At 36.0% G+C, this 72,089-nt stretch overlaps 3 protein-coding genes and 1 long non-coding RNA gene across 8 annotated transcripts; 2 read left to right on the top strand and 2 right to left on the bottom strand.

Moving 5' to 3' along the window:
* The first annotated feature begins 36,101 nt into the window (after positions 1 to 36,101).
* LOC107797419 (uncharacterized) lies at positions 36,102 to 39,273 on the top strand. 4 transcript variants are annotated; one of them, XR_012709359.1, is made up of 4 exons: positions 36,252 to 36,583; positions 37,360 to 37,487; positions 37,563 to 38,250; positions 38,349 to 38,841. It is a non-coding gene; the product is annotated as an uncharacterized LOC107797419 (long non-coding RNA). The 4 variants fall into 4 exon arrangements; XR_001650688.2 differs by having other exon boundaries at positions 36,251 to 36,583; positions 37,563 to 38,841; XR_001650686.2 differs by having other exon boundaries at positions 36,253 to 37,487.
* Positions 39,274 to 39,337: 64 nt separating this feature from the next.
* Positions 39,338 to 40,072, bottom strand: LOC107797415 (3'-5' exonuclease-like). The gene has a single exon (XM_016620314.2). The coding sequence runs from the start codon at positions 40,070 to 40,072 to the stop codon at positions 39,338 to 39,340; it is 735 nt and encodes a 244-aa protein (XP_016475800.2).
* A 9,542-nt stretch (positions 40,073 to 49,614) lies between these two features.
* Positions 49,615 to 50,289, bottom strand: LOC107797416 (3'-5' exonuclease-like). Its single transcript, XM_016620315.1, has one exon. The coding sequence runs from the start codon at positions 50,287 to 50,289 to the stop codon at positions 49,615 to 49,617; it is 675 nt and encodes a 224-aa protein (XP_016475801.1).
* Positions 50,290 to 51,287: 998 nt separating this feature from the next.
* LOC107797420 (uncharacterized) lies at positions 51,288 to 62,383 on the top strand. Of its 2 annotated transcripts, XR_001650689.2 has the most exons (14): positions 51,288 to 51,589; positions 52,399 to 52,469; positions 54,021 to 54,099; positions 54,430 to 54,512; positions 54,610 to 54,661; positions 55,606 to 55,682; positions 56,293 to 56,359; positions 57,380 to 57,462; positions 57,582 to 57,646; positions 60,459 to 60,534; positions 60,845 to 61,045; positions 61,133 to 61,258; positions 61,797 to 61,963; positions 62,193 to 62,383. XR_001650689.2 is itself a non-coding variant. In XM_016620318.2 (13 exons), the coding sequence occupies exons 1-13, from the start codon at positions 51,325 to 51,327 to the stop codon at positions 61,839 to 61,841; spliced, it is 1,290 nt and encodes a 429-aa protein (XP_016475804.1). In that variant the 5' UTR covers positions 51,288 to 51,324; the 3' UTR covers positions 61,842 to 62,191. The 2 variants fall into 2 exon arrangements, 1 of the variants encoding a protein (XP_016475804.1); XM_016620318.2 differs by lacking the exon at positions 62,193 to 62,383 and having other exon boundaries at positions 61,797 to 62,191.
* Positions 62,384 to 72,089: the final 9,706 nt, after the last annotated feature.

Here is a 72,089-nt window from a genome sequence, read left to right as displayed (position 1 = left end):
TCGCAATTGCAAAGAGGTCAGTTTTCTGAGGGGTTCGCAATTGTGAACCCTGGTCGCAATTGCAACATCTACAACCAGCAAATTCATAACTTAGTCGAAAATCTTTCATTTTTCAAACCCTTTCAAAATCAAAACACTCTTGGGCGATTTTTCAAAGACAAGTACTCTTCCAAATCGATTGTAAATCATTTCTAACTCGTTTTATTAATCTTTAACATCTTTTCTCATGATTTAAACTTAAAATCAAAGGTTTTCATGGGGGAAATTGGATGTTTTGGGTAGAACCTAGGTTTTTCAAATTTTGGGAATTTGGACCTCGATTTGAGGTCCAATTTCAAAACAAATTATATATTTGGGTTCATGGGGGAATGGGTAATCGGGTTTTGGGCCGAACCTTGGGTTTTGACCATGTGGTCCCGGAGGCATTTTTGACTTTTTGGAAAAATATTTAGAAAAAACCTATTTTCATGCATTGAAATTGATTCATTTAGCATTTATTGATATAGTTAAGTAACTTGTGGCTAGATACGAGTGAATTGGTGGTGGAATCATGAGGTAAAGCGATAATTGAGACTTGAATTGTGTTCATGGCATCGAGGTAAGTATTTGGTCTAACCTTAGCTTGAGGGATTAAGAGTTGTGTCCTATTTGCTATGTATATTTGTTGAGTACGACGTATAGTCATGGTGACGAGTATATATACGTTGGTGTCAAGCATGCCCGTGAGTGTTATATCATGATTAATGTGACTCCGTTTGTATTGTTCATGCCTTATGTGATGATTTCTATTGTTGAGCAAAGCTTGTGGGAGTAATAGTGGTATTTGAATATTGAAGAGCGTTGGCTCAAGTGGTAAAATGAATTGTGGAAGTATAATTGACAAGTTATGAAGTAAGTTGTGAAGTAAATGTCATAAAGAGAAGAGGATTGTTATATTGTCTCCCTTGTCGGGATGTTGTTGCTTTTAACGCTATCTCCCTTGCCGGGATGTTGATGCTTTGATATTGTTCCCTTGAAGGTATTTGATTGTTGTACTATTGTTCCCTTGCCGGGATTTCATTGTGATTTTATTCATTTTCTTGCCCTTATTGATTGTGATTGTTGTTTGGGTGAGCAAGAGTATTAAAGCACGAAGGGTGATGTCGTGTCGCACGATGTACCATTTCGTGCCTTTATATGAGTGATAATACACGAAGGATCATTCTGTGTCATAATTATGTAAGGTAAAAGCACGAAGGGTGATACCGTGCCATTTATATTGATTTTATGGTGAGGACGAGAGTAAAAGCACGAAGGGTTATGTCGTGCACTTGTCCCTGATTTTCCTAACTCTTGCTGATAATTGAGTTATGGTGTTCTTTAAGTTTATTTACTGATTTTCTGTTATTACTTGACTTTATTGTGATGTTATTGATTCCCTTGCCCTAATTGCTTTGTGATTGTTGCTTGGATGAGGAAGAGTGTAAAGCATGAAGGGTGATGCCGTGCATTGTTTTGGTGAGAAAGTGTTAAAGCACGAAGGGTGATGCCGTGTATTATTTTGGTGAGAGAGTGTTAAAGCACGAAGGGTGATGTCGTGCACTTGTCTTTGATTTTCCTGATTTTTATTGATAACTGAGTTATGGTTTCTATACATTTAATTGTTGGTTATCTGTTGATACTTGTTGTACCTCGCAGCATGATTCCCCCTTCCTATTTTAAATTGAACTGTGGTGATCCTCATATTTATTTGTTGTTCTTCTGTTAGTTGTCGATGTCCCCACAGCATGTACCCCCCTCCCATCCTTAACTGTACATTTCTATTTTTATTTTCCGATGTATAATATTTAACTGCACAGGTTTAATTTGGTAGTGTGGTCTTAGCCTCGTCACTACTTCGCCGAGGTTAGGCTAGACACTTACCAACATATGAGGTCGGTTGTGCTGATACTACACTCTGCACTATGTGCAGATCCCGATACTGGAGCATTCAGACCGTAGCTTTGGGTCACTGCCTTTAGTCCATTCGGATATCCAAGGTAGTCCTGCTAGCGTCCGCAGGCCCTGGCGTCTCCCTCTGTCCTTTCATCCTATTTCATTTATGTATTTCAGAATCAGTGTCGTATTTATGTTCTTCGGACCTTGTTTGTAGTATTCCTACACCGTCTATAAAGTTGTGACACCAGTTTTGGGTAGTCTTGTTTAAGAAATTGTATTGGAAATATTAAATGGTTTTATTTGTTTCTTTCGCTTGTTTAAATTCCGTTGTTTATAGTTGTTGGTTCATAACTATTAAAGGATTAAAAATGGGGAAAAAATAAATTGTTCAAACGGTTGGCTTGCCTAGCTTTCACTAGTAGGCGCCATCACGACTCCCGAGGGTGGAAAACCCAGGTCGTGACAATTTATAAACTGGTAAAATTGCATAAAAATAAAAGAAAACTATAAATATGTGAAATATATATATGTGTGTGTGTGTGTGTGTGCGCGCGCGCATGTGTGTGTGTGTGTATGCTTCATTCCCACAAAAAACTAGTCAAAACAATCTATTATACGCTACTTAGAAGCTCAAGTAACTTGAGTTGAAAAGAATAAAGTTTTCTACATGAAGGAACAAAAAGGATGACTAAACTGCAATTTGAACTTTGAACTTGCTACTATGAAGAAGAATGGAGTTCTCTTTGTATTTGTAAAAAAAATGAATATTTGTTGCTTTTGGGAGATATTAGCAAACTAGTGGACAAGGTAAAGAATTGGGAAAGACTATGAATTGGGGATTAAATCAATAAAAAAAGTCTTAACTTTTAAATTTAATGTATTTCAATTCCTTTTTAAAATTTTTGAGTAATTACCAAGCCGGGCGTACGCCTCTTGAGACTTTCGCCCCATACCATCACCCCGGGGCATTTTTGGTGCGTCTCGCCCCAGGGCTCTCCCCGAAAACGCCTTTTAAAATACTGGTTTTGACATAATATGGGGAGGACAAATTGAAACTAAACATTCTGGAATCGCAAAGTTATGCGATTAAAGTTGTAAAATAACTTAAAGAATGCATTATTATTTACTATTTTATGTGAAGTAATGATTAACTTTAGTTAAGTCTTAAGGTATATGAAGTCTAATATATATCTCTAAGATAAAGATATATTGACAATGGAGAAAACAAAGCTTAAAACTCATTTAGTCATTATTGTCTTTCATCGAACTTTTTTCAGTTGGACGTTATTCTATTTCAATTATTGCATATTTTTATGTCTAAAATTTTTAATTGTTTAGTATGTCGAAATCAATCGTCACGGAGAAGCTTGAGATGTAATTTAGTATAACTATTTTTGAAAGTAATTTATTATGAATAGACGTCAATTGAAATTTAGTGTTTTTACGTTGCAAATTAGCGTATATATTAAAAGATCATCATACCTATCCAATCAAATATTATATCCCAGATTGTATTTTTCTTGAAAAAATAACTCAAATTTGAAGGGTATAAATGTTAGTAAATATTTGAATTAAAAGGACACGTCTTTGGGAAAAAAGGAACTAAAAATAATTTAACCATATTTTTTTAATCCTACATAAATTTATAGACTATTTTGGTATAAACAATGAAATATAGAATTCTAATTAAAACTACCTCTGATTTTGAAGTCGAAATAAGACATACTGCTAATTATATGTTCTATACATGTTTAAAATACTCTAATTTTTTGTTTCTTTTAGGTATTCTTTCATGCGACCAAACAAGAAGTTAGAATGTTATTGAAATATTAGGTGATATTATGGCTAAGAAATTTTTCTTCTTTTTGTTTCCAATGACCGGTGGCTTTAAGAAGTTCGATTATTAGTTGGTAACAAACTCCTATATTTTAGGTACTATAACTTGATACACGTTATAATATGGTTCTAAATTTTACTAGTATTATTTGGTTTCAAACTCTTATATTTTAGGCACTAAATGTTAGAAAAATTGGATGATTATTAGGCATGTCAAAGACATTGTCCTTAAGGATATTTCGCTCACACCATGATAAATAAAATTAGGCGTATTCCCCAAAATTCAACAAGCTCTTCTAGTATAAAATAGGAGCAAAAGCAACAAAGATTAATCAAAGACAACCCAACACAATAAAAAGAAATTGAGAAAAAAAATGTTTTCCTTTTCAACTCTTTCACACCTTTTTAAAAATGAACACAATATACATATATATAGTCCAAAGTGGACATATGATTGTCTAGAAAGAATCGTTACAAAACCAAAGGCAAGAAACGTAACATATTTAAAGGCCATTAAAACCAATTGATTTTTATAGCCATAATAAAAAATAATAGTCATTTAAAGCTAATAAAAATATTATATTCAAAGCTATTCAAATTTACTATTACACACATTAAATATATTCAAATTAATAGTATAATAAAGATCCATTAATATAATATAACAAGAATGAACCTAGACAACAATTTGAATCTCTTTTTGAGTCACCAATTTTTTTTTTTTAACAATCCCCCACATAACTTAAAAAGAATATTAAGTAATAAAGTGAAATAAAAATTTTGTTGGGTTTTCACAAATGAGCATAATGCGTCGAAACATGTGTCTATTGGACTATAAACCAGACCTAGATAAAATAAGATTAAACTTACAGAACAATTGGTGAAGTCAAAACTTCTATGAACCAAGAATTCTTTTGTAAGTTTAGTGTCTTATCTATCATATTATACCCGCACACACTTTGTTGTTTATCGCGGTTTTGCGCTAATAGGTTGTGACGACCCGGCTAGTTATCTCATGATTTACTGCTCCGTTTCTCCCATTTCTGCTTCTTTATGCTTCGTTATCCGTGTTATATGGTATCGGATTGGTCGGATCGAATCCGAAATGGTTTTGGTAAGGTTTGAGACACTTAGTTTCTTTTAAGAAGCTTTAAGTTGGAAAAGTCAACCGGACGTTGACTTATATGTTAGAGGGCTCGGATGCGAGTTCCGATGGTTCGGTTAGCTTCGGAAGGTGATTTATGACTTAGAAATGTGATCGAAATGGGTTTTGGAGGCTCGGAGTAGAATTAGGCTTGAATTGGAAAAGTTGATATTTTGGCAATTTCCGATTGATAGGCGAGATTTCGATATAGGGGTTGGAATGGAATTCCGAGAGTTGTAGTAGCTTCGTTGTATCATTTGGGATGTGTGCGCAAAATTTCAGGTCATTCAAACGTGGTTTGGTTGGATTTTAATCAAATGCGTATTTCAGAAGATTTTAAAAACTTAGGCTTGAATCCGAGGTGTTCTGGTTGATTTGATGTGGTTTGAAGTGTTTTGATGATCGAAACAAGTTTGAATAAGGTATTTGGTTATGTTTGCGCTTTTGGTTGAGGGACTTCAGACGTCGGGGGTGCATCCAGCCCAGCCGGTTGCAGCTGCTCAGGACTATGTGGTTCATGTCATGCCAGAGGATGAGCAGCGTAGGTTGGAGAGATTTGGTAGATTACAGCCTCTGACCTTCAGTGGCGCAGAGGGCGAGGATGCCTAGGGCTTTTAGGATAAGTGTTAGAGGATGCTTCGTACTGCTGGTATTCTGGAGACCAGCGGGGTCGCTTTTACCACCTACCAGTTTTCATAAGCTGCTTTCACCTGGTGGGAGGATTTTGAGAGGCGTAGGCCTGTTGGTGCAGCACCCCTTTCCTGGCAGCAGTTCTCCATTCTCTTCCTAGAGAAGTATATGTCGCAGTACCGTAGAGAGGAGCTACGTAGGCAGTTTGAGTGGTTGAGACAAGAGGATATAACTGTGTCACAGTATGAGTTGAGGTTTTCTGAGTTGGCTTTTCATGCCATCTAGATGGTTCCGATAGATCGAGAGAGGATCGGGAGGTTTGTTGATGGTCTTACTTATCAGCTCTGTATTCTTATGACCAGAGAGAGGGTATCTGGTTCTACGTTCGAGAAGGTGGTTGATATCGCTCGTGATATTGAGTCAGTTCGCCGTCAGGAGCGAGAGGAGAGGGAGGCCGATCTGGTAGCTATAGTGGTGCTCCTTCGAGGGGCCAGTTTTAGCACAGCAGAGGCCGTTCATTCAGGCCTGCTCAGTCAGCTCACCCAGGTTATCATGTGGCATCTTCGGGTCATAGTTATCATGGATCTCAGCAGGGCCAGTCATCACTTAGCGCCCTTCCAACTCAGAGTTCATCCTGTGCTCCATCAGCTTAGGGCTCTTCTATGCCGAGTGCATCTTCTAGTCACTCCAGTGCGAGGGGTTCCCTTCAGCCCCCTTCTTCAGCACTTGGGAGTTGTTATGAGTGTGGTAAGATAAGCCACATATGGAGGCAGCATCCTCGTCGTGTTGCTAGTTCGTCCCAGCAGAGGGGTCAGTCATCGGCTTCAACGTCGATTCCTTCACCACCACTCGCTCAGCTAGCTAGGGGTGGAGGTCAGTCAGCTAGGGGTCGCCCCAGATGGGGAGTTCGATCAGGGGGCGGTCAGGCCCGTTTCTATGCACTCCCAGGCAGACCCGATGTTATTGCTTCAGATGCTGTTCTCACAGGTATTGTTTCAGTCTGCCACAGAGATGCCTCTGTATTATTTGATCCCGGTTCCACCTTTTCTTATGTGTCATCATACTTTGCTCATTATTTGGGTATGCCCCATGAGTTTCTTGCTTTACCTGTTCTTGTATCTACCCTGTGGGCGATACTATTGTTGTAGACCGTGTGTACTGGTCGTGTGTGGTGACTATTGGGGGTCTGGAAATCAAGTAGATCTATTACTACTGAGCATGGTGGATTTTGATTTCATTTTGGGCATGGATTGGTTATCTCCATGTCGCGCTATTCTGGATTGTCATGCTAAGACAATTATATTGGCTATGCCGGGTGTGCCACGAATCGAGTGGCGAGGTGTGACTGATTATGTTCCTGGTAGAGTGATCTCTTTCTTGAAGGCCCATCGTATGGTTGGAAAGGGTTGTCTTTCATATCTAGCATTTGTGAGGGATGTCGGAGCTGATACTCCTAGTATTGATTCTGTTCCAATTGTGAGGGATTTTCCTTATGTGTTTCCTACAGACCTGTCGGGCATGCCATCGGACAGGGATATTGATTTTAGTATTGACCTGGTGCCGGGCACTCAGCCAATTTCTATTCGCTGTATCGTATGGCACCAGCGGAGTTGAAGGAGTTGAAAGAACAGCTTCGGGAACTCCTGGATAAAGGGTTCATTCGGCCTAGTATGTCACCTTGGGTGCGCCTGTTCTATTTGTGAAGAAGAAGGGTGGCACAATGAGAATGTGCATTGATTATAGGCAATTGAACAAGGTAACAATTAAGAACAAGTATCCTTTGCCTCGCATTGATGATTTATTCGACCAACTTCAAGGTGCAAGAGTGTTCTCCAAGATTGATCTTCGTTCAAGTTATCACCAGTTGAAGATCAGGGACTCAGATATTCTTAAGACAACTTTCAAGACCCGACATGGTCATTATGAGTTCTTGGTGATGTCTTTTGGGCTGACCAATGCCCCAGCATCGTTCATGTATTTGATGAACAGCGTGTTCCGGCCTTATCTCGATTCATTCGTCATAATCTTCATTGATGATATTCTGGTGTACTCGCGTAGTCAGGAGGAGCACGCGGAGCATTTGAGAGTTGTGCTGCAGAGATTGAGGGAGGAGAAACTTTATGCAAAATTCTCCAAGTGTGAGTTTTGGCTCAATTCAATGGCTTTCTTGGGGCACGTGGTGTCCAGCGAGAGTATTCAGGTTGATCCGAAGAATGTAGAGGCGGTTTAGAGTTGGCCCAAACCGTCCTCAGCCACAGAGATTTGCAGCTTTCTTGGTTTGGCATGTTATTATCGTCGTTTTGTTCAGGGATTCTCATCTATCGCATTTCCCTTGACCAAGTTGACTCAGAAGGGTGCTTCATTTGTATGGTCGAACGAGTGTGAGGAGAGCTTTCAGAAGCTCAAGACAGCTTTGACCACAACTCTGGTGTTAGTTTTGCCATCAGCTTTAGGTTCATATGTTGTGTATTGTGATGCTTCGAGAGTTGGGATTGGTTGTGTATTGATGTAGGAGGGTAGAGTTATCGCTTATGCTTCACGTCAGTTGAAACCCTATGAAAAGAACTACATTGTTCATGATTTGGAGTTGGCTGCCATAGTTCACACATTGAAGATTTGGAGGCATTACTTGTATGGCATATCTTGTGAGGTGTTCATTGATCATCGCAGTCTTCAACATTTGTTCCAGCAAAAGGATCTTAATTTGAAGCAGCGGAGATGGTTGGAGTTGCTTAAGGATTATGATATCACTATATTGTTCAATTCGGGAAAGGCCAATGTGGTGGCCGATGCTTTGAGCCGAAAGACAGTAAATATGGGGAGTTTGGCATATATTCCAGTTGGGGAGAGACCTTTTGCAGTTGATGTTCAGGCCTTGGCCAATCGGTTCGTGAGGTTAGATATTTCGGAGCCTAGTCGGGTATTGGCTTGTTTGGTTTCTCGGTCTTCCTTATATAATCGCATCAGAGAACGCTAGTATGATGATCCGCATTTGCTTGTCCTTAAGGACAGAGTTCAGCACGATGATGCCTGAGATGTGGCCATTGGCGATGATGGGGTGTTGAGGATGCAGAGCCGGATTTGTGTGCCCAATGTGGATGGGCTTCGAGAGTTGATTCTGGAGGAGGCCCATAGCTCGCGGTATTCCATTCATCCGGGTGCCGTGAAGATGTATTAGGATTTGAGGCAGCACTATTGGTGGAGAAGAATGAAGAAAGATATTGTGGGATTTGCAGCTCGGTGTCTCAATTGTCAGCATGTGAAATATAAGCATCAAAGACCGGGTGGCTTGCTACAGTAGATGGTTATTCCCGAGTGGAAGTGGGAGAGGATCACTATGGACTTTGTTGTTAGACTCTCAAGGACTTTGAAGAAGTTCGATGCTATTTGGGTGATTGTGGATCGGCTGACCAAGTCCCCGCACTTCATTCCTATGTGTACTACCAATTCTTCAGAGCGGTTGGTAGGGATTTATATCCGGGAGATTGTTCGATTGCATGGTGTCCCAGTTTCCATCATTTCATATAGGGGCACTCAGTTTACATCACAGCTTTGGAGGGCCGTGTAGAGAGAGTTGGGTACTCAGATTGAGTTGAGCACGGCTTTTCATCCTCAGACGAACGAGCAGTCCGAGTGAACTATCCAGATATTGGAGGACATGTTGCATGCTTGTGTTATTGATTTCGGAGGGTCATGGGATCAGTTTCTACCGCTTGCAGAGTTTGCTTATAACAACAGCTACCAGTCGAGTATTCAGATGGCTCCATATGAGGCTTTGTATGGAAGGCGGTGTAGATCTCCCGTTGGTTGGTTCGAGCCCGGTGAGGCTAGGCTATTGGGGACTGATTTGGTGCAGGATGATTTAGAAAAAGGTGAAGGTGATTCAGGAGAGGCTTCGTACAGCGTAGTCGAGGCAAAAGAGTTATGCTGATAGGAAGGTTTGAGAAGTGTCCTACATGGTTGGCGAGAAGGTTCTATTGAAGGTTTCACCCATGAAGGGTGTTATGAGATTTGGGAAGAAAGGGAAATTGAGTCTGCGGTTCATTGGGCCTTTTGAGGTGCTTCAGAGGATTGGGGAGGTGACTTATGAGCTTGCTTTGCCACCCAGCTTGTCGAGTGTGCATCCGGTATTCCATGTTTTTATGCTCCGGAAGTATATTGGGGATCCGTCTCATGTTCTGGATTTCAGCACGGTTCAGCTGGATGATGATTTGACTTATGATGTGGAGCCAGTAGCTATTCTGGGTCGTCAGGTTCGGTGGCTATTCTGGGTCATCAGGTATGGAAGTTGAGGTCAAAGGATATAGCTTCAGTGAAAGTGTAGTGGAGAGGTCAGCCCGTGGAAGAGGCTACCTGGGAGACCGAGAAGGAGATGCGGAGCAGATATCCTCACCTGTTTGAGGCTTCAGGTATGTTTCTTGACTCGTTCCAGGACGAACGTTTGCTTAAGTTGGGGAGGATGTGACAACCCGGTCAGTCGTCTCATGAGTTACCGCTCCGTTTCCCCCATTTTTGCTTCTTTATGATTTGTTATCCGTGTTTTATGGTATCGGGTTGGTTGGATCGAATCCGAAATGGTTTTGGTAAGGTTTGAGACACTTAGTCTCTTTTAAGAAGGTTTAAGTTGGAAAAGTCAACCGGACGTTGACTTATGTGTTAGAGGGATCGGATGCGAGTTCCGATGGGTCAGTTAGCTTCGGGAGGTTTTGATAGGCGAGATTTTGATATAGGGGTCGGAATGGAATTCCGAGAGTTGCAGTAGCTTCGTTGTGTCATTTGGGATGTGTTGCAAAATTTCAGGTCATTCGGACGTGATTTGGTTGGGTTTTTTATCAAAAGCGTATTTCGGATGATTTTAGAAACTTAGGCTTGAATCCGAGGTGTTTTGGTTGATTTGATATGGTTTGAAGTGTTTTGATGATTGGAACAAGTTTGAATAAGGTATTGGGTTATGTTTGCGCTTTTGGTTGAGGTCTCGGGGGCCTCGGGATGATTTCGGGTGGTTTTCGGAGAGGTTGAGATGTTTTGCAACTGTTGTTGTTTTGCTGCTTCTGGTGTTTTCGCACCTGAGGTTTGGGCACCGCAGGTGCGTGTAACGACCCAACCGGTCATTTCGGACATTTACACTCCTTTCAACTATTTGAAGTCTTAAATATCCTCCTATGATGTATTATGACTTGTGTGAATTGTCAGTTTTGATTTTCAGTTATTTCGGAGTTAGTTTGAAAGAATGAAATTTAATGTTCAAAGCTTAAGTTTAAAGAGTTGACCGGAGTTTGACTTTTGTGCAAACGACTCCGGAATGGAGTTTTAATGGTTTCAATGGCTCTATATGATGATTTTGGACTTAGGAGTGTGTTCGGATATTTATTTCGAAGACCGTAGAATAAATTGAAGCATTTTGGCAAAAGTTGAAAAAATGAAATTCGGAAGTTTGACCGAGAGTTGACTTTTCGATATCGGGATCGAAATTCAATTCCAAAAATTGAAATAGCTTCGTTATGTCATTTATGACTTGTGTGCAAAATTTGATGCCATTCCGGATTGATTTGATAGGTTTTGGCATCAAATGTAGAAGTTGGAATTTGTTAGTTTCTGTGAAGCTTGAATTGGAGTGTGATTTGTATTTTATTGGGGTTTGATGTGATTTGAGACATCAACTAAGTTTGTATGATGTTTTAGGACTTGTTGATATAATTGGTTGAGGTCCCGAGGGCCTCGGGTGAATTTCGGAAGGGTAACGGAGTTGGATTTGGGCATTTCAAGAACGTTTCAACGCGTTTCTTCAAGAATAAGTGGTACCACATTAAGAAAGTGAGCTCCAAATTCAGTTTTTACTGAATCATTAGATCCGTATTGAAATTTCAGAGCCATAGGAAAAAGAATCGTCGAATTCGGACGTTGTATGAGAGAGTTATGCCCATTATCGTGTCGGAAAAAATAATTTCCCATCGCCAGCGCCCAGGGTAGCACTGGGCGCTATCCCTGGAGCCCGGATTGTTTTAGCTACTGGAACCAGCGCCACAGGCAGCGCCCGGTGCCACCTTTGGCGCCGGAATGGTAAAATTCTTAAAACGGGGGTTTCGGCCATTTTTACACATTGGGAGCTATGGAGCTCGGTTTGGGCGATTTTCAGAGGCAAACTTCACCACAAAACTTGGGGTAAGTGTTCTTAACTCCCTTGTGATTATATTCCATGAATTAATCTTCATTTTTGGGGTTAGATAATTGATATTTCAAGAGAAATGGAGGAATTTTCTAAAATTCCATAAAATGAATTTTCAAGATTTGAACATCGATCCGGAGTCAGAGTTGAGTAAAATTAGTATGGTTGGACTCGTAATCAAATGAGTTATCGGATTTTGTAAGTTTCATCGGATTCCGAGATGTGGGCCCCACTGCCAAATTATTTAGCGGAGTTGGAAATTTTCATAAATTGTTAAATTATAAGAATTGGAGTATGTTTTGATTAATTTGCACGTTGTTTGACTAGTTTCGAATCGTTTGGCTTGGAATTGAGGAGATTGGAAGGCGTTCAAAGGTTGATACACATATAATGGAATTTCCGGAGTATTGTTAGCTTACTCGGCATTGGAGTCGATTTGTTCAAGATAAGTAACTCTTTTAAACTTAGTGCCAAGGGTATGAAACCCCGAATTATGTGTTATGTGATTGATGTTTAGGTGACGCACATACTAGGTGATGGGCGTGTGGGCATGCACCCTGTGAATGGTGACTCTGTTGTTTCCAGGACACTGTATAGTGGTCCTACTTTGTTGATATCTGTGTTTTCACCATGTGATAAGTAAATTGAGTTGTATATCATGCTAGATATCATGTTTAGGCTTTATACCGATATTGTTGGGACCCATAGTGGTAGTTTATTGCTGTCATCTCACTGATTTCATTGATATTTCATACTCAGTCATATTCATTTATTCATATAATATCTCAGTCTCAGTTGTTATTATTAATACATTATATCATCATTTTTGGGCTGATTTTCATGACATTTTGAGCCCGAGAGACTGGAGAGATTGATGACTGAGTGAGGCCGATGGCCTAATTGTGAGGATGATTAATGGATCGGGCTGCACGTCGCAGTATGTTGTTACTGCTTTATGATTGAGTGAGGCCGAGGGCCTGATTGATTTATGCCAAAGAGATGGCTTGTTATAGCGCTTGGGCTGAAGGAGCCCCTCCGGAGTCTGTACACACCCCTAGTGAGCGCAGGTACCTACTGAGTGCGAGTGCCGAGAGACTTGGGAGGATTGAGTGATTGTGAGGCATGAGTGACTGTGAGGATTGAGTGACTGGGAGGACTGAGTGACTGAGAGGATTGAGTGACAGGGAAGACTGAGTGAATTGATACTCTAAGAGTATGCATATGGTTTTGGTCACTATTTTGCATTGCATTGACATGCACATTGAAATATAGGCATAGAGATGTACTTTCCTCATGTCATTTGAAAAATGAAATCTCCAATTTTGAAAGAAAGTTTTATGGGAAAGATCATAGTTTTCAGACTTACTTATATTTTAGTGATTTCAGTGAAAAGAATTGAGTTTTACTATTATACTTGAAGAGAAAATATTTTTTTTGGAACTGTGAACGAGCTGAACATTTTATTATTGAGTTATTCCTTGTGATGCTTTAATTATATTGTTATGAGATGTTACTGGATATTGGAGTGGACTCTGACCTTGGTACAAGCTCGTCACTACTTTCAACCTAAGTTTAGGTTTGTTACTTTTTGAGTACATGGGGTCGGTTGTACTCATACTACACTTCCTGCACATTGCGTGCAGATTTCGGATGTCGACGTTGTTGTGTTCGATGGGAGCTGACTTGGAAAATGTATCGGCGTCCCTGTTATAGCTGCCTCTTGTTTATGGTAGCCTTAGATTCATTAAACTCTGTTTATGTAACTTTTCAAACAGAAGATGTATTTGTTTTATATCAATTTTGTAAATTCTACTCTTAGAAGCTCATGATTTGTACTACCAGTACTTGGGAGGTGTATAAGAGATCATTTATTTTTTCTCAGTAAGTTATATTAAATTGGACTTGATGAGTTGGCTTACCTAGCAGGATGAGTTCGGTGCTATAATGACTAGTTAGCTTTTGGGTCGTGACAGTGCGGTGCCGCACGTGCTCAAGGTGAGCCGCAGAAGCGGATTCGAGAGGAATAGTCAGTAACCGTAGATGCGGTAGACGGGCCGCACCTGCCGAGTAGCAGATGCGGAGTATGGACCGCAGATGCGAAATTGGCCCTTAAGTGATTTCCGCAGAAGCGATGGATAGTCCGCAGATGCGGTAGCATAGAAGCAGCAGAAGGTGCCGCAGATGCGGAACAACTGGGCAGATGAATTAAAAGAGCCCTTCGCGAATTTTGGGTTATTTCACCATTTTTTACTTTGGCTTGAGTGCTTTTGGACGATATGGAAGAGGGATTTCAAGGGAACTTCGTTAAGGTAAGGATTTTGGACCTAAAACACATTTCTATGGTAGAATTTCATGGATTAAGGCAGTAATTAAAGGAATTAAAAGGCTAAAAATGGGGGATTAGGGCTTGAGTTTAACAGGCCTTAAAATGAGGATTTGAGGGGTCATTTGAACTCCGATTTTGGTATTCTTGATATGCATAGACTCGTGGGGAGATGAGGAATCTATTCATGTAAAAATTTCTGAATTCCAAGACATAGGCCCGGGGGTTGGGTTTTGGTAATTTCGAGATTTGTGCCCTTTATTGATTGTTTTCACTTGGGCTTTGTTCCATTAGAATATTTTGATGTCCTCATTCTGATTTTGGATAGATTCGACACGCGTGGAAGCCAATTCGAGGGGCAAAGGCATCGCGAGCTAGAGATTTAGCCGGTTCGAGGTGAGTAATGATTGTAAATGATGCTCTAAGGGTTTGAAACCCCGGATTTGCACATCGTAGTGCTATATTGAGGTGAGGCACACACTTGATGACAAGCGTGGGGTCGTACACTATTAGGGATTGTGATTTGGTCCATTCCGATTGATGATTTTACCACGTATTTGACTAAAAACTATTTGCTATCATCATTATTTGGGCTGAATGCCATCTTTGGGCCTAGTGCCAACTATTTGAATCCTTTATGAATTTTTATAACTATTTCCTCACTGTTTTGATTCATTACTTGAACTCAGTCATATTATTTTTCACCGTTTTACTACTCAGCTATGTTTACTCAGTTTTAAGACTTGAGTGATATTTTAAATGATGTTTTTGACTGAGAAAGACTATTTTACTATTGCTCAATGGGCTTGTGAGTATTTTTGACTGAGTAAGGTCGAGGGCCTATGTTGTGAGGAAACACTGATACTGATTTGAGGCCGAGGGCCTGAGATATGTACGCCACGAGATGACTTGATTGATATGAGGCTGAGGGCCATGTTTTGATGCCACAAGATAGCTTGTTATTGCGCTTAGACCGTAAGGGGCCCCTCCCGGAGTCTGTACACCCCAGTGAGCGTGCGTACCCATTGTGATGTGAGATTGAGCCCGAGGGGCTGGTTCTATTTTGAGATATTGCCCGAGGGGCTGGTTCTGTGCTGAGATACTGCCCAAGAGGCGGATTTGTTGATACTGTGCCCGAGGGGCGAACTTCTATTTGTTTATTGTACCTTAATTACCTGTTAATTACTTATTTACTTGTTGAAAGAGGATTTCACTTGACTTTTTACTGGTTTTACCGTTTTCTAAATAGTTTTACTGCTTCATTATAGAATGTCTTGTGTCTTACGTGTTTTCTTACTTTCAGTCGTTATTTACATTTGTTACTCATTGAGTTGGAGTACTCACTTTACTCCCTGCACCCTGTGTGCAGATTCAGGCGTAGCTGGTTCTGCTCCTGAGTGTTGATTCCTCCAGTTCCAAGCGGCTTTTCGGAGATTACGAGGCAGCTGTTGATGTCAGCAGCCCCGTGTCTATACTCTCTTATCATTTCTATTTCCCTTCAAACATTTGTACTAGTTATTGGATTTAACAGACTTGTATTATGACCTATAGATACTCGTGACTTGTGACACCCCGGTTAGGGCTGTGTCGGGTGTATTTCCGCATTGTTATCGATATTTTCCGCTATTCAGTATTATTAAATCATGTTTAGACTATTTGTGTTGATTAACTGTTTTAAAAGGTGAATTGGGTTTTAACTGGCTGGCCTTGTCTTCACGAGAGGCGCCATCACGATCGGGTTCGGGGTTAGGGTCGTGACATAGGCCATGCGCGCGCCTGGTTTTCATGAGTGCTCTAGAAATTTTGCCACAAATTTCATAGGAGCGACCCCACTCCACACTCATATAGGTCCATCCATCAAGTGTATTCTGCAGCACAATACACCACCTACAATAGGCTATGGATTATTGGATTAAGAGTTTAATAACTCAACCTCACACTCCTTGCAGTCTTACACTATATACACGCACACACCATAGGAAGAGACATAATTTGATAGTGCATATTTGATCAAATAATGACTTGTTATTACCCATATGAACCTAGTTCATGGGATCTCCAATCACATAGGTTGGGTTACCATCATTGTTGATACATCTCAAATTGGCAAAAGTCTCAACCCCTCGATGTTTCACTTATAATTCAAAGGATCGGCCAAATCCTCTTTTGACTACATATAATATGTATAAAAACTCTCATCTCTAAGCAATTGCTTTATGACATTATATCTTAAACAAATGCGTCTACTCTTCCCATTGAAAGATTACAATGGTTATTGTGTCTTGGCAATCAAAATTCATCGACATAATTATTGTCGGTTTAACTCATCAAGAGGTTGCTTAATCAACCTCTCTTCCATGCAATTTTAATACCATAACACCCCGCCAAAAGGTGATCACACAATCACTATTGAACTTTTCTCCTCTGAATCAGAGATTCAATATCATCACTGTATCCTTCTAATACAGTGGAAACTCCACACATAAAATACTAACTTATAGTATTTCTCAAATAAGGCATAAAATTATCTCAATTGAAATGAAACTTGATTTCCTTGCAAGTGCCTTTTGAAATATTTTTCAACACATAAGAATTTATTTTCTTTTTGTATCTTCCATTGTCAAGTACCAAAGTAAAATTTTCTAAATATAGAAGCAATTTTAACTTCTACAGAAATATCTCAAATCAGTAGGAAACGGGTCATAATTTAACGATTTCTTCAACCGAAGCAACACAACTTTTTAAAGTCAGAAAGACAACATATTTTTTATCTTCCAATACAAATTTTTTGCCGCAAAAAATTTCAATTTTGTAATGCTTTATTATAACATTAATAAGTAATTTTTTCTCATATTTTTCCTTCTTAGGATCGGGCTATATAACTCTGGACACCATGGTCCCCCACATTTTCGAAAATTTCAAGTTAAGGAGATAACATTTTCACAACTCATAAAGAGTTCTACTTTATAAATAACAAGTTAATAATATAGCTTCACCCAAAATATTTTATCTCCAAATTAGAAAATATGTATGACCAGGGATATCAAATTCATGGCAAAAGGTCACTAACCTTTAAATAGTATATAAATGTAAATACAGTAAGCACGTGATTTTTGCCCAATATGAGAATTACTCCCAAAAAATCCAAAAATAAAATAATTTTTCTTTGGTGTGCAATTTTGTGATATTTTGAATAATTATTTGTATTTGTCTGTGCGTGTTTATTTGATAAATTAATAAAAAATACAAAAATATGTCGCATTTTGCATGTAGGATTTAATTCTACAGTTGTTAGTAATTAAATTTGTTTTACAAAAATTAAAAATTACAAAAATAGGCATCGTTTGCATTTTAGCATTTAATGTCCAAATATACAATTTTATGCTTAATTATTACTTAATTGTGCGTTAATTGTTATTGGGAGTTAATTTGCGCTTTTATAACTTAATTTAATTCTTAATAATAGTTTAAGTATTTTTATAATTTAGTTTTAGAGAAATAAAAGAAGAAAAAAGAGCGAAAATATAAAGAAAGTCGGAATTGGGCCTCTTCTTCGATTTCAAGCCATAGGCCCAAAAAATGGCCCAATCTTCCCTACGACCCAGTCCATTTCGAACTGGGTCGACCCAGTCCATAACCCAAAAGACCCAAACCCCTTTGTCTTACATTTTACAAAAACAAAACAAAAACTAAAAGAAGAAAACCCTAAAATCTAAACCATCCGCCCCCCCCCCCTCTCCTATCTTCTTCTTCTTCCTCCAAAGCTCCAACCAAGCATCCATGGCTGCCCTTTACCTTCTTCTTCGACACATCCTCATCGTCCAAACAGCTGCTGCCCAAGCACTTCATCTTCTTCGTCCACCATTGTTGCTCTAGTTCGTCGTCGTTTGGTCGAGCTTCATCTTCTCCGGCAAAACAGTCCGTCGTCGCCACCAGTTGCTTCTGCTTGTGCGTCGACCAGCCCGTTGTTTGTTCCTTCTGTTGTTCGAAGCCCCGTCGCTGCTGCTTCTGTCTCAACCAAACAACCAAACGAACACAGCCATGGACGAGCTTCGACGTCGACCATGTCGTCGTCCATGGCTGTCCGCGCTGCTGCTGCCTGTCGCCGCCGCTGCTGCTACCTGTCGCTGCCGCTGCTGCTGTCTCGACGTTGTGCTGCTGCTGCTCGTCGCAGCAGGTGTTGGACGGACTGCTGCTGCTGCTCGTCGCGGCAGTAGCTACGGGCTGCTTCATCTTCTCTTCGTCTTCGTCGTCATTTGTTCGAGCTTTGGTCGAGGCTCGGACAGATTTGTTTACAATCAAAGTTCTTCGTTGATTCATCTCCGGTTAGTTGTTTTTGAGTTTTATTTTGTCCATATTTCGTTTTTATATTTCTAAAAGTTAAAATCGTTAAATATTTGATTCTTGTTTTGTTCGTTGTTTATCGTTGAAATCATTTTTCTAGTTTGTTCATGTTCATGTGCTTTGTTAAAATTAATTTTCAGATTTCAAAATAGAAGTTTAATTAGTTGTTTTCATGTTTGTATTATTGTTTAAATGAATATTTGTTAGTTTAATATTAGTTAGATACAAATTGAAGTTTAATTAATTGTTTCTTCAATTTGTTTCATGTATTTTATGTATTTTCCGGAAATTGTTAATATTGTTAAGTTCAAGCTTAAGTTCATAACTGTTTCTTCTTAGGTTTTTGTTTTGTCATTTGCGTAAAAGAATTTAGTTGTAATAAGGGAAGTATGTTGGTTTTAATCATTTGAATCCATCGTTTTTTAGATTTAATTCATGTTCATATTATGTTTGTTTGATCTTGAATCCGAAATGTGTATAGTTTGATTTTTTGTTTATCATTTATGATTATTTCTTGAATTTTTCTCATAATCTTGTTTATAGGAATTGTTTGTTGTAATGTTGTTAGAGTAGTTGATTTTAAGTTCAATATTATTGAATTTAGAAATCTAAATATACTTGTTTGTTGTTGTTGTTGAATCCGAAAATAGGATTGTTTGTTGCTAAAATATTGTTCAATCAAATTTTAGTTGTTCTTTGTTGTTCAATTTGTGTTCATGTGATTTGTTGTTGAAATGTTGTTGAAATCATGTTCATGTGCTTTGTTGTTGAAATGTTGAAGAAATCATGTTCATGAAATTTGTTGTTTGAACATTGTTAGAAATTAATCATATTGTCTATATTTTGGTTATGTTTGATTAAATGATGTGTTATAGCTGATGGGTAGTTTGGTAATTTGTAGTACGTTCAGGGGTAGTTTGGTAATTTCAGTAAGGTCGTGAGGGGTAGTTTAGGAATTGTACATTTTGAAATTGTTTATTTGAAGCATGGGGGACAAAATGAAATGGGGTGGGTTGTGATATAGTTGTTTAATATAAAGGGGGGACAAGATTTAATTTAAAGGGGGAATCTTGCATTATTTTAAATGAAGCATGGGGGACAAAATATAATGGGGTGGTGTGATATGTTTATTTAATGTAATGGGGATGAGTGGAAAGATAATGGGTTGGGTAGAGAAAAAGTATGGATTTTAATTAATTGAAAGGTTTATGAGATGAGTTATAAGAAGAAGTCTTGAACACAAGACAATGAGAGAGGGGATACGAGAAAAAATACACACACAGATAGAGAGAAAAAACGGACAGAGAATAGAAGAGAGAAAAATTCCGAAAAATATTTAAGCTTTCAAAAATAAAAATAAAAACTAAAAATCTACTGCTTTCTTTCTTTGTTTGAAATTAGTATTAATGGTTGTTGTTTCATTTAAAGCTTAAAGCTTTTGTTTTTGGGATTACTACTCCACCGGTCTGTTACTGGGTTGTTACTGTTGCTGGGCAGTTGTTGCTGTTGTACTGTTATTACTGCTGCTAATTCTCATCTTCATTTTCTTTTGCTTCCAATATCAGGTACATATCTGTAAATTCATGTCACGAAAAGCTTCAACATGACAAATTAATGAAGTTCGGGAATTATAATTCTGTTTTCCATTCGTTCAAGTTCATTAGTTAAAAATTTGGTTTTTGTTTCAGTTGATTAATATAGTAGTACGTTTGGCGTAATGAATATAAGATAATTGTTACCTCTTAAAATTCGTTTAAGTGTTGTAATAATATTATCTATTTCGGAATTTTCATTAAGTGAAGTCAGGATTAAAATACCAAGGTAGGGAACATGGCATAAAATGGGCCATTAATTACATCCCGTAATATTGTTAGCTAAATGTAAAGTAGAATGGAAGTATCAATAAATTACATTATTAGTATATCTTGTAAAAAAAAATCTGATTTTCGTTTAGATTGATATAAGTTGTATGTTCATATATGGCATGATGATGAGTATATATATAATCATATGTGGAAGGTGAGTTGATACAATATTAGGAATGGTTCAAACGTACAACTATATTGCATGTGATGTAATTTTATTGAATCAATTTGTATAATAGTTCTCTTTCTTATCAACTTGACTCTTATCTTCCATTGCAAACATTAACCAAACCATTGCAACTTTGGACTAAAACAAATACATGAGAAGGACATAGGATTTATAAACGAATCGTGGCATTTTATGTAAAAGATATATAGAAGAAGAGTTCGCCTTAAATGAAACAATGAAGATTCTGCGGAAAATATTAATTTGTTTACCATTTTAAGTTCTTTCCCAATTTTATACACGATTCGATTTATGGACATCCAAAGGTTGTATCCACGAAAAATGTTAGTTTTAGATACGTATTGTCTGTTTTCTTTTTCACGTCATTAATTCTTTAAAATTTGAGGTATATGATTCATATGTGTAAAACAAAGCTCGCGGTCAACACATAATAACAATTTGTAGAGAACCTTATCAAGAATATTTTTGTGATTAGGGATACGTTCGCGTAACCTGATTATATTTCTAAAAGCAATTCGGATTATGCGTTCGCGCAACTTCGATCGAATATTTAATAAAAGGGATTCCTCGGAGAATATCATTATTAATTTCATAAAAAACCGAGATGTGAGGTTCACTACTTAATTATACAAAAAGGGCGAATGTTCTTGATTTTATTAAAACATAATTTCAAAAATAATTATTATAATAAAAATATTATCTATATTATTGTGTACACGTGCGCGTGACACAACTCCGCATGTTTTTAAAAAAATATATAATTTATAACACGAATACACGTACGCGTGATTCAATTCAAAGAAGGGTCTTTAAATATAAATAGAAGCGGTAACAATAAAATCATGCAATAAAAATGTATTTTACAAATCAAAATAATCAAGCCGAATATAACAGTTGAGCGACCGTGCTAGAACCACGGAACTCGGGAATGCCTAACACCTTCTCCCGGGTTAACAGAATTCCTTATCCGAATTTCTGGTGCGCAGACTGTTAAATAGACAGAGTCATATTCTCCTCGATTCAGGGATTAAAACCGGTGACTTGGGACGCCTTAAAATTCCCAGGTGGCGACTCTGAAACAAACAAACAAATCCCGTTTCGGCTGTCCTTTAATTGGAGAAAACTCTCTTGCACCCTCTCGGGTATGTAAAAAGGAGGTGCGACAGCTCTGGCGACTCTGCTGGGGAGTTTACCCAGAACCTCTGGTTCAGGGTTCAAGAATTCGAGCTTAAAATAATTGTTATAGTTGGCTTTATTTATTATCTGATTTTTTTACATGATATATGCCCAATGTGCTAAATGACACTTTTACCGCTTTAATATTGTTTGAATTATGAATATATACAACTGCTACGAAACCCCCTTCTTTCTGAGTCTTCTAAATTTATGGTGCACACGTGCGCGTGGCCCACCTTTCTGTTAAAGTCATACCAAATAAGACGAAGTTGGGACAAGTAACTAGGCCGGGTAGACTTTCGTGCTCCCGGTACGTTGCCCCCGCTTCGGCTCAAACTGTCCGTTTGGGTAAGCCAGGGCTAGATCAATATGCCTCAGGTTTTTTCACTTAGAATAACTCAGCTTCATGCCGGATCCCTAGTAGGAGCGTTTGTTTGCATCACGTGCATTTGACTTTGGAGACTCAACACAGGGGTTGGGTCTGTCTAGGACAGGTGTACCAAAAAATGAAAATGACCATCCTGATGCATCTTACTTGCTCCTACTTGCGCATTTATTTGATTCGTACTTGTGTGCTGATTGACTTTTGAATATCAGGAATAATATTTTAAAATTGAAAAAAAATAGCGGTTAGGGAATTGATTGTTAATTTTTGGAAAAAAAAAAACCAATGCCCAAATAACTGTCAAAACTCTGCCGAAATTTTGAGAAAATGAAAAAAAAATGTTTTATTAGTTTGTTTTATTAAAAGCAAAGGAAAAATAGAAAAAAAAAAGAGTCGTTGTTCAATCTTGTTTTTTTTTAAAAAAAACAAATTAGAAAAAAAAATAGTTTGTCTTGCCATAAAAATGAAAATGAAAAAGAGTCTTATTTTTAAAATGGGGTTTTATTTATTTATTTGTTTAGATACCAAAATAAAAATAAAAATAATAAAATAAAAAGAGTCGCGTTGAAAGTGGTTTTATTATTTGTTGCAAATATATATATATATATATAAATCCAAAAAGTTTTTCTTTATTTCCAAAAAATGTATATATATCTTTATTTGTTGCAAAAATATTTGTCCTGCCAAAGTCTAGAAAAGTTTTTTGTAGACTCCCAATTTTCAAAACAAAAAATCCAAAAATATTTTCCATTATTGACTTCTTTAAGAAAGTCTTTTTAATTATTAATATATATATATATATATATATATATATAATAAAATAAAACAAATTCGAAAATATTTTCCTTCTTCTTTAAAAATTGAAAAGAAAATTCAAAATTCAAAAAAATATTTTTTTAGAAAGCATTTCTTTTATTAAAGGTAAAATTTCAAAAAATATTTTCTTTCTTCTTAGAATAAAAAAAAACAAAAACAAATATCTTCCTTTTACTTTTGAAATCCTCAAAGTTCAAATCAAAAGAAAAGGAATTCTTAGAAGTCTTTCTTTCAAAAAGAAAATCAATCAAAAAAAAAATAAAAAAATATATATATATATACTTCATTTCTTCTTTTAAAGCAGTTCTTTTACAAATTTAAAAAAAAAAAAAAATATTAGTTCATTTACTTATTCACGAGGCCCGAACTACGCCGGTTTGATTCTCACCGGATGTGAGATACGTAGGCAACCCTCATCGGGTCCAACCCCCTTTTTTGCTAAAATAGCCAAAAATCAATAAATAAATAAAAAACGTGTCAAAATTTTAATTTTGTCATAAATAAGTCGGGCGGTGTCTAGCCTCCCCTTTTGCTAAAAAAAATAGCCAAAAAAAATATGTCAAATTTTAATTTTGAAAGAAGTCGGGTGACGCTGATTTATCAAGACATAGCCGAATGTTCCCGAAAGGGACGCCGGAAGGCTGACTTTGCATAAACAGCCACCTTTTGGGTCATGTTTAGGATTTTTGGTCCAGTTGACCTACACAGCCTTAAAAAAAAAATCTTCGTCCCCGAGGCGCTGAAGGGCCGTGTTTGCAACACCCGGTTTTTATTGTAATTTGAAAAAAAAACAAAGAGTCAGCGGTCAGGTGAATACCATTTGAATTTTTTTTAGTCAAAAATAAGTCAAGCTAGCTTCGGCCGCGTCTTAAACCGTTCTTTCCGAAATAGCCTTAGAATATCTTTCAGTTGTCGAAAGGCTATTTTCGAAAAAGAACGAACAAGTGTGTAAAGTGTCACAAAATAATCCTCTCCGGCCTCAAAATTTGGAAGGGGCCACGTTTGCAAAAATAACTGTTCGGTTGCATCTGTCAAACGGAGAAAGGAAGCTGGCCGTTTGTTTTGAATTTTGTAAATCTTTTAATTAAAATATGTGGGATGTTTGATTTTCGAGTTTGTAGGTCATCTTCAAACCTTTGAAACCCAGTTTATTTTAATATGAAAATCGAAAAAATGATTAGTATTGTTTATCTTTTATTGGTCCGAACTACGCAAGGTCTGATTCATGCGGGGTCATGATACGTAGGCAATCTCCATAAGATTCGACCACCACTGGAAAAAAAAAAGGGAAGAAAGAAAAATAAAGGAAAGCGCAAGTGCATCGCATCTCTGATAGAACGGTTTAACTGCTTAGGTGCATTGCATCTCTAATATATGATTATCTGTCAAATGCCCTGACACTAACGTGATGGCTTCCCTTTGCTGTGTTCATATATAGAAAAGTGGTTGGTTGTGGTAACTCCTCCCTGCAAAGCAAATGACACAGAACCTCAGAACAGGGTGGGTCGGTACTGATGACCGACAACAATTGGTCGAACAGAACAACGGGTTGGTAGAAGAAGTGAAAATGCTAAGACAACATGTGGCAGACATGTATCAGGCATGGATAACTGGGAAAGCACCACCCCCACCACCGCCAAGCTTTTCAAACTCTGGCATTACCCATCCCCCTTACTCTCCATCCCAACCCACTTATGACAGCTTTCCTAGCTACCCGAGTAGTTCCATCACTCGTCCATGCTACTCCCCTCCCCAATGCTACTTCTCTCCACGAGGTTCCCAAAGATGGGCTTCACTTTCCAAATATCCAGCTCCACAGAAGGCCTATCCACCCTCACAAGCCTACCGGAAGCCCCCTGGATCAGGTTTCCGGCCCAATCAAGCATTTAGGAACGAAAGGTTGCTGAAACGAGGAAAGGCTCTCACCCCTATCGGAGTATCTTATGCAAGTCTGTTTGAAAGGCTAAAGCATGCTGGCTTGATTGAGCCGCTCCCCGCATACACTCCAGATCCACATGCAAGAAACTTTGATCCGGCAGCGCAATGCGCGTACCACTCCAAGGTCATAGGGCACAACATTGAGAGTTGTCGTAATTTGAAAAGGGAAGTAGAGAAAATGATCCAAGAAGGGCGGATTGTGATCGATAACAGTAACATGGAGCACTCGAACCCTATCGAGAACTTGTTGACGGAGGTTGATGATATGGAAGCTGATAATGGTCTTGGCAATACTAATGCAAAGCTTAGTGGCTAAGATGCCAATTTTGATAAAATGGGAGGACGCTCCGTTCCTTGGTTAGCAAGAGAGAAGCTGTTGGTGGTTTATTTTGTTGTCATTTCTGTTATCCGGATTATTCTTAGGGTTGTAATCTGAATATTGTCTTGTGTCAAACCTTCTTATCTTTCCATTTTTGTCGTATCAGTTTGTTTAAGTCTCGTTGATGTTGTGTTAAGATTTTATTCTGGTTGTTTTGTTTGTTTTTCTAACCATTTCGCCGGAAGTCTAATACAAAAGCCGGTCTTTTATTATTTCCAGTCATCTTTTTATTTAGTCCTTTTGTCATTTTCGTTCAATGCCGATTCTAAGGACATGACATGCGCACACAGTTTGGGCCTAGTCTATAAAGTTAATCATAAAACCCTGGGAAGGTGATCAAATCATTTAAAGGAAATAAGAACGGTTTGAGTTTATTTGAAGCCCGAGTCATGTGGAACTGGGGCAAGTAAAACATAAAGAAAACCGTTAAATGCAAGATTCGCCAAATTGGCATGAGGGTCGTGCATGAGAGTGAGAGTGTCGCCCAGCAGTGCTTTAGAAATGACAAATGAAAAAGCAAGTGTTTAACATAATTGTCAAGTCTAGCACCATCGGAAGAGACTATAAATCTATGTTCAATTGTGTTGTTTGCACTTGGCATGTTTTGAAGACTGGAATGACGAAGGCATTTTATTCTGCTACCTAAACACTTTATCCTTCGTTACCCCTTTTGAGCCTTATTTTTTTTCTTTCATACCCCTCGTTCGGAATCAATAGCAACGACTAGGAAATACGAGCCTGGAAGGTAAAGAAAAAATCAAAAAAAAAATGAAAAAAAAAAGAAAAATGAAAAAAAAAACAAAAGAAAGTCAAATGAAAAAAGAGGAATTGGGAACTACGTTTGACCTGATTCCTCAAAGAGGATACGTAGGCGCCTCACGACTCGGTCATGGTGTAAAAAGAAATTAAAAATAATAAATAAATAATCCCCAAGCAAGAAACTGGGGCAAGAGTTGTACTCGTTGTAAGCAAAATTGGTTCCGAAGGTTGTAATTTTAAAACCCCAAATTTATTTTGTTTTTGAGCCTTTAATACCCTTTCTTTTTAAGCCTATCCAAAAAACCCACATTACGGTCCAAAGAAAGACCTTCTGATCAGTCTGCAAAAGATGCCAAGTCAGACAAATGAGAATCTTACCGACGAACATAACATTCTGTTCCACAGCAGAAAGGACTCTAATCTCCAGCAGAGAGAGTCATACCGGCAACACTCCAAATCCCCAGCTGGAAAGTGATACAAATGAGAGAGTCTTATCGGTGAAAATTTTTACGGACACCATAAGGCGACGCAAGCTGAGAGAAAAACCAAAATGAGAGAGGCTTGATAGTGAAAACCCTTCGGGCACTACAGGTCGAATAAGATTGGGAATCAGATGGGGGATAGTCAAGGGAAGACCTCGAAAGACGATTGATGACGAAGGATAGGCCACATATGCATGTCATGACCATTAGAGTCAGTGTTTTCGTTTGATAGGTTTTTATTTATAGTTTCTTTTGTTAAAGAGTCATTTTTTTCCTTTGTCTTTTATTCTGTTCCCTTTTATCTTTTCCTTTCATAGAAATTTCCCCAGTAGAGTCTGTTGGGTCAAGACCAGTGGGAAATGACTTAAAAGTAGACCATCAGCTTTCCAAAATAAGATCTGACTAGTACATCCAAGTGATATAGTCAGGAAAGAACAAGCGCGAGGCCAGTGTCAAGAAAGATATCCCCAGCAAAAGGATTGACGAGTGTCAAGAGGGATATCCTTGCCGAAATCAAAGGTTATTAAACCTCAAGACCAAAGCCCGTGGACAAAACAAGAAAAACAATAAGCATGATTTGGGAAATTCATGCGAGACTAAAAGGTCGGGAAAATGCAAGTTTCCGAGCCATGCCACGAAAGAAGAGGGATATCCCCAGCAGAAAAGGATTATCCCCAGCAAATAATATCATCCCCAACAAGTTGTGGAACGCAGAGCAAGGAAGGGAAAAGGGAAAACCATCCCAGTGGGAGTATCACAACCAACCACCACGTTTTAAACTAACAAATTTTGTTTGATTTGAAACAGGTAAAGGGAATGGCATTGATGACAGAAATGCATGCCATAAGGGAGACTGTAAAACTGGGGCAGAAAATTTTCCTTTCATTTGGAAAATTTTCTGGAAGTCAGGTACCCACTCGAGGAAGAATAAAGATAACACCAGTCTCAAGGGAAGTGGTCATTGAACCAGTGTTGCCCCCAGCATAACAAGTTTCAATGGAGAAGTTGTTCCCTAGCAGAACAAAGGGATGACATTTGTGCTCAGAAAAGCAAAGAGCCATTATCATCCCCAGCGGCTTCCAGAAGAATAAAGCATCGATTTGAAGGGATAAAATTCCCCAGCAGCGTTATCCTCAACAACGTTATCCAAAAAGATAACCCTTTTATCCCCAGCAGTGTTGAGAGAAAAAAAAAGAAAAAAAAAAGAAAAGAAAAAGAAAAGAAAAAATATATAAAGAATGGAGGAGGGGAAGAAAGGAGACTCCCACAGTGGTATTATCCCCAGCAAGCAAGAACAAAGCAGAGCAAAGGAAGGAGAAAAGAAAAGAAGAAATTACGAAGGTAAGTTTCTCAAATCATTGATCTTTACATTTTCCTCTTAGGATAAAAAGTCCTAATCTGATGAACTTCCCTCCCGATACAATCTTGGTCTGATGAAATTTTTCTCCCAAGATAAGATATCAAATCTTAGTCCGATGAATTTTCTCCTAAGATAGAAATCTTGGTCTGATGAAATTTTTCTCCCAAGATAATATAATAAAATCTTAGTCGGATGAAGCTTTCTCCTAAGATCACAACAAAATGGACCTAGTCTGACGATTTATCTCCTAGAGTCAAAATCTTGGTCTGATGAAATTTTCTCCCAAGATAATATAATAAAATCTTAGTCGGATGAATCTTTCTCTTAAGATCACAACAAAATGGACCTAGTCTGACGATTTATCTCCTAGAGTCAAAATCTTGGTCTGATGAAATTTTTCTCCCAAGATAATATAATAAAATCTTAGTCGGATGAATCTTTCTCCTAAGATCACAACAAAATGGACCTAGTTTGACGATTTATCTCCTAGAGTCAAAATCTTGGTCTGATGAAAATTTTCTCCCAAGATAATATAATAAAATCTTAGTCGGATGAATCTTCTCCTAGGATCAAAATCTAGTCTGATGAATTTTCTCCTAGGATAATTTGAAAAAATTGAAGAAGAAGTCAGGCGTCCACCTGGAGAATGAGGATGAAAAAATTGAAGAAGAAATCAGGCGTCCACCTGGAGAATGAGGATGAAGAATTAAAGAAGAAGTCAGGCGTCCACCTGGAGAATGAGGATGAAGAATTTAAGAAGAAGTCAGGCATCCACCTGGAGAACGAGGATGAAGAATTTAAGAAGAAGTCAGGCATCCACCTGGAGAACGAGGATGAAGAATTTAAGAAGAAGTCAGGCGTCCACCTGGAGAACGAGGATGAAGAATTTAAGAAGAAGTCAGGAGCCCCCCTGAAGAACAGAATGACGATATATTGGTTGAAGTCAGGAGCCCCCCCTGAAGAATGGAATGGCGATTATTTTCAAAGTTGAAGTCAGGAGCCCACCTGAAGAGAGGAATGACGATTATTTTCAAAGTTGTTGTTGAAGTCAGGAGCCCGCCTGAAGAGAGGAAAGGCGTTTTAAAAAGTTGTTGAAATCTTGCCAACCTAAAAGGAATGGCGATGTATGGTTTGAAGTCAGGAGCCCGCCTGAAGAGAGGAATGGCGATTATTTTCAAAGTTGTTGTCAGGAGCCCGCCTGAAGAGAGGAAAGGCATTTTTAAAAGTTGTTGAAATCTTGCCAACCTAAAGAAAGGAATGGCGATGTATGGTTTGAAGTCAGGAGCCCGCCTGAAGAGAGGAATGGCGATTATTTTCAAAGTTGTTGTCAGGAGCCCGCCTGAAGAGAGGAAAGGCATTTTTAAAAGTTGTTGAAATCTTGCCAACCTAAAGAAAGGAATGGCGATGTATTGGTTGAAGTCAGGAGCCCGCCTGAAGAGAGGAATGACGATTATTTTCAAAGTTGTTGTTGAAGTCAGGAGCCCGCCTGAAGAGAGGAAAGGCGTTTTTAAAAGTTGTTGAAATCTTGCCAACCTAAAGAAAGGAATGGCAATGTATCGGTTAAAGTCAGGAGCCCGCCTGAAGAGAGGAATGGCGATTATTTTCAAAGTTGTTGTCGAAGTCAGGAGCCCGCCTGAAGAGAGGAAAGGCGTTTTTTTTAAAAGTTGTTGAAATATTGCCAACCTAAAGAAAGGAATGGCAATGTATTGGTTGAAGTCAGGAGCCCGCCTGAAGAGAGGAATGGCGATTATTTTCAAAGTTGTTGTCAGGAGCCCGCCTGAAGAGAGGAAAGGCATTTTTAAAAGTTGTTGAAATCTTGCCAACCTAAAGAAAGGAATGGCGATGTATTGGTTGAAGTCAGGAGCCCGCCTGAAGAGAGGAATGACGATTATTTTCAAAGTTGTTGTTGAAGTCAGGAGCCCGCCTGAAGAGAGGAAAGGCATTTTTAAAAGTTGTTGAAATCTTGCCAACCTAAAGAAAGGAATGGCAATGTATCGGTTAAAGTCAGGAGCCCGCCTGAAGAGAGGAATGGCGATTATTTTCAAAGTTGTTGTCGAAGTCAGGAGCCCGCCTGAAGAGAGGAAAGGCGTTTTTTTTAAAAGTTGTTGAAATATTGCCAACCTAAAGAAAGGAATGGCAATGTATTGGTTGAAGTCAGGAGCCCGCCTGAAGAGAGGAATGACGTTTATTTCTAAAGTTGTTATTGATGTTGGGAGCCCGCCCAAATAACAGAGGCATACATATCAGTCTTTACATTTCAGTTGTTGAAGTTGGGAGCCCGCCCAGACAACAGAGGCATACATTTCAGTCTTTATATTTCAAGCATTGAAGTTGGGAGCCCGCCCAAATAACAGAGGCCTACATTTCAAGTCTTTAATTTTCAAGTATTGAAGTTGGGAGCCCGCCCAGATAACAGAGGCATACATTTCAAGATCAAGTCAGAGGACAATAAAACAGAGGGTTACAATAGGAATCCCCAGCAGGAGACAATAAAATTCCCCGACACTGGGAAGCAGAAGGTTGCAACAAGAGGTCACAGCACAAACTCAAGTACATGTGTCAAAAGAAGAAAAGCACCGGAGGAAATGCAAGCAGACAAGGAAGCAAGGCAACAAAAACAAATTGTACTCTAGCCTAGCTTCTTGTTTTCTTTTAAGCATGGTGTAACAAGGAGATCGGTAAGCAGTGGTAATAGCATGCAACAACAGTAACAATGCAGTTCCCCGGTAGTCCCAGCTACCAAAACTTCCCGAACAATTTTGTGATATTTTGAATAATTATTTGTATTTGTCTGTGCGTGTTTATTTGATAAATTAATAAAAAATACAAAAATATGTCGCATTTTGCATGTAGGATTTAATTCTACAGTTGTTAGTAATTAAATTTGTTTTACAAAAATTAAAAATTACAAAAATAGACATCGTTTGCATTTTTAGCATTTAATGTCCAAATATACAATTTTATGCTTAATTATTACTTAATTGTGCATTAATTGTTATTGGGAGTTAATTTGCGCTTTTATAACTTAATTTAATTCTTAATAATAGTTTAAGTATTTTTATAATTTAGTTTTAGAGAAATAAAAGAAGAAAAAAGAGCGAAAATATAAAGAAAGTCGGAATTGGACCTCTTCTTCGATTTCAAGCCATAGGCCCAAAAAATGGCCCAATCTTCCCTACGACCCAGTCCATCTCGAACTGGGTCGACCCAGTCCATAACCCAAAAGACCCAAACCCCTTTGTCTTACATTTTACAAAAACAAAACAAAAACTAAAAGAAGAAAACCCTAAAATCTAAACCATCCGCCCCCCCCTCTCCTATCTTCTTCTTCTTCCTCCAAAGCTCCAACCAAGCATCCATGGCTGCCCTTTACCTTCTTCTTCGACACATCCTCATCGTCCAAACAGCTGCTGCCCAAGCACTTCATCTTCTTCGTCCACCATTGTTGCTCTAGTTCGTCGTCGTTTGGTTGAGCTTCATCTTCTCCGGCAAAACAGTCCGTCGTCGCCACCAGTTGCTTCTGCTTGTGCGTCGACCAGCCCATTGTTTATTCCTTCTGTTGTTCGAAGCCCCATCGCTGTTGCTTCTGTCTCAACCAAACAACCAAACAAACACAGCCATGGACGAGCTTCGACGTCGACCATGTCGTCGTCCATGGCTGTCCGTCGTCGTCCATGGCTGTCCGCGCTGCTGCTGCCTGTCGCCGCCGCTGCTGCTGTCTCGACGTCGTGCTGCTGCTGCTCGTCGCAGCAGGTGTTGGACGGACTGCTGCTGCTGCTCGTCGCGGCAGTAGCTACGGGCTGCTTCATCTTCTCTTCGTCTTCGTCGTCATTTGTTCGAGCTTTGGTCGAGGCTCGGACAGATTTGTTTACAATCAAAGTTCTTCGTTGATTCATCTCCGGTTAGTTGTTTTTGAGTTTTATTTTGTCCATATTTCGTTTTTATATTTCTAAAAGTTAAAATCGTTAAATATTTGATTCTTGTTTTGTTCGTTGTTTATCATTGAAATCATTTTTCTAGTTTGTTCATGTTCATGTGCTTTGTTAAAATTAATTTTCAGATTTCAAAATAGAAGTTTAATTAGTTGTTTTCATGTTTGTATTATTGTTTAAATGAATATTTGTTAGTTTAATATTAGTTAGATACAAATTGAAGTTTAATTAATTGTTTCTTCAATTTGTTTCATGTATTTTATGTATTTTCCGGAAATTGTTAATATTGTTAAGTTCAAGCTTAAGTTCATAATTGTTTCTTCTTAGGTTTTTGTTTTGTCATTTGCCTAAAAGAATTTAGTTGTAATAAGGGAAGTATGTTGGTTTTAATCATTTGAATCCATCGTTTTTTAGATTTAATTCATGTTCATATTATGTTTGTTTGATCTTGAATCCGAAATGTGTATAGTTTGATTTTTTGTTTATCATTTATGATTATTTCTTGAATTTGTCTCATAATCTTGTTTATAGGAATTGTTTGTTGTAATGTTGTTAGAGTAGTTGATTTTAAGTTCAATATTATTGAATTTAGAAATCTAAATATACTTGTTTGTTGTTGTTGTTGAATCCGAAAATAGGATTGTTTGTTGCTAAAATATTGTTCAATCAAATTTTAGTTGTTCTTTGTTGTTCAATTTGTGTTCATGTGATTTGTTGTTGAAATCATGTTCATGTGCTTTGTTGTTGAAATGTTGAAGAAATCATGTTCATGAAATTTGTTGTTTGAACATTGTTAGAAATTAATCATATTGTCTATATTTTGGTTATGTTTGATTAAATGATGTGTTATAGCTGATGGGTAGTTTGGTAATTTGTAGTACGTTCAGGGGTAGTTTGGTAATTTCAGTAAGGTCGTGAGGGGTAGTTTAGGAATTGTACATTTTGAAATTGTTTATTTGAAGCATGGGGGACAAAATGAAATGGGGTGGGTTGTGATATAGTTGTTTAATATAAAGGGGGGACAAGATTTAATTTAAAGGGGGAATCTTGCATTATTTTAAATGAAGCATGGGGGACAAAATATAATGGGGTGGTGTGATATGTTTATTTAATGTAATGGGGATGAGTGGAAAGATAATGGGTTGGGTAGAGAAAAAGTATGGATTTTAATTAATTGAAAGGTTTATGAGATGAGTTATAAGAAGAAGTCTTGAACACAAGACAATGAGAGAGGGGATACGAGAAAAAATACACACACAGATAGAGAGAAAAAACGGACAGAGAATAGAAGAGAGAAAAATTCCGAAAAATATTTAAGCTTTCAAAAATAAAAATAAAAACTAAAAATCTACTGCTTTCTTTCTTTGTTTGAAATTAGTATTAATGGTTGTTGTTTCATTTAAAGCTTAAAGCTTTTGTTTTTGGGATTACTACTCCACCGGTCTGTTACTGGGTTGTTACTGTTGCTGGGCAGTTGTTGCTGTTGTACTGTTATTACTGCTGCTGATTCTCATCTTCATTTTCTTTTGCTTCCAATATCAGGTACATATCTGTAAATTCATGTCACGAAAAGCTTCAACATGACAAATTAATGAAGTTCGGGAATTATAATTCTGTTTTCCATTCGTTCAAGTTCATTAGTTAAAAATTTGGTTTTTGTTTCAGTTGATTAATATAGTAGTACGTTTGGCGTAATGAATATAAGATAATTGTTACCTCTTAAAATTCGTTTAAGTGTTGTAATAATATCATCTATTTCGGAATTTTCATTAAGTGAAGTCATGATTAAAATACCAAGGTAGGGAACATGGCATAAAATGGGCCATTAATTACATCCCGTAATATTGTTAGCTAAATGTAAAGTAGAATGGAAGTATCAATAAATTACATTATTAGTATATCTTGTAAAAAAAATCTGATTTTCGTTTAGATTGATATAAGTTGTATGTTCATATATGGCATGATGATGAGTATATATATAATCATATGTGGAAGGTGAGTTGATACAATATTAGGAATGGTTCAAACGTACAACTATATTGCATGTGATGTAATTTTATTGAATCAATTTGTATAATAGTTCTCTTTCTTATCAACTTGACTCTTATCTTCCATTGCAAACATTAACCAAACCATTGCAACTTTGGACTAAAACAAATACATGAGAAGGACATAGGATTTATAAACGAATCGTGGCATTTTATGTAAAAGATATATAGAAGAAGAGTTCGCCTTAAATGAAACAATGAAGATTCTGCGGAAAATATTAATTTGTTTACCATTTTAAGTTCTTTCCCAATTTTATACACGATTCGATTTATGGACATCCAAAGGTTGTATCCACGAAAAATGTTAGTTTTAGATACGTATTGTCTGTTTTCTTTTTCACGTCATTAATTCTTTAAAATTTGAGGTATATGATTCATATGTGTAAAACAAGGCTCGCGGTCAACACATAATAACAATTTGTAGAGAACCTTATCAAGAATATTTTTGTGATTAGGGATACGTTCGCGTAACCTGATTATATTTCTAAAAGCAATTCGGATTATGCGTTCGCGCAACTTCGATCGAATATTTAATAAAAGGGATTCCTCGGAGAATATCATTATTAATTTCATAAAAAACCGAGATGTGAGGTTCACTACTTAATTATACAAAAAGGGCGAATGTTCTTGATTTTATTAAAACATAATTTCAAAAATAATTATTATAATAAAAATATTATCTATATTATTGTGTACACGTGCGCGTGACACAACTCCGCATGTTTTTAAAAAAATATAATTTATAACACGAATACACGTACGCGTGATTCAATTCAAAGAAGGGTCTTTAAATATAAATAGAAGCGGTAACAATAAAATCATGCAATAAAAATGTATTTTACAAATCAAAATAATCAAGCCGAATATAACAGTTGAGCGACCGTGCTAGAACCACGGAACTCGAGAATGCCTAACACCTTCTCCCGGGTTAACAGAATTCCTTTTCCGGATTTCTGGTGCGCAGACTGTTAAATAGACAGAGTCATATTCTCCTCGATTCAGGGATTAAAACCGGTGACTTGGGACGCCTTAAAATTCCCAGGTGGCGACTCTGAAACAAACAAACAAATCCCGTTTCGGCTGTCCTTTAATTGGAGAAAACTCCCTTGCACCCTCTCGGGTATGTAAAAAGGAGGTGCGACAAATACCATTTATTCTCACGATCTCAAACAACATAACAAATTGTCCTTTTGACATGTTAGGAAATTCCACAATTACCGAAATAACTAATATCATATTGCCTATTCAATATGTTAAAAGAGAATATTTAAAACATTCTAGATCAAAAGAACTACAAAATTAGTGCAGCATCTTTCACTATGCAAAATATACATACAAAATTACAAATACAAATTCACATCAACAAATAATGTACAACTATAAACACATCTAAAATTGAAATGACATTATATGTATCATCTTGAGGTCAAAGTTTATCTGCCTGTTATATTTTCGAGAATAAGCATGAAATAACATAAATTTAGTATTAGTCCAATTACGCGTAACTGATAGTTAAATATTAAGTCACACAAAAACATATAAAGTGGAACAAGCTACCGTGTTTAAAGTCCACCAGAATCCAATTTTGAGGTCCAAAAGTACGAATACACCAACAACGATGCAGAAAACGTCAACGTGAATAATATACTTAATCGGTATTCTCCATAAGAATAAAGTGGTAAATATTCGTAAGATTGTTGGAAAAATTGGATGATTATTATGGAGAATAAGGTTTAGCTTGAGACGTGTCAAAGACACTGTCCTTAAGGATATTTTGCTCACACCATGATGAATAAAATTAGGCATATCCCCAGAATTCAACAAGCTCTTCTAATATAAATTAGGAGCAGAACCAACAAAGATTAATCAAAAACAATCCAGCACAATAAAAAGAAATTGAGAAGAAAAGTGTTTGCTTTTTCAACTCTTTCACACCTTTTTATAAACACATTATACATATAAATAGTCCAAAGTGGATATATGATTGTCTAGAAAGAATCGTTACAAAACCAAAGGAAAGAAACGTAACATATTTAAAGGCCATTAAACATGGAACGTTATCAAATAGTCAGATTCAAAAAACTAATTGATTTTGATAGCCATAATAAATAATAATAGTCATTTAAAGCTAATAAAAATATTATATTCAAAGCTATTCAAGTTACTATTACACACATTAAATATATTCAAATTAATAGTATAATAAAGATCCATTAATATTATATAACAAGAATGAATCTAGACAACAATTTGAATATCTCTTTTTGAGTTACCAATTTTTTTTAACACTAAATATTATTACAATTTTATCCCATATTCTATCATATTTTTGAACAAATAATTCAATTTTGAAGGGTATAAAAGATTGTCAATATTTCAGGAATATTTTTGTCGTTCAATATTTAGAGATTCAACATTCGTGCTTTTATAATAATATATAGAATATAGATATAGATAGATAGATAATTTTATTTTATCATTTATTTTACCTTTTTATATCATAATTTTATTTTGTATCATAATTTTTCTTTATAATATTGCAAATTTATTATATTTAACAAACAATACGGTATATGTAACAACCATCCAAACAAACCGTAAAAGGTTCAAATTGTAAATTTACCGGTGATGCTCAGTGGACCACGGTAACGCAGAACGCGGTGGAAACCAGCCGGAATATCACCGGAACTCTCATTTTGTACCGCCGAATTGGCCTTCCGACGAGACTATCTCTCGTAACGACGACAATCATAGAAGAAAATTTCCCGGCGATGGCAACCACTTCAATCGCCGCCAGCATCACCACCACCACCACAAAACCCTAATTCCGAGCAGAATTTCGGTGGTTCACAGCCTCTTTCAGCTCGTAAGAGACCCTACGATCAATTAACATCTGGTACAAAGCATTATTCTCCCGCTCCTAATTATCAATTCCCCAAAAAAATAAAATCTACTGGTCCTAATTTGTGTGGCGCATTTGCTTATCAAGTGTAAATTTAGAGACTTGATTATTTCATTTTTTCATATCAAAAATTAAAATGTCATATATACTGACAGTACTTTCTTTTTCTGTAAGTTTTTTTTGTTGTTGTTGTAATTGGAACTAACTCTAATCTATTTTGTAACTTTGCATCTTCTCGACGCTTGTAACGAAGAATCTCATTTCATCAAAAATTATATACTGACGGTCCGTGTCGGAGCTGGGATTTTCACTAAGGGGTCAAAATATTAAGAAGTAATAATTTTTTTTACTTAGCTACACAATGTAGCATGTTGCTTTGCCGCAACAGTACCTTTTAAGTGCATGATTGTGTAAAAAATCTTACACAATCATTATCGTCTGCTTCTTACATACATTTTCCTTTTCAAAAAACAATGATCTAGATTGTTGCTTCACACATTTGCTATCTAGTGGCCGAAGCAAACTTTGAACCATATTCAGATACAACGAGATTGTGTCTTGTGGGTGCAGATCACTTGAAATTTCCCCGAACGTATGCTAGTCGAGAGGCTATTCAGGTGCTGCTGACTCAATTTTTTGTGCATTTTCTAGTCATACGACGAGATGTGAAACATCTTGTGCCACAGCTAGCATATGCACTCATGTAACTGTATGTGCTACTTGGTTAACACGGGTTTATCGCTTGACTGATCAAATATTTTTATGGACAGAGGACTGAGATTTATGAATAGTCGAAGGTGCTGGGGAATTCTCAATTTATTCTCCTTCCTTTTCAACCATATAAACTTCTGTATGCACGCATGTTAGCTGAAGTTGGAAGGATATCGGACGCATTAAAGTATGTATCCTAGTTTATGTTCAGCAGAGTTCCTTGAAATCCTTTCAACTGGTTCCTTAGCATTTTTAATTTTAGGTACTGTCAAGCATTATCGAAATCACTTAAAACTGGCCGAACCCCTGAGACTAAAACATTGAGAACAGAGAAACGGGATAAGACACCTGTCTTGGAGTTCTTCCAGTGTCAGGCTCTGAAACACTTCTACTGTGCATTGACATTCTACCGCTATCTGCTGCCCATTCACTTATTGGCTCCATAGATGCTGAGGGCATCAGTGATGACATTGCCATGGTTGACTGACTACTTGAAACTCTAGACCCCGCAAACTGATGATGTTGTTCATTCCCTTGTAAACTGCCACTAGTTGGCATTGGTGGTGGCAATACGATGAGCCGTGCTATCAAAAAGGTTAAGCAATTTACCAACCAATTTTCCAGGAGCCAAATTTGTGGAGAACCCTCCCTGAATGCAGAAAGTTCCACCATAAGTAACTCTGAGACAATCATTCAACATAGATGAGAGGATAAAGAGATGACACTAACTGTTACATTTGACTCAATCTATCTGATCTGGTTTGAAAAGATGAGTTTGTCATGTATTTGTGTAGGATCACGTTGACCCGTCAAAGGAAGCAAGCTCAAGTAACACAGGAAGCAATGCATCAGGAGCTGGAGGGACATCACGCTTTCGCCGCTTTAGCTTTGGCTCCCAGCTTCTCCAGAAAACTATTGGATTAGTCCTCATACCCTGTCAAGGCCGTCAGGTATATTATTTATTTTTCTCCGCTGTCATCTTCTAGATTGTGGTCCTCATAAAGTTTGATGCCGAGACTTCTTTCCATTTGTCTTGATTCCTTGCAAGCAAAATTGGGTGAAACGAATAAATTTTATTATGATGAAAAACTTAAAAGATGGGTAGAGGAAGGGGCTGAACTTCCCGCTGAGGAACCGACCCTTGCACCTCCACCAACCAGTGCAGTTTTCCAAAATGGAGCACCAGATTATAACTTGAAGAGTGTATTAAAAAGTGAAAGTTCCATATGCAACAATGGATTTCCGGAAATGAAGAGTCCAACTTCTGCTGATAACGGTTCGGGAATCCCACCTCTTCCACCTACGTCCAACCAATTCTCGGCTCGTAGTCGTGTGGGTGTCCGGTCAAGGCAAGTGATATTGTCTTATTAATTATCTTTGGATGATATGTTTGAACCTTTTGTGGCTTAGGCACGACAGCCCTTGTTTGTTTTCTTGGTCTGATTCTGAAATAGGATGTTTAATTGTTAAGAATATACTTGATAAGCCCTATGCATCAAACTAACATTTTTAGTGTAATGCCAAGTTTTTTGTTCCCACTCCAATGTCTCCTGTTGAAGAGACGGGGAACAGTACTTCCAATGAGCAAGAAACTTCAAGTAATAGCGAGAATGATTCAGTCACTACTGTTAGTGGATCGTTCCAGTTTCATGCACCAAATCAAGCGCGCCTATGCAAAGATTTGCAAGCATGGACAACCTCTCAAATAAAGGAGCTGGCATACTAGTTAGCTTTCTAGTTGCATATTAGCTTCTTTTATCTTATGTGATATCAGTCTTCAGACTGTGGGTTAATGTTCTTACACTGATTCTAAAGATGCTTGTGAAGGAAAAGGGAAAAAAACACAAAAGTAGTTTGAATTCAAAATTTATGTTACAATATGTAATATCAAAATCAATACATATTACATGTATAAACTACTTAACCAAAAATAAAAAATAAAAAAATGTTGCCAATGTCTTCACAAGTCTCAAGCTTGAGAACATCCTTGTACAAAGTTTACTATTGTGTACTTTTTCTAATGTTGTTATTTCAGATTCAAAACAGAGCAAGATTTTGAAACATCCCTTGTGTCTCTTGTAGCAGTTGCCGAGGCGGATAGTGGCAATTCAGTGGTTGATAATGGCAATGGCAATTGAATCGCTGATAATGGCAATTCAATTCCTTCTCTCTCTCTGCCATTTGATTAAACAGTTTCTTTCCAATCTCAAACGACACAAAAGCATCAATAGCACCATATTCAACTTGTTCATAGCTCAAATTCTCAGCATCCCACTTACTCAAAGTAACCTTCTCTGGCTTTTCCATTACTTTCCCAAGTACTGCTTTTGCCATTCTCTTCAACCCCATCTTTCCATACACATATTCTCCATAATGCAACAATGCAAGTCGGTTCAAATCCACAGTATTCGCCACAAAAAGCCCGTGATCACACATCAACTTCTCAGCATCTCCCTCAACCCCAACACCAACGAATGTGAAATTTGGGTTAGTCAGAAATTGTGCGAGGTATCCGGGCATGGAATCTTTGTGTAGGAGTTGAAAAAGAAGGCAATGTCGGCCTACACAAAGTTGGAGAAGAGCAACTGGTTGTTTGTCTTTTGGATTGAAATAAGGGAGCCACTCGATATCAAGACCAATAAGGAGTTTGTGCAGTCTTCGCCTATGAGTATGATAAGTATGCAAAATCCAGTCATTAACAACAATTGCATTCTTCGTTACAGTAACTTCTATTTGATCACTGTAGAAAGAAACTCCGTACACTTCAGCCATTGATAAACAACAGTAAAACAGAGAACTTTTGTTAATATGGAGTATAACTTGTGGAATGGAATGAAAAGGGGCTGTGTATATATATAAATAACAGAGCGAGTTTTCCTAATTTACGTGGGATTGGAAATGGGAAGTAACGGTTTGGTGTGCAACAAGAATTAAAACGTTAGTTTCCTAATTTTGTAGCGTCAATTAAATGAGAGTTTTTTACTATAATAATTGTAGTATATGGAAATTTTACTTTCCTATTCTGTGTTGGTTTAAGCTTTGGCGGCAAGAATGTAAAACGCGTAATTACAGTAATGTCCGCTAGGTAAAAGGGATATTTTTTTTACTCATGAAAACTTATTCGTAATGGTTTTTATATAAGTTTGTTTTTTGATTTTTTTTTTATTTAGATCAACTTAATGAGTATTTTTTATTGGTAAATATGAAAATTACATCTCAAATATCAAGAAGCAAACGTAATTAGCATTTTAAATTAGGAATCACACCTTTATTATAACACAAAAGTAAACTCAACATTTTCACTAGGGAATTACATTTTCTTTCTGTATATTAAAAATAAATTCACATCAGTAAAATAACATCTTCAACAAGGGAATTACACCAAACAGAATAAGAAAACTAAAAAAAATATCTTCAATAGATAATTAAATAAATTACTAGTTCCAAAAAATCAAAATCATAAATCTCATATTCTTTTTAAGCAATACTTACGAAATTTTTATCATAATTTAATAGTAAAGAGATTTAAATTATATTTAATAACCATAGAATAACACAAATTTTTATGATATAATAAAAGAAGATGAAGATTGAATTTCATCACAATCCAAAAATTCTCATCGAGTCCCAAGTTTTTCGTATTTGAAAGAAGAAAACTCATAGATTTGAGATTAAGAGGAATGCTTATTTTATGAAATTTTAAAATTTTGGAATTCTTTTTTGTTTTGTTTTTGAGTCTTCATGCTAGAGACTACATATAAAAGAATAGAAAATAGAGGGGGGGGGGGAATAATAAAACGACAAATAAAAAATTCGGAGGTAGCCGAAAAGGAAATGACTAGGATAAAAGGAAATAAAAAGCACAAAGAAAAAGAAAAATCGGAAAAGGTTGTTCAAGACAAATTCCAACTTGAATTTTACACACGTGAAAAGCTTTCAAAAAGGTTTATCACCTATGATGCCTTTATCTAGTTTACGACTACGGATGGCAGAATTAAATATTTAACCTAATTTAAGAAAATTCAACATCTATATATGATAATTTTATCATCTTAGCAAGTGCCATGTCACCCAGCCATGAGGGATGGATCCACCCCAAAACTTAAACACAGTAAATTAGTATGATTTAATATAAACATCTGATGCGAGTACGTTTTTTAACACTCCTCTAATATCCTCATCTCTTTTGACTTTTGTGTAATATTCTTCAAGTTTTCCGTCAAAGAGATACAAAAGTGTCTACTTCGATATCATTCTTATAGTTAAAATCTGTATCTCCCCCAGTATTCAAATTAAATGGAAACATCTTCATTCTTCAACCAAAAAAAATTTATTCTTTATAAATAATTAGAAATCATGATGATTATTGAATAACTAATTGGACTTTAATGTTCACAAATATGAATGGCCAAATCCAAATATAAAGTGTTCTGTTGAAATCTGGTGCTATGTCTTCTGTCACTATACTTAACAATTTTATATTAAAATGTTGAAATCATTGGATAAAATCTAATATATTGGCAATATAGTAAACTGCTAAATACAAGTTTCTTATTATCTCTCATCAATCTGGTGCTATGTCTTCTGTCATGTTTTAAGGCATTTAACTTTTGAAGTTACAATTTCAAGAAACATAGTAAATTGTCATGCCAAACAATCATGAAATTACTGTCCATAAGAATGTATAAAGAAAAGACAATAGAAAAATGCCCTATGATAAGAGAAGTATACAGAAGCAGTGTGGCTAATGTATGTATTTGAAGGACCGGACGGCTCGAACCCGTGACCTCCTGGTCACATGATAGCAACTTTATCACTTACATCAAGGCTCCCCTTCCGAATATTATTTGTCAAATTATCTTAATTATCGTCTACTATCTAAGATAACAGAAATATGGAAGGCTAAAATTTGGTATAGAAGGAGGTACGTATTAACTAATTATCCATGATGATAAATTCTTGAATTCGATCTTCTTCCATTTGAAGCATATATGTAGAAGGGCTAATATTGTTCATGGAATTGCATAGTTTTGGGACCGCATGACCACAATAACAAAACGTGAACATATTTAATGTAGTTATCAATCCATCCATCTCCTAAGTGTTCCTTTCTATTGAAAACCAATACTAGGGGTGTTCAAACCGAACCGGAAAACCGCACCAAACCGAAAAACCAAACCGAACCGGAAAATCGCACCAAATCGAAAAACCCGATTAGGTTTGGTTTGACTTGGTTTGGTATTGAGTAAAAATATCCGAACCAAACCGACATATAAATATATAAATTTTATTTATATTTTTAAGACTTTATAGTGATTTTTCTTTAGAAAATGTAAAAATATTTGGGATCCTCTCATGTATTAACCTTGAAAGCGTAAATTAACAAAAAATTATTGTTAGATGACTAAGAAAATAACTATCATATGTTACTAAAAAAATTCTCCCATTAGAATATTTTAATAGATCATATGTTTGTCAATTTTTTTCATATTCACTAAACATATATTCACTTATCAAAGCTTTATCTATAATTTTAACAAAGTACGATTAAAATAATATTCATGTAACAAAAAAACCCGAAAACCCGACAAAAAAATTGTCACCTTCTAATATTCGGACCTAAACTGCAACCAAGTATAGCTCAACATACATGAAAATTGATATTACGACTCTCCCTTTGTTCCTAAAAGCAAATTCCTGACACTCATGAATTAGCTTGCGGGAATAAAGAAAGAACAATACTATCAATTTTCAGTTATCTTGAACTATACTTAGTTGCAATTGAGTTCCTAATATTAGAAGGCGACAATTTGCAAAAGTTATTCGCAAATGCAGATTTTCATATTGGTGGCCGGAAAATAGTAGACACAGAAAACAACAAACAACAACAACAACCCAGTATAATCCCACTTAGTGGGGTTTGGGGAGGGTAGTGTGTACGCAAACCTTACCCCTACCCTGAGGTAGAGAGGCTGTTTCCAAATAGAAACCCGACATACTTCCCTCCAAGAACTTCCCACCTTGCTCTTGGGGAGACTCGAACTCACAACCTGTTGGTTGGAAGTGGAGGTTGCTTACCATCAGAGCAACCCCTCTTGTCTAAACCGTTGTCTTTTTAGTTGCACTCATAATATTGCCAACAACGTGGCTAAAAAACATAGAATTATTAGGTAATGTTTTTACAGGAGGAGTTTTATCCTCTATTATTCTAGTATTTGGTTCGGTTTCTTGGGTGAGGGCACTTGATGGTATTTGTTTTCAACAGAAAGGAATACCTTAAAGATGGAATGGATTGGCAACTGCAATAAATATGTTTACCTTCTGTTATTGTGGTCAATACGGTTTCTCCAACACTATGTCATTCCATGAAGAATATGAGCCCAATCCAAGATCCAGATGCTCGTCCCTATATCTCTGCAGCAACTACCATTTACCTCTCTGCACACAAAAAAAATTGACACCTTTAGCATGTAGCCCACACAGGGGCGGATTTACATGCTAGTTTTAGGTGCTCAAGCACCCATTAACCTTGACGTAAACTAGGTATAGCTATAATAAAAATATAAGAAATAGGATATAACATTTTAGTGAGCACCCAATAATTAAAATGACTGACGGGTATTGTGGTTCTGAAGTGGGAGTTAAAACCTTTCTTGAAACCAAAGACCAGGTTCGATTCTTGTCATAGTACTGCCTTTATATTTTTGAATGTCAGCTTTTTGTCTTTTATGGAAAAGTTTTAAAACTTTTCCTATTCCCTTTAGGTTTTAGTTTAGGTTGCCAGACTACGTTTTAGTTTAATGCTTTTGAACTAAATTTTCCTTTTTTAGTTTTTAGTTTTTCCTTTTCCTACTTCCTTTCACCTTTAGGCTTTATTATATTAATAATTAATTAGATTTAAGTATAAGAAATGCCATCTTTACAGTCTTACAGAAAAGTTTAAAACTAAACCCTTCTTGAATTTTTGCTCATTAGGAACGTAGAGAAGGGAAAAACAAAGAACAAAGTAGACGAAACAATCAGCAAACTCTCCGGTCATTCACAACAATCTCAAAATCAGATTATCAGAACATAGCACAAGGTAATAAGATTTGGTATTTTTATTAAAGTAAGAAATTAAAAATATTCTTAGAAGGATTTTGAATTTTTTTCATGCTTATCGCTTATTCTTTGAAAGCAGATTCAATAAAAAATATTATCTTTGTTACCAACTGTGAGCAACGATGCCATTATTCATCGTTTTCAACATATGAAAAGTCGTCGATCACAGTTGTGAATTGTGACTAGAAGCCCTTTTGGTAATGATAATACTATTAGTAGTTCATTATGACTTGTGACTAAAAGTATTTGTTGGTAATGAAAATATTATTAGTAGTTTTCATATTAAGTCTTTTTTACTCTTGCATTCGAATAATTGTGCACTTATACTATGCGATTGATAACACCTTTATATTAAAGGAAGTGAGCACCCATAACCTTAAAATCCTAGATCCGCCACTGAACCCACATATGCACATGATTTGTGAATAAATTTTGATTAATTATAGTGAAACTAACAAGTCAAATATAAAAGTCACTTCAGCAATTGCAGAAATGCTTCCCCAAAAGTTTTAAACAAAAAAAAGAAGAAGAAGAGGGTCTGCCCATGCACTAAGCTCCCGTTATGCGTGGAGTTCGGAGAAGGATCGTACCACAATGGTTTATTGTATGCAGCTTTCTCTTGCATTTCTGCAAGAGACAGCTTCCACGATTTGAACCCGTGACCTCCGGGTCACGTCGCAATAACTTTGCTAGTTACGCAAATGCTCCCCTCTCCCCAAAAGTTTCAAATGTCACAAAAATCATACTTATTGGCAAATTAATTCAAAAATTATTGGAGAATTAACCACAAGCAATTGTCCAACTTTAGTGCTTTTTCCATAGGCTATGTAATATTTTTGGTCTTTGGTCTTTGGTCTTTGGTCTTTTCATTTATATTTATCACACATGATGGATTAATTTGAACAACAACTATAAATTTTACCGTCTGTTATTAAATTTTAAAATGCACAGAGAGTATAAATATTCGGTGCGAATAAATATTTACCTTACATATTTTACCTACCAGATAAATTAATTAAATAAAAGTTAATTAATTTGTACCTTCAAGCTAAGATATCGACATAAGTTACTAGTTTGATTATACAATAAAACGTTTTGTTGATTTTAAGTATTTAATAAACAATGAAGCTCTCTTATACCATAAATAAATAATTTCAAGTACTTCCGTAACTGAATGTTATTTGTGATGACTTGGGGTTGTCCCTAAAAAAATGAACATTTATGGCGACTAACTTGCAGCAAATAGCAGAAAAAGAAAAAAAAATTAGAAAATGCAGCCAGTCACTTTAGTGGCGATAACGCGAGTCGCCACTATAAAACCTTAGTTTAGCCGTAGTTGCGATAATTTTACGTTCTTTTGTCGCCGCTAAATCTTACTTTATTTATAAAACCTGAATTTGTCGTAGTTGCGATAATTTTACGTTTAGTGGCGATCAAAGTCGCCGCTAAATCTTACTTTAATTAAAAACTTACTTTTAATTAAAATTAAAATTTACTAATAATTGCTTAAATAAATAACACTAGTCCATTACTAATATGATGAATACCAAATATATTTTTCAATAAAATTAGTAGGATTTTTTATGGCCATAATATAATTAAGCAATTAAAAATTCATCTAAAGATATTTACACATGAAAAAAAGAATCATTAAAATATTTTTAAACTCCTGTTTGCCAACAATTACCTTATCAAAATACTGAAGTAAAAAAGAGAGAGAGAGAGAGCAAAACTTCACTTCGATAACTTGATATTAAGGAAGAAAGGAATTAAGAGAATTTGACGTCATTTAGAAAGATATGACAAAATGAAGGTCTATATGGCATGAGAGAATAATTCTACTCTTTCAGTAGAATTTTCTCGATATTTAGAACAATCAATTTTAAGATGGTCTTTTCATTTATATTATCATACTGATGCCTTAATTTGAACCGCAACTATGAATTTTACCTTTTGTCATTAAATCTTAAAATTAATATAGAGAGAGTATAGAAATTCAGTACAGATAAATTATTACGTTATATGTTTTAGCTGCCTATAACCTACCGCTTCAAGATGAATTGATTAAATAAAATTTTATTAATCCTCGTATTCAAGCTAAAACATCAACATGAATTGCTATTTGATTACATAACGTAACAATATTTTATTATTTTAAAGTGATTTAATAAAAAAAATAAAGCTGTCTTCTTCAATTGAATAAAATAACGAGTCAATTACACAAATGGTCACTCAACTATCTCAAATGATCTCTTAAAGTCACTTTTCTTTCGTTTGTAATAACAACGTCACTGAACTATACCTATTGCATTCAGAAGATCACTCAACTAGATTTTTCAAATTTTGGATTGCCAAATACCTATTTTACCCTCTAAATTATAAATATTTATCTTCTTTTATTTTTTTTAAAACTTTTTAATATTATGATTTTTCCTTTTTAATTTATATTATGAACTTACCTATAGAATAAATAAATATTATTTATAAATTAAAAAAATAAAAGTAATTAAGCATCTATAATGCTGGAATAACAAAATAATGATCATAGTAAAATAATTAATTAGAATAACTTGTTCGCAATAATAATTTTAGTATTAACAACAAAAATTCAAAAATTTATTTACGCAATTCAGAATAAAAGAAAATAAAGGTTGTAAAATATATATTTCATGCATGTAATATAAAAATAACTATTTAAATAAAAGTATTTTTATAATATTCATTATATATTCTTGAAAATTATGCTCAATTATATTATATTTATTCCATGCACGACTTAAGATAGCATAGTTTACCCTATACAGATAGCCCCCCTGCTTTCCGGTGACATAACTTTATGTCGTCGGAAAATTGATAGAAACATAATAACATAATTGAGCATAATTTCTAAGAATATATAATGTATATTATAAAAATACCTTTATTTAAATAATTATTTTTATATTACGTGCATGTAATATATATTTTACAACCTTTATTTTCTATCATTCTGAATTGTGTAATTAAATTTTTAAATTTTTGTTGTTAATACTAAACTTATTATTACTAACAAATTATTCTAATTAATTTTTTTACTATTCTCATTATTTTTTTATTCCAGAATTATATATGCTTAAATACTTTTTATTTTTTTAATTTATAAGCAATATTTATTTATTCTATAGGTAAGTCCATAATATAAATAAAAAAGGGAAAATCATAATATTAAAAAGTTTAAAAAATAAAAAGAAGATAAATGTTTATAATTTAGAGGGTAAAATAGGTATTTGGCAATCCAAAATTTGAAAAATCTAGTTGACTGACCTTCTGAGCGCAATAGACTTAGTTCAGTGACTTTGTTGTTACAAATGAATGTAAAGTAACTTTAGGATATAATTTGGAATAGTTGAGTGACCATTTGAGCAATGGACTCTAAAATAACTAATCACATACTTTCGCAACTAAATATTATTTTCGATGACTCGGGACATTCGCTAAAAAAATGTACATTTGGTGGCAACTAAACTTGCCACAAATGGCAGAAAATGCACTTCCACCTTTACTGACGATTCTACTGATTTTTGGTGGCGCCTTAAGTCGCCACTAAAAACCTTATTTATTTTGGTCGCACGATAGCAAAGCGATGTAGTAGTACTTTCAGTTGCGACAATTTTACTTTTACTGGCGACTAATGTCGACGCTATAATGTTTTTTTTAAAATTTAAATTTTTTTTATAAGTAAAATTAAGTAAATATTATTACTAATTGCTCACATTAGTAACACTAGTCCATTACCAATAAGATGAGAACACCAAATACATTTCTCAACCAAATTACTACTTAGAATTAGTAAATAGCACAAAATAAAGTGGATCGTGAAACTCCATTTTCTACATTAAACATAATAATTTTATTGATGACATTGCGACATTTGGTTTTGAGATAATACATTGGTATTGGATCAGATTTTTATGTTTAGTTTAGAAAATGGATCATGATATACGGAGGATTATATTTCGCTCTGATTAAAATTTGGAAATTGAGATGAACCATGCTTCATGCTTTATGACTACTTATTTGTACAACTCCTATTTCATAAGGTACTTTTTTCCCCAGAATTTCCTATTGCAGTAGTCCTAACTTATACATTTGGTCATAGATGCACAAGTAGCATGTTATATATATATATATATATATATCTTTAACCATATGTCTTGGTTTCGAGCTTAGATTCCCAATGCAAATCCGAAATAGTTAGATCCCAAATTGGATACGAGACACTGGGTGCGAAACCAAAAAAAGGAGTTCAATAAGAGTTGTCTAATTTTTGTAGGCGTGCTCTTGTATATTTTGGTTGTTGCTACTGTTTATTACTTTATTTTCACCGTTCCTTGAGCCGAAGATCTATGAGAAATAATCTCTCTATCTCCACAAGGAAAGAGTAAGGTCAATGTACATACTATCCTCCCCAGATTTCATACGTGGGATTACACTAAGATTTGTTTTTGTTGTGGTGCTCTTATTTTGGTTTTTCAGTTTCACTAAGGCATAAAACCAAAACTAAACTAGTTTGACTGTGCTCTAACAAAAGGCTATTACTATTTCCAATTTTGTTTTAGGCAACAAAAGTAATATGAATGTAGTATAAATTCTCAAAGAAACTGGAAAAAGTTACATATAGAAACTGCTATTACAAAAAGAAAAAAAAGTTCTAGCCGTGAAAGTAGCCACTAATGTTTATATTAGGGTAGATTGTCTACATCATACTTCTTGAGTGCAGCCCTTTTCCGGACCTTATGTGAACGTGAAATACCTAATGCACTAGACTACCCAATTTTTTTAGGCAACAAAAATAATATGAATATAGTATAAATTTTCAAGAAACTAGAGAAAGTTACATATAGAAACTGCTATTACAAAAAGAAAAAAAGTTACCACCAAAGGATGTGGTGCAGTGGATGAGACTGCTCCTCCCTTAACCAAAGGTCTTGGGTTCGAGCCCTGGGTATAGAAAAATCCTTGGTAAGGACGCTTTCCCCCGACTAGGGCCCTACGCGGTGCGATTCCGGATATAGTCGGACTCTAATGCGGGTACCAGACACTGGATGGGAAACCAAAAAAAAAAAAAGTTCCAAACTTCTACTATTATCTTTTCTAATAAACTTTTCTTATTAGTCCTTGACCCCCTTTGTCAGTTTCTGATATTATTTCATATTCAAAACAAAAGCAAGATTTTAGAACCTCCTCAATGTCTCTTTTAGCAGCAGCCATGACTGAAACTTAACACGACGGCTATCTCTATCCGACATTATATTAAACAATTTTTTTCCTATCTCAAACGACGTAAAAGCATCAATAGCACAATATTCAACTTGTTCATAGCTCAAATTCTCATCATCCCACTTACTCAAAGTATTATTCAATTGCTTCTCCATAACTTTCCCAAGTACTGCTTTCGCCATTCGCTTCAAATCCATTTTTCCATAGATTTCTTCTCCATACGTCAACAATGCCAGTTTGTTCAAATCAACAGTATTCGCCACGTACAGCCCGTGATCGCATAACAACTTCTCAACATCTCCCTCAACTCCAATACCAACAAACGTGTTATTAGGATCAATGAGAAAGTCTACGAGGCTCTGGGGAATGAAATCTCTATGAAGGAGTTGAAATATTAGGCAACGATCGCCAATGGAGAGCTGAAGAAGAGCAACTGAGTGCTCGTCCTCGTCCTCGTCCTCGGGTTTAGAACACGGGAGCCATTTGATATTCAGACTGATAAGGAGCTTGTGGAGTCTACGACGACGTGTGTGCACAGTTTGTAGAATCCAATGATCAACAATTGTTGCTTTTTTGGTGGCAGTAACTTCGATTTGGGACTCGTAGAAAGGCACAATGTAATCAGCCATCTGGCGACTCGTAGCACAGTGCACAAGGTATTTCACGTTCAAGTAGGGTTCAGGAAAGTATCGCACTCCAAGAAGTGTGACGTAGACAGAATGAATGATAAAAGAATGAATTATAATGTAATATTGTTAAATACAGGGAATTTCAAGCTCTATATATAAGAGCTTAAAATGACCTGAAAAATACAGAGAATTTCAAACTCTATATATAAGAGCTTAAAATGACCTGAATAGAGTGGGATTGGGATTGGACTTTCTTATTTGAGGATATCCTAGTTGGTTTTGGTTTTAGTTTCGGAAACCCAACTTTCCTTTTACGGATCGGTTCTCTCAGGTCAAATAAACAAGTAAAATAAATTTCCTATCTCTCCGACTAAATTGCATATAATAGCAGCTCACAAAAATTAGACAATTCGAATAAAGAAAATCACTTCAAATATTTGAAACTTTCCATATATTATGTTCCATATTAACGGTGTTGAAACCTTTAATCTTAGCGGAAAAAAAATTGCCATCTTACATACTATTTGTCCTTATATAACAACAGCGACAAATCCAGTAGTTTCTCATAAGTGGGTCGGGAGAGGGTACGATATATGTAATCTTATCCCTACCTCTGGAAGGACAGAGAGATTGTGCTACATGTCCTTATAAACATACATTTTAAAGTCGTATGTGCTTCGTCCATTTTCTTTTATACAATGATATTTGATCATATTGGGCCTAAGTGTACGTCTTACCTCCCAGACCCCACTTGTGAAAAATTACTGGGCGTGTTATTGTTTTTGTTGTTGTTATATTTATTATATTTAAAAACTAATTTGATAGGAAAAACATCACAATTAAGTTTAAAAGCTAAATATTTTAATACTTTGAATTTTTAAAAATTTACTTAAATATTTTTAAGACTTAAAATTAACATTTTAATGTGCCAAAAAGAAAGGAGTGTCAACAAAAGAGAATATTTTAACAATGGAGTAAATATAAATACTAAAGCCATATTAATACTGCAAATATCAATTTACCGCGTGATGCACAATGGACCAGAGTAACGGAGAACGCCGTGGGAACCAGCCGGAATACCACCGGAACCCTCATTCTGCGTCGCCGAATTGGCCTTCCGACGAGACTGTCTCTCTTAACGACGACAATCATAGAAGAAACTTTCCCGGCGATGGCAACCACTACAATCGCCGCCAACATCACCATCACCACCACCACCAAAACCCTAATTCCGAGCAAAATTTCGGTGGTTCTCCGCTTCTTTCAGCTCGTAAGAGACCTTACGATCAATCAACATCTGGTACGAAGCATTATTCTCCCGCTCCTAATTAACAATTCCGAAAAAGAAATCACCTGGTTCTAATTTGTCTGGCACTTTTGTTTATCAAGAATAAATTTGACTAACTTTTTAGAGACTTGATTATTTCATTTTTAAAAAAAAATAAAATGAGTTTGAGTTTATATATACTGATAGTGAGATTTAACCTGATATATTAGGTTACGTACCATTTACTATAATTTACCGATTAATGCTTATTAAATGGAGTTGCCTGCAATTACCTTTTAAGCGACATGGTTGTGTACAAAATCTTTACACTGTCAGTTCATTGAACTTTAAACTCAATTAATTTTTTTTTGGAATCTGTAGAAAAGTGTATTCTAAGTTAACTGGTAGAAAGATGCATTTTAAAATGTTGGTAAAAGTTATATACATTGAGGTGTAAAGTTTTTTTTACACTATCCATGCAATTTTAACCTGTTATAGTAGGTTATGCTGATTTAGTATAGGTTATCAACTAATGCTTATTAAATGGAGTTACCTGCAATAAGTGACCTGATTGCATAGAAAATCTTTATACTGTCAGTGCATAGAACTTAAACTCAATTAGAATTTGGATATTTTTGAAACTTTAGAAAAGAGTATTGTATGTCAAAATTCTCCTTGTAAAATTGGTGGAAAGATACATTCCAAAATGTTGGTAAGTTCAGTTAGTTGAATCCCTGGAAGCGAAAGAGCCAAATGTTGAGCATGTTGTATTTTACTGAGTGTTTGTAAGCTGTAGCAGTATATCATAAGCATGACTTTCTGAATTTTGGAAAACCTTTTAGACTCTCAGGTTCGCTTTGGATCTGTGAAACTCTATGTTGTAGGAGTACCAAGACCAGCCGAAGAAGAAGACGTAAGTCTCTGTCGTTAAGAATTTTGAATAATGATATCTTTTTTCCTTGTATGTTGTGTATTGTTTTTTATGACGGTGGTGTTCGGGTCAGCTTGCGCACACTTAGAGTGTTCCACTGAATTACCTCCCACTAGCACAGATACCGCTAAATTTTGCCCACCAAAGCTTAGGCAGATGGGAACAAATCTCCTAGTGTTTTGCCTCCTCTGAGATTTGAACCAGAGATCTCATAGTTTTTCTCCCTCTTTATTGACCACTGAGCCATAAAAACCTGGTGTTCTGTTGGCGCTTAGTTGTATCGACAAAGTGGACTTCTGCACACTATGAGTTATGCTTAAGAGTGGGACTTGAGGCTTTTAAGAGCTTAGTTATAATAACCAACAAGAACTACTACTATTAGCCTCAACCCAAAGTAGTTGAGGTTAGCCATATAAAGCTTCTATATCTATATCCATCTTCATCCAAAAATAAAGCCTCTACATCCATTCTGCTTCAATTAGCTAGGCACTTGTTCCAGTTCTAATAATTGATTTTTTGAGACCTTCTTAAATGTCTTATAAATCTAGAGATTCTAGAAATCTCAGAGGTAACCTACAATGACATGCAAATCTCTGACCAAATGCAAAAAACGCCAGGAGAATATCATACTTAATGTAAGTTTACTAATGTTGTATTTATTGAGACAATGGATGACTCTACGGCTCTACCTGAGGCATATACACACCTTGCCCATACTTTTTTAACAGTAACTTGGTGTTTTTTAATGAAAGTTTTGTTACTGAAGAAAAATTATACCACTTAATCAATCTAGTTGGTATCACCTATATTAATACTTTGCCTCCATTTGCATCTATGTCTGGTGAAAATATTATTGGTGAGTAGTTACATATGAAAAGCGACTCATGGTTTTCGATCTAACAACCAACCGGCAGAGTACATAGGTGATGTATATTCCAGTAATTTTAGCAATATACTGTGGTCATTGCATCTACTAAGACTAGGCTACTACTTTGAATTAAGTTCATGCTGTCTTCCCTTTGTCAAAGGTCCCTTTTTTTAATATTTGTTCTGGATATCAATTAGCTATTTTCTTTTTTGCCTCAAAATTTATTAAATTGTGAATAAGTTGCAATATCACAAAGCAACTTGTGTGAAGTAGAGTATACTCCTCTATCTTTGGAATTTCTAGGTGTCCTATATTTTACATAGATACTTCATTTGTCTTGAATTAAATGGATATGTTATGGACCATATGGTATCCATGGTGTTCAATTAAGATCAATCAACTACACCTCAGTCCCAAATTACATGCAGAAAACCAACAGATAGTCTCATCCCTGTTGGAAGAATGGGTTAACCACTTGCTTTTGTCCAACTTCAGTGAGGGTCTTTTCCCTGTCCAATGATCCAGTAACTTCCCAATTTTCTGGGATGTTTAACTATTTGAAATTTCATCACTCAAGTCCTTGCAGATTCCATGTTTAGCTATGTTCATCATCTGGGCATTTCGAAAGTATTCTTACATATTAACACATGCATCTTTCAATTCAGGTTCGTTCTGTTTTTGCTGAACATGGGAATATTATTGAGGTTGTTCGGCTCAAGGATAAATCCACTGGTTTGAGGAAAGGTAGAGGAATGTGGTAATAGTTGCCGTTGCCAGGTCATCTGGTAGTGTACTTGTTATAGTTTACAGTGATGGTGTTGCTTTATCAAATGTCATGCCATCTGCACTGGGTTATGTATTCGTAAAGCAATTCAAAGAATTTAAATTACTCTGGATCATTTAAAATACTAGGATTTAATCTTATTCCTCCTCCTTGCTATTTTCTGCTGTTGACATTCACTATATTCTCGGCACATGTGTCATCATATTACTTTTTGACAAGTATAGACGTCAGATAAAAGTGAATATTTTTCCCTAAACAGAATAAAAATGAATAATGTATTTACACTGCAGAATGCTGTTTTGTGAAGTATAGCACGCTAGATGAAGCTGATAGGGCGATTGGAGCATTCCATGGTCGATATACTTTCCCTGGGGTGAGTTTCCTTCTCAGTTGTGAAGTTAAAATCATTTACCCTCTCAAGAAAATATTGATCCCCTCTTACTCGGTTTGTATATATTTCTTGCTTGCAGGGTGAGGTTCCCTTAATAATTAGGTACGCTGATGGGGAGCGAGAACGTCTTGGTAATTGTTTTGTTGTCTCACTGTTCAAGTTTTAGATAATATAGATCTAATGCCGAACACAAGGATCATGAATAAAGCTCCCACCCTTGCGAAGTCCTTATCCTTAAATAGCCAACTTGAGTTATCATAAGCTTAACTAAAGCAAATTCGCTCCCTTCTACTATCTATGTTGTCCACCACTCACTGCCCACCAAGGCAGTATGTAAAAGTTGACAAGCTTCTCTGTAAAGATCCATGTGCGATTGAAGTTGCATTTTCCAGGAAAACACATTAGTCAGGATAAGGCTATAGTAAACAATTTTAAGAATAATACTCACAAGGAATAATACTAAAGCAAATTCGCTCCCTTCTACTATCTATGTTGTCCACCACTCACTGCCCACCAAGGCAGTATGTAAAAGTTGACAAGCTTCTCTGTAAAGATCCATGTGCGATTGAAGTTGCATTTTCCAGGAAAACACATTAGTCAGGATAAGGCTATAGTAAACAATTTTAAGAATAATACTCACAAGGCTAAGGGGCCTAGGGTATTTTGACCAGCTACCTAAACTTTTGAAATCTAAGGTAATGAAAATGGAATTCAAGAACTACATCTTTCTGGTCACAGAGAAACATTTAAGTATTACATGACAAAGAGGTAAGTGTTTCGATAATTTGTTACGTTTGATAGATGAAACGAATGATTATTTGCAAGTCGCTCCATCTGTTCATAGATCTGTTGGTACTGATGGGGAGACTGCATTTTGTAAGGGTTTGAATTCTGAACAGAATCCAGGGAATGAGTATATCAAAATAGTATTTTTGATGAATTGACATGGAGTATTTTATCAAGTGTATACAGTCTGAATTTTCAGTTATCACTTTGCCTCTCTAGAATTCTAGGTGTTTATTTGCCTTATGTTGTTATTTCTATCCGCTTTTACCTCTTTTCTCTCTCATTGTAGGAAGCTTGGGTGAACAAAATCACAAACTTTATGTTGGTGGTCTGAGGAAACAAGTTTCCAAAAGAGAAGTTGAGCATGTATGCTCCACATATATGTGTTTTAAGCCAAGACATGCAGATTCTATCTTCCCTTTTTGCTCCTTCCTTTTTCACTGTTACTCTTTCTCTAATTTGTGCATTCTGTATACATATGCAAAGAATCTGCATGTTGACATTCTACTATTTTCATGCTATATATTTTACGTACTGGGCACAAATTCTAGGTTTTTTGTTCTTAGTGCTATTGGATAAAAAGAAATATGTAGCAAATAATTCTGCAGTGATGTCATGGTTATAGGTTTATCAATTATAATTTTCATTTAATGGATATAAGTGATAAAGATTAATCCTTGCTCCATTCCAGTTTACCGGACACATTTTTCGATCTAGGATGTAGTAACGCTTCATGAACTATGTCAAATAACAAGCTTTATTCAGTTCCCATGTTTGAAAGACGAATTCATATCATGATATCATGTACCATTAGTTAATGATTATTTCTTTATCTCTATATTATATGAAATCCAAATAAATTCTCAATCTATATACACGGTCAAATTAAGTAACAGATAAGAGACCGAGGGACAATTTGTTTCTCTTTTGAGCCAATGGAAAAGTTCTGAGTTTGGATGCACGCCTTTGGTGGCAGGTATTTTCTCCATATGGAGTTGTTGAAGAAGTCTTTTTCTTGCTTGATGAACAAAAACAACGCCGTGGTATGTAACAGCAACTCTCTTCTTTCTCGTTCTCTCTCTGTTCTCTCTCATTATTATTTTTACATTTAGCATGCAGGAGCGTTTGCATTTGGTAACAGTTTGCAAAGATGCTTTCTCACTGAACCTAGTTTAAGACATATATCCCTGTTGCTATAGCTTCTTCTCTAGTTGCTGCCAACAATTCAGCTGGTTGCATATTCTCAATTTTATCTAGGGTGTTAAGTGGACGAGTTGGTTGAATTTAGGCAGGTCAAAATGGGTTAAATCAAAATAATGGATGGGTCATTAGCCCGCTTAAATGTTACTTGGGCTGAGATGAGTTAGGTCAAGATGTGGCTAAACAATAGGTTATAGCCCAACCCACCCAACTCTAACAAAGTTTTAGTTACTTTGTTTATTTTCTTATAATTTGTTGTGTTACCAAATAAAAATTTATTATTGTTATTGTTATTATTATGGCTATATTTTATGCTAGTTTCAACAACAACAACTACCCAGTAAAATCCCACAAAGTGGGGTCTGGGGAGGGTAATGTGTACGCAGACCTTACCCCTACCCCGATAGGGAAGAGATGCTGTTTCCGATAGACCCTCGGCATTAGTTTCAAATTTATTATTATGGCTATATCAAACAAAAGTTTCTAAAATATTTTGACAAGTTCTCTTATAGGTCTATTTAGGCTACATATTTAGGCTTTAGCCCAAATCAGCCAAACTTATGAGCCGACTTGGGTTGTGCTCAAATTGGCCCGCAATGAAAATATGCCCAGCCCATCCTGCCCAGACTTGCGTGGGTCATATTTTCATGCGCTAAGTTTGCCACCCAATTTTACCAATCAAGTGCACTGCTTCTTGACATTTTTTGAATAGTGTAATTGCATTTGCCATATTTGGTGCTCATGCTTATTGTTCTGCTACCCGTACGTAAAATTGATATGTGCTGACCTACATCTGGTTTGTCTATACACACTCTGTTTTTTAACTTTTTTTGCTTGGCGTTGATATTATTCCTGCCTTGAAGGAAGTGCTTTTGTCAGTTTTGCTTGTAAAGACATGGCGGTTGCGGCAATGAATGCACTACATGGTACCTATGTAACGACGAAAGTAAGCCCCTGTATTAATATATATTTATGGTCTAATCTGAAACCAATCTCCTTTCTCCCATTCTCTTGTGGTTCAGGTCTGAAACCAAATATCCTTTCTCCCATTCCCTTGTGGTTCAGGTCTGTCATCAGCCGTTGATTGTTCGATTTGCGGATCCTAAGAAGCCCAAGGTGGGCGAGTCGAGGTGTGTATCCATCCATGAAATTTTACTCTTCCCTTTATCTTTGTATGGATCAACCATTGCTAGTTTTGGAGTACCACTTCTTGTTGGATGAGTCAAATACTCTTTCCGAATAAACAAATAGTTATTTTGGATGAAAAAGTTGAACACAAATTGAAGAAACTAGAATGGAGCTGATATTCTTCTCTCCCGAGTGTGATATCTCAGATTCTCTTGATCGAGAAAGTTAAGCACTTCTAAGCAGTGTTTCAGAAAGCATTCTTTGGGCTAGTCCCGGGACACGCCTAAGGCAGGGTGTGTGAAAACGCACTGGGGCGATTCTGGGGGGTGAAGATATCAGTGGGTGCACACCCCAAAGATGAGGCGTAGGTCCAGGGCAAAAAAGGCGTCTCAAGACCACACGTCCGTAGCTTTTAGTAAATTGGGGGCAAAAATTGGCAATTCCCTATTATCTTTGTCCAATTCTCTCTTCGTTGGGCCCCAAATAGGCAAAAAATACTTCGGCGGCAGCAGCACAATAGGGAAGAAATTGTTGAGGCTAGAGATTGGCAGGCTCTTTTATCTTTTTGCTTTACTAAATCTTTCTTCTCTTACAAGATTGTCTAACCGTCATGCTTTCTATTTGGGTTGTGTTCCTGTATTATCGAACCCAAATCTCCACTGTTCCCTTTATTTAACTTTCTGGCTTTCTTTTTCTGCTCCTTCTTCTGAAGTTGGGACAAAATTCAAAGCACTAAAGAACATGGTTTTCTTGCAAGGTTTGCTTTTGTTTATTTTATTTATTTCTTGTTTTTATGACATGTTATCAGCAAACAAACAGTAAGCTTCATGATTTCTGAGATATTAGTTGTTCATTGACCTTTTTCGTTGGAGGCCAAAAAATGAGTCGTGGTTAGTTGTTCAAAGGGAAAGATGTAAATACCCATTTTACTAATATGTGGATAATATATCTCTAAGGTTATTTTTGAGAACATAAAAATGGGTAGGGTGCTAACATACTACCTTCATGTAGTATGTTAGCAAGACCCTATATGTGTGTGTATGCATATACATACAAAACCACTTTGATTTTTTGACTTTTTTTCTTGCAAAGGTGTTTTTTTTTTCCGGAGATGGGTCAAAAATGCCCCCGAACTATTGAAAAAGGTCTAAAAATACCCTCCATCCACCTAATGGGTTAACAATACCCTCCATCTACATTTTTGGTTCACTTATGCCCTTTAACCGTTAAGTCAATGCTGATTTAAAAAAATAACTATTTAAATTTTTCGTGGAAGCTTCTTATTGATCGAAATTAAAACATCTAACCTATTAGAAAGACCCACCGATATCTACCCATTTTTCTAACCCGCCCCAAATACTAACCTGACCCGAATAAAAAGTTCAAATAAAAAAAGACGCCCCACTTCCATTTAACCCACAGATTTACATATGTTCATTTCTTGATTAATTTCATGTATAGCATTATCATCGAATAAAGGTTTTGAACAAATTAAACAAACAAGAAAAGCCTAGCATGAATGAGCCAATGATTTTCTCGACAATAACGTGGGTCGGAAAACTAGGGGTAATCCAACGGTTTATGATATCTTCCAAACAATCTCTTTGAGATCTTTCCGTTATGTGAAAATGACTAAATTACTCATCTTGAATATAATGCAATTTGTGTCTATCATGTAAATTGAATTGGATGCCATAACAAGAAAAAGAAAACCACGTAGTAAATTTGCGTCTATATGTCCTCTGCAACTTCCACGGAGCTTTTGTTCCATGGAGTTTGATAGAAGTAGGGCCTCTTTTTTATAGTTGAACTTTTTGTTCGGGTCGGGTTAGTGTTTGAAGCGGGTTAATATGAAAAGCTGGTAGATATGGGCGGGTCTTTCTAATGAGTTAAATGTTTTAATTTTGGCCAATAAGAAGTTGCCACGTGGAATTTAAATAATAAATATTTTTAATTCAGCATTGACCTAACGGTCAAAGGGCATAAGTGAACCAAAAAGGTGAATGGTGGAGTATTTTTAATCCAATAGGTGGATGAAGGGTATTTTTTAACGTTTTCCAATAGTTTAGGTGTATTTTTAACCCTTTTCCGTTTTTTTTGGCTTTCTTGTTTGAGTTGTTAGTTAGATGCCACTTAGAACACTGTTAATTTATATCTCTGTTACTATTATATTTTTGTTATTGTTGTGTGCTTAATTGCTTATATACTTATTAATTTCCTATTTCTTTATTGGATTTTTGATGAATTTCATACATTAGTGTTTAAGCATTGGTGGACAGAGTTACTCGGTACCTGTGCTGGTGGGAGGTATAGGTACCCAGTGAGATTAGTGGAGGTGCGTGCAAGCTGGTCCGGACATTGACTCTATAGAAAAAAAGAATTTCATTTCCTATTTCCTTATTGGAATTTTATGAATTTCATACAATTGTTTGTGTAATTTATATAGGAATAGTTTTTCCATATGTTTATGTTTATTTTATTTTTATATAAAAATGTAAAAAAGTAAATATTCATGGCCTGTGCCTCAGGACTCATCTCACTCCATCTGAGATAAAGTGCCTAGTCTCACACTTCCTCCTTTTAAAACAATGCATCTACCTCCCAGAGTCATCATGCCCGGCATCTAGTATCTTCTGTAACAAGTTGCTATAGATGCTTGTTCCTATACCACATTCTCTTCATTCCTTCAGTTCTTTCCCGGTGCATTCTTATTCAAGTCCTGCTCTGGTCCAATGCATTAGACTAGCTTTTAGTTTATCTTGCCTCTTGTATTTTTACTTGCTGGTTTCCTTATCTGAAACTTATAACTTGCAGGGCGCCATCCCATATGAATGAGCAATTTAATGGGAATATAGCAGCTAACCAGTCTAATCACCAGAGTCCAAATAAGGTTATTGTTCAATATTCTCCATTAAGTAGATGGAAGCATGTCGTAATGCGAGTTTTACTATTAGAATAGCCTAACTTTTCTATTAAGAGCTGTATGTTTTTTCAAGAGTGCATCTAATTTTGTGCTATGAGAGCTTAATCTTTCTTCCTTTTTGACAAAGGAGCTCGATCTTTTTATCACAATGCAAATGGTCTTGCCTATTTGAAAAATGTAACTTCTTTATTTAAAGAAAATGCAATCCCCAGTACATAATTACCTACGAAAGATAATTAGAAAAAAGTATGTTTCAAGTATCTGTTGCTTTTTGCAGACTCCAAATAACAGAAGCAATCCTCAGACAGTTTTCAGCACTTATGTCGGATCAGATATTGTTTTGCCATCAGCTGCATCTTCTGTCAATGCAAGATCTTTAAATGGTGAGATGGTGGAGTCTATAGATTGTGAATGGAGCGAACATATCTGTCCTGATGGATTCGTATATTATTATAACTGCATGACGTGTGAAAGCTGGGTAAGTTTCATTAAGTGTCCAATTTCTTTTTTAACACTGGATCCCATGCCCCTCATAATGCATGGATGCCTGAAAACATGCAAACAGTGGGAGAAGCCTGAGGAATTTGCACTTTATGAAAAGAAAATGGAAAAGTTAGATCTGCAGCAACAGGATCAGCGCAATTTAAGACTTCCAGTCCGTAATAATCCAGAAGTTTCTCAAATGCGTGAGGTACAGCTTTCCTCAGAGAAACCTTCCGTTCACGCAGCAGTTAGTGATTTTCAACTTGTAGTTTTAGTTTTTTTTATTGAATGTTTCCGATTTGATTTTGTGCATGAAACTTGTTGGCTTTGATCCATTGACTAATGAAATCTTGTTATACTAGATTTGCACATCTTATGACTCATTTGATTGAATTAAGGCAATAACCACCATTGTATGGGAGGTTTTTAAGTATAGTACTCCCATAAAGATGCTCTGAACGGCATAAAAATATAGTTTGAAAGATATAGCTGGAAATTTTGTGCATGATATGATGCAGATATGAAGCCGCAGAAACTATATGTTTTGGTGCATAATGATGCATTGAAAAACTCAAAGTTATCTTGATATGAGATCTAGAAGGTTAGAGGTAGTCAATGCATACATCTTAATAAGTACCTTTACAACAAAGGAGTTTTTCATTCTGATGACACTATATGTGTTTTCTGATTTTTCAGGAACTCAAAATTCATTCTGCTGACATTATACATGTTTTCTGAATTTTCAGGAACTCGAAACAGGAAGCTCAACGGTTCCTCTGGCTTGTGTCTAAACTGCATTGGTTTTCATTTTTGAAGTGGCTAGAACTGAAGCGAATGGTATTGGATTTTCAAATACAAGTGAGACTGGCCGTGAGAGGCAACATTTCTGAAGACTGGATTTCTTGGAATTCAGGTCTGCTTATTCTGAGTATGCAAATTTGTACCACATTTCAATTTGCTTGAGATTTACTGCGAGCTTCAGTAATTCTGTTAGGTGCCTCTTCCCAATTAGTAGCAAATATGACTGTATAGTTGTATATTTGGTCTAAGCTTTAGGTTTCTTTGCTTATTCTCTGTGTTAGTGGAATATTGAATTATTACTAGTACAGATGTTGTTGCAATTAACTTTCCTTTTTCATCAGTTCTCAGGGTCTATTGGAAACAACCTCTCCGCCTTCCAGGATAGGGCAGTGGCGAAGCCAGAAATTTTCTCAAGGGTGTTCAAACTTGAAATAAGTAAAAAAAAATTCGATAAAGGGTGTTCAATACATGTTATGTACCTCTAAAATATAGTAATATTTTACCTATCTAAACAGTGTAGCTTTCCGACAAAGGGCTGTCAATTGATCACCCTAACCCAAGTGTGCCTTCGCCCTTGGGGTAGGGGTAATGCTGCGTACATCTTATCCTCCCCAGACCAAACTTGCTGGAAATTACTGGGCTTGTTGTTGTTAATAGTACAGATGTTCGGACACCTTTCTCAGCCTTTTGTCTAAGACCAAACGCGCCCTAGTACAAATGTTCGGCTGAGTAGAGAACGTCTAGTTTTAAAAAGTAGACTTGACTTCGTCTTTAATTAAAAGTTCATCACATGAACCCATTCGTTAGTCACCATAACTATGACCATTAATAAAAGAAAAATTAGACAACGATAAATACTTAAAGCTACTTTATCTTTGCTGACACTCATTTTTTTACGGAATTTTTACATTCCTATACACTATATGAAACTATATAACCCTCATACTCAAGTTTTACTATAATTACATTTTATATATCCAATTACCATTTATGTACATTTTAAAGGAATTAATAGTAATAATTATTGTCCTAAAATTACTTTAACATATCTTCCACTCCCCACGTTTCTCTCTCCACATCCCACGCCCCTCTCCCACGTATCTTGCACAAGAGAGTAGCAATTCCACCATTGACAACCATTAAAAAGCTTTGAAGCTTTGAATTCAAATTTGGGTTTTCAAAAAATATTATTGGATGTTGTTGCAAAGAATTGAGAATTCTCTTTACGTCTCTCTCTATCTCTCAATCCCAAATTTCAGTAATGTAAAGCAAAGAAAAAGAGAGCAGTAATTCCACCATTGACAGCCATTAAAAAGTTTTGAATTCGAATTTGAGTTTTCAAAAATTATTATTTGTTTGGATTGGATGTTGTTGCAAATAATTGAGAATATAGTTTGGAGTTTATATCTCAATTTTGAGGGGCTTTTTGGTGAAGATTAGACTTGGTTTTGACTGAATTTCGGATTGAAACTCGAAGAAGAAGAAGAAGAAGAAGAAGAAGAAGAAGAAGAAGAAGAAGAAGAAGAAGACATGACATACATTATACTGCAGAAATTGTAGTAAAATTATAGAAAAATTGTATTATGTTGTTTATATAATTTTTTTTAATTCATTTAACTATTGTATGAAAGTTGAACAACATTGTATAAAAATTATATTTAAGTTGTATCATATTGTAGTTGTATATAACTGAGTAGAAATAATATATGAAAATTGTAGATAAGTTGTATAATATATAATTAGTTGTATGAAATTTGTTTTTACTATGTATAAATCAGATACAAAATATACAAAAGACATATTGTATAAATTTTGTATAAAATTTGTATTTAAGTTGTATGTTATTGTAGTTATATTTAACTGGGTAGAAATAATGTGTGAAAGTTGTAGATAAGTTGTATAATATATAATTAGTTGTATGAAATTTGTTTTTACTATGTATAAATCAGATACAAAATATACAAAAGACATATTGTATAAAATTTGTATAAAAATTGTGTTTAAGTTGTACGATATTGTAGCTGTATAAAAATTCTTAGTGTATACTGTGTAGAGTAATGATGTCACTTCATAGAGAAATGAACTTCCTCTGTTGGAACATAAGTTCTGTGATTCACCATCCTCTGCTTTTAGTCATGAGATGTTTGTATGAATCTAAGTGTTGTAGTAATGAAGTGTTGTTTGAGTTATGTGTTTGTCACACCTCCTTTTTGCGCGCCCAGCCCCGAAGGGTTAAATGCGCGAGAGAGTTTTTCTAATTTAAGTGACAATATTCGAAATGAGATTATTTATTTAATTCAGAGTCGCCACTTGGGAAAGGTTTGGCTTTTGGTGTCCCAAGTCACCGGTTTATCTTGAATCCCAAATTGAGGAAATTTTCGACTTTCCAAATGAAGTCTGCGAACCAGAAATTCTAAGTAAGGAATTCTGTTGACTCGAGGGAAGGTGTTAGGCACCCTCGAATCCCGTGGTTCTAGCACGGTCGCTTAAATTGTTACAATGGCTAAATATCTGATTTAAATACATGTTATGACTTACGTGCTTTTATTAAGTTTAAACCTCTTTATTATTATCATTTATATTTTTAGAAGAATTGTAGCATCGTGAAAATGCATCTCGAACCACGTCGCAATCAATGCACCCGTGGTTGTTAATACATTCCAACTCCGTTGAGATTTGGATTTGGGTCACATAAATGCGCACCCGAATAGGAATGTAATTTAATTAAGTCGCGCCTAAAGAGTCTAACGCGTTATTATCTTTGGGGAAGACCGTGAAATTCACTTGAACGGCCCATCCCAAATTCTAAGTATTTTTTTAATATGTACATTTATGAAGGCCCCGCAGTTTGTGCATGTTATTTGGCGAGGCTCGTCTCACTTTTGAAAGGATAAACCTACAATGACTACATTTTTTCTATTATGTTTGTCTCTAAAAATGGAAGAAAAGAAATTACATGCTTGGCCAACTCTGGTCCCTTATTAATTATCAGATTAATTATTTACGGGAATTATCTCATGCCTTATCTCATGAACATGCTTTTGATTTAATAAAGAAAATCGCATACAAAATAAAATGTTAAAACTCGTGCTAAACATTCTTCAAGTTTGAATTTAAACTACATATTTAAACTAGATTAATGGAATTATCTACTAGATGATGCTACCAATGGGATTCGACCTTTGTCCTAATAAACTGCCTAATGGAATCCAATTTGGACAGAGTTAACTCAGATGGTTAAAAGCTATATTGCGTTTGGTGAGATTAGTAGCAGTCTACCCTATACGTACAAAATATAACTAAATGAAGTCTAGTTATCGAATACGCTTAATTACTCGTGCATTCCATCAATTGCATAATTATATCATTTGTACAACCAAACAACTGTAAATCATAGTACTTAAAACAAACTAAGTTTCAATTTAAGCACAAGCTAACTAATGTATTTTTGCTATCATGCTACAAACTAAGAATTACACAAATCTAACAACATTTATAAAACTGTAAGTGCAGCAGCCAATGATTAAAACTCCTTCGCATCTTTCATTTCATGCTTTTAATGTTACATCAGTGTGAAATTCAAAATGTGTACCTGGAAATTGGACAACAAGAAGGAAAAGAGGAGTGATCAGTGCAGCAGCAGTGATAAATAACAAACAGCACCAGCAACACAGCAGTTTCAGCAACCAGATGCACCAGGAACACACTCAAACGAAGCCCGAAATAATTTGTGAAACCCAAACAGCAACAAACAACGTGCAAAAGACTCAAAATGGACTTGAACTCAAACCAAAGTTGGACCAGTAGATTGCATAGGAAGTTCCAACAAGTTGGAGTCAGACCAGAAGATCAATATCAACTGCTGGAGCTTTGAACTGAACCAAAGCTCAATGGAATGATGTTTTATCTACCCCTTTTTGTCAGCTATTTTCAGAACAAAAGATAACCCTCAAAAAATGCCACGTCCCTTCTGTTCTCTCTGTGATTTTATGCTGCTAAGCAATTCCTCCAAAGATAAGTTTTTTAGGGGCTGTTTTTAATGGCTGAAAAACCTTCTTTTGAACTAATGGAAACCCTTCTGTTTTTATAGCTTCTATCAGCCCATTCAAACAGCCTGTTTAACAAACTGAACCCCCTCCCATGTTCTCCTCCTGTTCTTTCCAACTCAACAGATTAAAATAAAGCCCTTCCCATGAGATTCCCCTGACAAAAACCTCTTTTCATTATTAAAATGGTTTATCATTTTATTAAACTAAGCAAACATGGGCAGCAGGAATATATCCTGACAGCACATGCTGTCCAATTACCCCTAATTCATTAAAGAATTACCAATTGCCATACTTTCTCATTTCCTAAATCTAAAGTGAATAAACAGGCTGGTAATTCTCATCTTATGTGCACAAACATGGTCAATTCAATATCAATCCAAATTCAGCTTTGGTTCAGTATGAATTCATATGCACATATATTCAGCAGAATCAAGCTAACAGGAAGCTCAGAATCAGGGAATGTCAACAAAACTGGCACCCAAACAGTTTGAAGGGCACAAATAAACTACAAACAATTAATCGACGAAACTTAATTAATCGGCTACGTAGTATATATAACATACGACTGACAACAAACAATCAGAACCAAAATGGTATTGACAAAACAGGGGCTAAAAGGAAACTTAATTAATCGACGAAACTTATCGAATCGATTACACAGCCTGTTATATACTTGAACAACGAACAGAAATAATTCGACCAAATAAAAGGTCTGATTCAGAGAAAAAGAAGAACAAAGCGAAGAAATTGGAAATAAAATCATTCTAAACAACAAACGAACAACAAAACAAACAAACAACAATGGATCAAACGGAAAGAAACAAAAGAATACCTCAAGTAAACTAGGTGAAACGGACCCGAACTCAGACTCGACCTTTTTGAGGTCGAACGGACCTTAATCAAGTGTTCTCAACAGAGAACACTTTGACTAAGGTCTATTAGACCCTCAAACCTCTGCTAATTAGGACAAAAATCCTGATTTCTGGATTTCTAGGGTTCTTGGGGCTCAGATTAGGGGTTCAAGTTTCCCTGGTTAGATTCGGACCAAACCAAGCCTGGTTTGGTCACGAGGGAGGTCAGGGGAGTGCCTGGTATGAATTTGGGGGGGTTTGGCATAGGTTGGGGTCCGACTCGAATCTTCAAATGAAGATTCGAGACGGTGGGGGAAACGAGACCCATGGCTGGTGGATCTGTGTTCAGGGGGTCGAGGTGCCTTAGGGGTGTTAGTCTGGGGGTCACCGGCGTTGTTGCTGCCGGGTTTACGGTGAGGGGAAAGGGGGCGGCGCTAGGGTTTCGTGGGGTTTGGGTCTAGTGAGGGAGACGATCTAAGGGCAAGGGGGGTTTGGCTTAGGGCGTGGGGTGAAGGGGGAAGGTTTATATACGGGACGAGGGTTGGATTTCTGGCCGTTGGATCATTGGTGATCAACGGCTTTGATGCGGCAACTTAAAGAGACGACGTCGTTTGGACTAATGACAGGCCTGACCAGGACCGTTGGATCTATTTGACCAACGGTTCAGATGGAGGGTGCCAAAAACGGCGTCGTTTCCTTTTGCGTCTGGGGCCGGACTGGGTTAGTTGAGTTTTGGGCCTGATTTTTGGGTCTGAAACTGGCCCAATCCCGATTTATCCTATAAAACCCAATTCTTTTATTCTTTTGATTTCCAAATCACACAAAATTACTAACTAATTTGTAAAAAATCAAAATAAAACCATACATATATTAATTAATACTCAAACAAACAGTTATCACTCACATTAAACATTTAATTAAAATAAAATCACTCAATGACAACAAGTAGAATAAAAGATGCATATTTTGTGATTTTCCTTTTAATAACCGAATTATGGTTTGATTAATTCCTAATAGTAGAATGACATCCTAAACTCAACATGTGACATACATATTCTTTTATTTTGTTCGATGATACTAAACAATCACAAACAACACTACAAATAACTACCACAAAGATCCCGCAAATTCCAAAAATTGTACGACAAGACCATTTGTTTTATTTTTGATTTCTTTTGGAGTAATTGTTGTGTAAACAAAAATCACATGCTCACTGTGTTCCTTTTCAGACGGCACTGTTGCAGCCAAAGACGTGTAGGCACCCGACAGTGAGATAAAAAGATTTTACAGAGGTTTTGCCCTTTTTATACTAAGGAATTCAATGACAAAGAAAAAGAAGATAGGCCTACTTCAATTTCACTTGTATTATTCCTTCGTATTTGTCCCTTGTATGTTATGTTTTAGTTGAGAAAATTTTACCATATGGTTTCTCTATCTTGAAATATTGTACATCTTACTAAAACTTTAATACGACTTACCTCTTCAGTTTGAAATTTGAATGCGTGACTGCTAACGCATTTTACTTTTTAGAACTATGCACTGCGTCTCTTTAAGATTTCCTTTTTATTGTGCAGATTATTACTTCTGACGAGATAAAATATACTAGTGTTTAGGAAAGTAAATAATTCCCTTAATTGAAGGCATTAATAATGGATTGAGAGCCTTTTAAGGTGGAATGTATATATTTTGTAAATAAAACTTGTGTAGGTAGGGTAATTTACTAAACATGAATATTTAGAGTAATAAAGTTTCCAATAGTGTATAGGAACGAAAAATCCCTTTTTTTATTAAACAGAAAGTATGAGCCTGTTTGGCTTAGCTGATTTAGAGTAACTGATAAGCATTACGTGCTGAAAAGTACTTTTAAGTGCTGAAACCGATTTAAAAAATAAGCAGTTACGTGTTTGGATAAAAGTGCTGAAATTAATAATATGCAGTTGAAGAATTGGGTATACGAAGAGTTTTGTTTTAAAAAGAAGTATTTTAGAGATAGAACAGTAAATATTTTGGTCAAACTTAAAGTGCTTATAAGCTAAAATTTGATAAGTTGGGGTAGACCAACTTATGACTTTTGGCTTATTTTTGGCTTATAAACACTTAACTTATAAGCACTTTTAATTTTACCAAACGCGTAAATAAGCTAAAAATGCTTATAAGCTAGTTTGACCAGCTTATAAGCTTAGCCAAGCACCCCTCCGTGTCAAAACAAAATGAACAAAAGAAGTATCACTCGAAGAAAATTCAAAAGTACTTTATTTAAAATAAAGAATCCAGGTAGAATAAAAAAGAAGTCAAAAGTCATCAAACCACATGTCTCTTATATTGACAATAAGTGTGTGATTTATGTGGTTTGTTAAATGCACATAGTATTTTTTTGACCAATTAACAATATAATGAAAAAAGGGACAAAATTAAAAGAAGTTAAAGGAAGGTTCACGATTTAAAAGAAGGCTATATGGTTAGGACTGAGCAAGAAAAGGAAAATGTACAGTTTCCATCCAAAATGGAATATAATTGTAAATTAGAGGGTAAATGTTCTCTTAACCAAGTTCAATTATTTTCATAAATTCCTTCACCGGATTCTTTAAATTCTTACGTCGTGTCTTGCATGTTCTGTAATGCAATCTCGTACGGGGAATTCTCGTGTCGAGGCAAAGAGGTTCAATTGAATTTTTTTTGTAAAAAAATCAGACCGTACAAATAGGATAAAAATAAATTTTACTGGCGAAATTTGATCTCGCCACGTGGCACAGTAAAACAATGGTATGCGGTGGGTGAGGTTCCGGAATCAAAATCTGGACGCAGAGGAGCCAAAGGAGCAAGTGCTCGAAGTAGGTCAAACACTCTTGAAGAGATAGTTAACCATATCAACATCTCACCTTAGATCATGGCTAGCGAGTCGAGTGGTGAAGTCGGGAAATTCAATATAATAAGGGTGTTTGCCAATGAGTTATGTAAGTGCATTTAATCAGCGAAGGATAGTCAACTGACCACCCTTAAACCAACATAGCTTCGCCCCTACTACCGTCTGTTAGGTTGAAGCATTTTCCACTAGTAGAAATCTTGTTCTTCCACTAACCTTGCCCCTAATGTGCTGGCTTGGAGCTCGGAACAATCACGCTCCACCTCGACTATAAATAACCAATCGGTATAATTTGTAAAGATCATCTAAAAGCAATTAACACTCTCTAGTAATTTCATTGAATTTATTCTTTATTCATCAGCAACATTGTCCTTTTATCATCGAGATTGTACCTCGTTTCATCACTGTAACCCGTTGAGGCCTACATTCAATAAGATTTTCTTTATCTTAATTGCTACTTATCTTGTTCATATTCACTCACATTTATTTCATTGTATACGCTTTGGATCGTTCTCATTGCTAGAGGCCTTAAAAGTATAAATTCAATTATTTATTCTAAAACATTTTTGTTATATATAATCTATTAATTCTCCCTGCATTTAAATAAAACTAGAATTACTATAACAATTATATAGGTCATTTTAATTATTTGATGGTTTAAAAAAGAACTTTACGCCGTAGCCAGGGAGAACCATAGAATCTGAAGGTTATATTAGAACATCGGTGAAAAGGTCGAGAGGGCACCTAAAAATAGCTTTAGAAGCCAGATTAGGAAAGTGTTTCCTGAGTTCGAGCAAATGCAATGCGATATCCAGGCAAAAAAGGGCTGGGGTTTGATCTGCGCATACATCACTAAAGAAGATACGAATCCACATATATGGGGGAACACGTCAAAGGCCCATGTTATGGAAGTAGCAAAGGCTTATGAGGAAAAGTAAAAAAAAAAGGGGTGTTTTCCTATGAGTGAAACCGATATTATAGAGCAGTTTGCGGGACTAAATTTGTGGCCCGAAGTGTTGATCAGGCACGAACAATTGAAGCATATTGTTCTACAAAGGTGCCCGAGCATGAAGGGCTCCTATGAGGACATAGAAGTCCTCAAACTAATGGAAGCAGGAACCCTAATAAAAAGAAATGGTACGAAAGTATATGGAAGAAAAGGGATGGCCGGAGGAGTACGAATTCGAGGAAATAAAAGAAAAGTAGATGCAGCGGTGCACAATAGATCGATATGAACATCATGAGCTGCCCCGTAATAAAGTCAGTCGTTGCTGATACCTTCATTTTGATTCCTTCTTCCATAACCAGAGCTCGGAGAAGGAAGAGATAAGAGGGCCCTATGGAAAATGTGATCAGAAATCCATAACAGAGTCCGACCACAACGACCGAATTGATTATCTTCATGCTTAATGCACAGAAATTGAACTCTTCCCCATTATCATTACCCGGCTTCCCCAAAACCCAATGTATCACCTCATGGACTCCAAATGAAGTACTAGTACTTGTGAAATAAGATTCGACCCAACATTAGATTACGGTTTCACTGAGAAACTTTTAATGATCTCTTTTGTCAAAAGAATGATAAGTTAGTATTATTAAGAGAGTGATACCAAAATTAGAATTTGTTTTGTTTTCCCCCAGTGTCCGATACTCGCTTTGGAGGCTAACTAATTGGCGTTTGTGTCTGAAGTCACTATAGGGGTAAAGCATTTCCTATTAAAGACGACTTCATTGTCAGGACTCGATGGTTCAGATTAGCTATTGGCTTTAAACAAGAAGTTCTCCAAATAGTTTTCTGTCGAACAAATTCTTCAGACAGTTCACTTATTTCGCAGACAAATTTTCTCCTCATTGTTTTTTTACGATACACTGAATTATTTGAAATTATATTTAAACTATACAAAATAATATATAAAGCAGCAAAAATATGCATAATACGAACTAATTAACAAATCTCCATTCCCACAAAAAGACCTTGTTGATCGATCACTTCGCACTCTCTAGAGAAAAGGTAAAATTTAATTAATATTCTATATAGTAATAATGCTTTATCACATTATTAATGGAAAAACTTTAACATGCCTATAAAAAGATTAGAACATGCTTATGAGATTCTCTTTTTCATTTTCCAACATAAAAAAAAGAATCTGATTCAAAGGAAGCACATTCTTGTCCACTTGAAAAAGAAAAGAATCAATCTAGTAGCAAGAAAAAGCAAACTATGCAAATTAATGACTAATTAAAAGAGCAAAATAGTTGTGCTTATTTTTTGCATCGTTTTAATTGGGGTATTATTACTTTTAGCTCGTGCCGGAAACTATTTACATCTGATAGCCGAAAAAGTGTTTAAGATTTGTATAATTTTTGTATATAACATATATAATGTATATATATACAAAAAAAGGCCAGCCGTTGCACTAAACTTCCACTATGCGCGGGATCCGGGGAAGGACCGGACCATAAGGGCCTATTGTA

This window comes from Nicotiana tabacum, chromosome 5 (assembly GCF_000715075.1).
Source record: "Nicotiana tabacum cultivar K326 chromosome 5, ASM71507v2, whole genome shotgun sequence".
Classification (NCBI taxonomy): Eukaryota; Viridiplantae; Streptophyta; class Magnoliopsida; order Solanales; family Solanaceae; genus Nicotiana; species Nicotiana tabacum.
This window is presented reverse-complemented; position numbering and strand designations above follow the sequence as displayed.

Coding starts and splice junctions, on each gene's coding strand:
- LOC107797420 (XM_016620318.2), top strand. CDS start 51,325: ATGGACCAGAGTAACGGAGAACGCCGTGGGAACCAGCCGGAATACCAC. Junction 52,470..54,020: donor GACCAGCCGAAGAAGAAGAC/GTAAGTCTCTGT, acceptor CTTTCAATTCAG/GTTCGTTCTGTTTTTGCTGA. Junction 54,100..54,429: donor ATCCACTGGTTTGAGGAAAG/GTAGAGGAATGT, acceptor TTTACACTGCAG/AATGCTGTTTTGTGAAGTAT.
- LOC107797415 (XM_016620314.2), bottom strand. CDS start 40,072: ATGGCTGAAGTGTACGGAGTTTCTTTCTACAGTGATCAAATAGAAGTT.
- LOC107797416 (XM_016620315.1), bottom strand. CDS start 50,289: ATGGCTGATTACATTGTGCCTTTCTACGAGTCCCAAATCGAAGTTACT.